The sequence below is a fragment of the Juglans regia genome, chromosome 11 (genome assembly GCF_001411555.2).
Source record: "Juglans regia cultivar Chandler chromosome 11, Walnut 2.0, whole genome shotgun sequence".
NCBI lineage: Eukaryota > Viridiplantae > Streptophyta > Magnoliopsida > Fagales > Juglandaceae > Juglans > Juglans regia.
This window is the reverse complement of record NC_049911.1, coordinates 23884750-23945697: the sequence shown is the minus strand read 5'-3', so window position 1 is coordinate 23945697 and position 60948 is coordinate 23884750. Positions and strand designations below refer to the sequence as shown.

Here is a 60948-nt window from a genome sequence, read left to right as displayed (position 1 = left end):
AACATTTACACGCTAATCAAAATCTTGAAACATGTCAGTCTCATGCAAACGCATGACTTTCTTTGATAAGTCATGTACTTATATATAATTTGTTGGGATTAACTGATTATCAAAAGTTGAGTTAAAGTGAAATAGCGGAAGCTGTAAATAAAAAAAAATACGACAATCACACACAGAATTTCAAGATTTAAGTAGTTTGGCTCAATGTGAGCCTATGTTCACTGGCGGGGTCAGTATCAATGAATTCACTATCAATACAGGTGGAATACAAGAAATCAATCACAAAGTTCTCAATCTCAAAGCCCCAATACACTCAATGAACTTTGAGATTCTCACAAGAGGACAACTCTCTCTACTGTAAATATACGGCTGCCTCAAATGCCAAAAAGCAAAAATAAAATTAAAACAATTTGTATTTATACTGAAACGGCGTGAAGCCTTAAAAGAACATTCGCTGAAGTGGTGCTCGAGCAAACATTAGGATTGGCATCCCGCTCGAGCTGACCATCAAGCAGGTGTCGAACGAACTCTCGGGTTGTGTTCAGCTCGAACTGACTATCGAGCAATTGATGAGCGAACTCATTGGTTGAGGCTTCACTCGAGTGGCAGAGATGCCGCTCGAGCGAACAATCTGTAGAGTCACTATTTTAACAAGATTCAAGTCACATCTCAACATAATTTATTGAACAGCCTAAGATATTGAAGTTTTATATTCCAGCAAAATGCAGAGATGATATTTGATAGGAAATACTAGTTATAAACATTCAATGTGGTCTTTTGTTATTCTCGTAAACCGGGTAGATATTTTCAGTCAAGAAAACTAAATGAAAAGGTCAAAAAAAGGCTTCTCCGAAAGTTTTCTAAACCTTTTTCCCATAAAGTTGTTAAGAACCTATTCATCATCATTCCAATCGATAGACTAATCCATAAGGGTAGTGATAGGCTTACTACCTATCTATTACCTATCTACTATTTGTAGTGTTTTTATTTTTTTATCATTTTATTTTAAATATTTTTTTAACATCCTTAATCATTAAGAAAAAATTAAAAAAATATATAAATTTACTAATTATCACTTTCTTAACTATTAAGTAAAATAAAAAATTATAAAAAAAATCAAATATAAAAAAAGTAGTAAATGAGTAGTAAGAATGTAGTAACCCTATCATTTTCCAATCCATAATCCTCTTCTGATCAAATATTCTCTTTTTTTCTTTTTTCTTTTTTCCCCGTAAATTACACATATGCCCAATGGGTGTTGAATTCATGAACTCAGGGGTACTCTTATGGGTGCAGAAAGTTCCATATGAGCCAGAGCTCATAAAGTTTTTTGCTTAGACATTCAATAACCTGTATTAATTTCTTTTAATCAATTGTTGTGGTAGGCTGCAAAGGGAGAGGTACCACTTAGCTATACGGGTCAGTATTGTAGAGATTTCTACTACCGAGTAACCTTTTTCACTCAAGTATGAGAACTTATAAATCTAATTGAGGGAGCAAAAGAAAGTGCTCATCATCTGCTTGCGAATGTTCCCCACAAACTAACATGATCCAATATATCAGTTTCAAATATGTTATGAAAGGTCGACTCAGTTTCAATTGCTGAATAGGCAAACATACCAGAAGCTCCTACCTTCTTCTCCTCAGTGGCTGGTTCAAGCATCAGTCTCTTTCGTCGAGTCGCGCCGAACGTACGGAATGGATAAGGAATTTGGTGGAAGAGAGCACAAGAGGCTCCCTCCTCTCGGCCCTCAGCCATTGCAATCGAGTCCCACATTGGAAAGAAATTAGAATATATTGCTCTTTATGTAGTGATAGTCCAACAATAATGACTGCCGAGTCCGGTAGCGCGGGCCTGTGACCCAGGTCGGGGGCATTAAAGGTGAATTTTGGGAGAATTGAGTGGCTGAGCTTACGGGGCCTTGACTCTGAAGTCTCGCGCACGAACTTTGGGGCCGCGGAGTACATGTCGGTAATAGGAACCAGTCAGTAAATAAGGGAGAGGGGCCTGACGAGAGAATACCCCCTTTCCCCTTCTCTCCCTTGTGGATGGGGGGGTTTGTGGGTATTCCGTGTACTCCCCCTCTGTCGCTGGCTTCATCAGAGCAGCGATTTGTTACTGTTGCGATTTCTTGTTAAGGTGGGGCGGCCTGGAAGGCCCGCTTCTCAATTTCTACTTCCACCTTTTATTTTTTTTAATTATCAAAATTCTACATATTTTATCGTAATTGATCCTTTTATTTATTTAAATTGGTGATGCTTTGAATCCTCACATGAATAATATTAATTTAATAAAAATATGATTATTAATTAATATATAATAGGTAGAATAGTAAAATATGATAAAATAAAATAAATTAATAATTAAAAAAATTAAATATTTTTGAAATTATTAATTATTCATTACTATATAATAAATAAATATATAATCTAATATGAAAATTTGATGTGAATAATTAAAATTAAATTCATCTTATATTATTTTATTATTATATAATAAAAAAATAACTATTCAAATGTAGATTTTATTATTTTTTATGAATATAAGATAAAAATCAAATTTATCTTATATTCATAAAAAATGTCCTTTAACTTTAACTAATTCAATGAGAGTGCTCAGAGCATTCTCATTGGATTAGTTAAAAGTTAAATCCAATGAAAATTTAGTTATTAGATCAGTAAATTACTCACATTGAATTAGCTATATTCCAAATATTTGGAATATAGCTACAGTAATATTCAAACTAATTTTTAAATTTGGAATACACTATTCATTCATCAAATCCTTTTTATATTATTTCTTTCTCTCTCCTTTTAATATCAATTATTTCTCTCTCCATTTTAAATGACAATTGAAAAAATATAATTAGAATACAATTATTAATTAATATATAATATTATGAATAGTAAAATATGATAAAATAAAATAAATTCATAATTAAAAAAATTAAAAAATTTTCAAAATTATTAATTACTTATTACTATATAATGAATAAATGGATAATCCAATTTGGAGATTTGATGTGAATAGTCAAAGTTAAATTCATCTTATATTATTTTATTGTCATATAATAAAAAAATAGCTATTCCAATATAGAAATTTATATGAATGTAATAGTTAAATGCTAAATTTATCTTGCATTCATAAAAAATGTACTTTAATTTAGCTAATCCAATGAGAGTTAGTCATTCTTTTCCATTTTCTATATATCAATAACTATAAGCTATTTGTGGCGTGTGTGATGATGGGTAACAAAATTCTATTTAGAATCACAAATTTTCTAAACAAGAATGGTATATGGTAAGAAATGTTATAGATATTTTCAATTATTTTCCTACTTGACTCGACCTGTTTCATTTGAACTATTTCATTATTCGGATTGAATGGATTGATTCGATACAATACACTCTGTTTAATATAAAAAAAAATCATAACAAAAATAGTAAAATATATACATAACGTGTACAATTAATAATTTTAATCTTTTGTACTATCATTCTTATAATTTGATATGAAATTAAATAGATTAAGGATAAATTCATTTGACCTAGATATTAAATATGCTTGACCTTTTATTGGATACAAGCTCTCGGGCATTTCATTACTTAAAGAGTTAGGACTGTTGGATACATCTCATTTAATTATAATAATTTTTTAAAAATTTATAAAAAATATAATAAATGATTCAAAATTTTTAATTATAAAATAATAATAAAATTAAAATATTTTTATAATATTTTATTTAACTTTCATCTCAACTCATAAATTAATATTCAAATTTCTTCATTTTCGTTACAACCTAAACGGCACAGTTGCACACTAGGTTTATGTTTAGCAAAGGCGCTCCCTCCAATTGTACGAAAATCAAAGCAGCCCCTCAAAGGCAGACTCTACTTTTTATCTCCATTGGCATGCTTATGGCAGGTGCCGTCAAGAAACATATTTCAGTTGCCAATAAATAGCGTTTTTTGTTTTTAATTTTATTTCTGTATGGAGCTCTAGCGCCCCGCAGATTCGAAGCGCATGGAAAATAGTTCAGAGGCCTGGCTTCTCTGAAGGATTAATCAAACCATCAAGGGAACCCGATTGAAGGTGATTGATGAAAACTTGGTGAGTCGATAATGTTTGGTTATCTCTGTTCAAGACATCTATTACTAGGCAAACACAGGAGGACCAATTTGGGTTTTCTTCCGAAAAATGGTTTCTTTATTGGCAAATCATTTGCTTCAGTCGGTTTATCTGTATCTAATAAAAAACTAGAAGAAAAAGAGCATTCTTTTGCGGTGTCTTACTTCATAAACTATTGTGGGTTGTCCACAAAATCTGCTATTCTAGCATCCCAGAGGGTACGATTTCGAACTCCAGAGAAACCAGACTCAGTGCTTAATCTCCTCAAAGAGAATGGGTTCACCAATACCCAAATCTCCCGGCTTGTCAAGATAGAACCGCAGCTGCTTTTATCTAGTCCTGAAAAGTGTAATGAGCCTTGAAGATTCTAAGAGAAAATGTCGTGAACTGAGGTTACTAGCCTCCAAAGATTCAATGGAGTTACGCTAGGAAAGAGGAGATATAGAGAGAAAGAGATAGAGTGATAGAAACAGAGAGAGAGGTCGAGTTCCCTTGAATGCCGAAGTTGGCCTCTTTCCCAACTTACGGCTACTATTTATAGAGAAAAAGGGTTTCGGTTACATGCGCTGTTAGGAAAACTGCACCATTTAATCCAAACGACAGTACAAGAACGACATCGTTCTAATTATTCCATCTTAACACTAAACGACATGCTAACAGACAGTTAAACAAACCAACTGACACTTAAACAAAACTCTGCGTTTTGATCATTTCTTCACTGCGAATCGGGACTTCAATCTCAGCAAGTCCTCAACCCTTGTTCATGCAAAGCTTAAACATCACTTACTATAGCCCGTAACAAAAAGACCCTATTGCCCAAGATTGAGTTTTTCCGTTCTATGGGGGTTTCAAGCTCCGACCTCTCTAGGATCCTCTCTTCAAACCCTTCTCTGTTAAGAAGGAGCTTGGAGAAACATCTTATACCCTGTTATGATTTTCTCAAGAGTGTACTTATTCTTGACGAGAAAGTTGTTACCGTTTTCAAGCGCTCACCATGGGTTGTTTGTATACATAATATGGTTCCCAATATAGCACTTTTGAGGCAAGTTGGAGTGCCTCAATCCACAATCTCTTTCTTGGTAACTAATTTTCCTTCTACAGCGTTTGTTAAGCATACTAGGTTTGCTGAGGCTATCCACGAGGTGAAGGAAATGGGATATGATCCCTCCAAAACGGTTTTCGTTCATGCAATCCAAGTGTTATTGAGGATGAGTAGAGCAAAGTTGGAATCGAAGTTGGAGCTTTATAAGAGATGGGGTTGGTCAAAAGACGTTGCTCTCTTAGCCTTTAAAAGGCATCCAAATTGTATGCTTTTATCAGATAAGAAGATCACAAAAGCAATGGACTTCTTTGTGAACAAAATGGGGAGTTCATTAACAGACATTGCTAGAAATCCTACAGTTCTATTTTTCAGCTTGGAGAAGAGGATTATACCTAGATGTTCAGTTATTCAGATTTTGATAGCCAAGGGTTTGGTTAAGAATGATATGTCCCTGTCGACTTTCATACTACCTGGCGAGAGGTGCTTCCTGGATAAGTTTGTGATCAAATTTCAAGATGGTGTTCCTGAACTGCTGAATGTGTATACGGAGAAGACGGATCTTTTGGATGTTAGAATTCAATCTTAGAAGGGTATGTGGGTTGGGAAACTTTGTAAAATCTTGACTTCAAATTTGATGCATGTCATAGTTGCCAGCTTTGGTGTTTCCAATTTAGTAGGTGTTGTCTGGCCTTAAAGATAAGTTATTGGGTATGCATTTTGCACTAGTTGGATAGGGATGCGATATCTTATGATAAAAACTCAGTATTGTGCTGTGCTATAGTTTGTCGATTCCAAATGAAGTTCCCGACTGATTTTTATGGCATAGAGCCTATTTTTCTGAATTGTCATGGAGTATCTTAGCTTAACCCCAGCATGATTGTATTATAAAAATCTCTATTTCTCAAGTCATTGTTTGGTTAGTGAGGTGATCTGCGATCTCAATTCTACTTTCACTTTTTTTTTTAACTTATCAAAATTCTACATATTTTATCGTAATTGATCTTTTTTGTTTTATTTATTTAAATTGGTGATGCTTTGAATCCTCCCAAGAATAACATAAGTATTAAGTTTTTTGAAATTAAAATGATACACATTAGTTTTCACAAAACATTATACAATTATATTTTAAAATGAAGGATATTTTTGTAAAATATTTTATAAAAGTAACATCATTTTATAAAAATACCATCACTTTAAAATATATATTGTGAAATATATTATAAAATGCATCGTGTATATATCATTATTTGTTTGCAATTGCTTCGGACATGAATTTGTGGGGACTAATCCTTTGTGAGAACTTCATGATTGTCAATTTGTCAGTAACACAGTCATGATTGTTTTTTATAATACAAAAAGGTTATGAAGATAATTATTGTTTTATATCAATTTAGGAATACATGACATCATATTTAAAATAGTAAAATATGACAAATTAGTTTTGATAAATTACAATTAAATTTGTAATGAAGATTTTAATCCTTTTAACTTCCTTCACAAGAAGATCTGTTTCCATTATAGTATTGCTTTTTTTTTTCTTTTCTTTTTCCTGGTAAATAGAAACAGTTTAGTATATTTTCTTAAAGTTGCGGCAAAAAAGTTTCACTAGCTTCAGATTGAGGTTTGATTTGTTTTTATAAACCATCTTATCTAATTTAATTATTATAATTTTTTCAAACTCTCAAATAAAAAATAATTTAATTTTTTCAAATTTTAAAATAAAAATAATATTTTATGAAATTTTTAACTTTTTTCTCATCTCATCTATGTAACCAAACAAGGCCGGAATCTTAATCTTTAAGGTCTGCCTTTTTCTTTTTAAAGGGATTGCATAAGATTAGCATGCTAAGGTTAGGTTTGGATAGTAAGTTGAGATGAGATAAAGTTGAAAATTGAATAAAATATTATTTTTTAATATTATTATTATTTTATAATTTGAAAAAATTGAATTATTTATTGTAATTTGTGTGAAAATTTATAAAAAATATAATAACAAAATGAGATGAGATTTAACTCTAAATCCAAATCGAGACATTTTCTTTACATGAAAGTTTCAAGTCACTAACTATATTTGGAATCACAAATTTTCTAAACAAGAATGGTATATGGTAAGAAATGTTATAGATCTTTTTAATTATTTTCCTACTTGACTCGACGTGTTTCGTTTGACCCATTTCATTATTCGGAGTGGATGGATTGATTGGATACAATACACTCTGTTTAATATAAAAAAAAAATCATAACAAAAATAGGAAAATATACGCATAACGTGTACAATTAATAATTTTAATATTTTGTACTATCATTCTTATAATTTGATATGAAATTAAATAGATTAAGGATAAATTCATTTGACCTAAATATTAAATATGGGGTAGGAAACTTGTAAAATCTTGACTTCAAATTTGATGCATGTCATAGTTGCCAGCTTTTGTGTTTCCAATTTAGTAGGTGTTGTCTGGCCTTAAAGATAAGTTATTGGGTATGCATTTTGCACTTGTTGGATAGGGATGCGATATCTTATGACAAAAACTCTCAGCACGTTCCTCCAAATAATTAAAGTATTTTATAAGGAAATGTCCCTAAAGTTAAGCCAAAAGTAGTAAAATCTTACATCACAGCCAACAACAGGGAAGTAGAATTTGGTCCCCTCCTCCTCACCCTTCAGAATTTTAGAAGCCGTTGCAAATGATGATATTGCCAGTCCATTCCATGATACAATTACCTAGCAAGTACCTGAGTTGTTAAAAGAGTGCATAATAATAATAAAATTAAAAAGATATCTAAAAACAGTGGATCAATTCCTTGATAAAATAAGTCATTGGATAGTGAGATGAGATTAGATGAATTGAGATGGTTTATAAATGGTAGTAAGATTGTTAAGTTGGGATGAGATGAGATGGTTTTGAAAAATTTTGTATGTTTTGGTTAGGAAGTGAGATGAGATGATTTTAACTTTTTGAAAATTTGATAGATATGAGTCCCACCAATTATTGCATAGTATTTATAATAAATAATTTGATAGATGTGAGTCCCACAAATAAATAATAGTAATTCATAAATTAACTTTTGCACTGTGCATGTAGCACATGCACCCACTGTGCATGGCATGCACAGTGGAATACAAGTGCACGTAACGTGCACCCATGTGGCTCACGACCTCCAACCGTGAGCCCAATGTGGCTACCGGCAGCCTGTGAGCTCAATGCCTTTTGTCGCAGCAAGAATGGTCACTGACCCATGGAGGTCGTGCTCGTCGTGGTGGCCATGAAAATAGAGTGCATCCGTGAGGCTCACGGCTTGCAGTGGGTGCACATTGCCATGCACCCAAAAGGTCCCCTCCCTGTGGCGTAAGTGGGTAGGCAGGGCCACCACTGCCAACACCAGGATGACCGGCTATTTTTGTCATTAGCAAGGTGTCCTTCGACAACTCAGGCTTCTTAAGCCATGCAGTCACCACCAGCTTCCCACAGCTAGCTGAGGCTACTAGGGGCCACAACTAGACATGCTGGCATTTTCTATCACCGACAACAGAAAATGCTGGTGGGACCTTCCCCACTGGTCACACAAAAACGAACTCCAGATCCCAACAACGGAACGAGTTGCTCGGCCATGGACCTCACCACAAGCTCCTTGGTGTGATAGGAAGCCTCCTCGACCCAGTTCTGTGATGGGCAACGATAGTTGCTCGGCCACGAGCTTCTCGCCCAAGGATGGAGGATCTCGCCACCCTCCCTCGGCCATGAGCTTTTCGCCCACGAAGTGGCCAAGGCACACCTCAACCATGGAAGGCCCTTGTCACACCATCTCACCACACTCCCTCGGCCATGAACTTTTCGCCCACGAAGTGGCCAAGGCACACCTCAACCATGGAAGGCCCTCGTCACACCATCTCACCACACTCCCTCGTTCACAACATGCTTACTAGCTACCACGATCATTTTCTCACCTCATCACAGCAGGCAAGCTTCTTGCCCGCTTAGTGGACTCCACCATTGCGAGCATCCATGCGCGGTGGTCCAATCCATGGCATTGCACCAAGACGGAGGGATGTGAGGTGTGTTAATGGTTCCAGTGAGGGGAAGGGGTTCGAAAAACCCAGAGGTTGGAGCTGTGTGGTCTCACTCCCGTTGTCCTTTCATCTGCAAAAGCTTCAGGATGACAGACCATTTATCATTAGTGAAGTGAGATGGTTTTCAATTTCATATAGTGAAACAAAGCGTTTGGATAGGAGAGTATCTCTTCATATAAAGTGAGTTCATCTCAATTTTGAAACCAAACTACAACTTAAACTCTCTCTTTATTATAGAGTAAATATATATTCGCTATAACGTCATGTGTGTTAGACCGAAACACCGCATTCCTATTTATTTAAATATTATAGCAAAAAAAAAAAACAAAAACAAAAAGAAGACAAAATAGGCAAAAGGATGTATTTAATTAAGACTTATTAAATAGTAGATTCCAACGTGGCAATGCATTTAAGTGGCAATCTATTTAAAGCAATTCACCTAGTGTGCCACGTGCATTGTAATATTTTCAAGATATCAAAGATTGCATTGATATAATTACTGATTTAGGGAGGTAATTGAGGTCTAATTAATGTTTTATTGTCGCGTGATCCTTGAAATTCATGATTATTATCCACTAACAAAATTTTCATCAATGAAAAAGTAATGGGTGGAGCCCATTTTGAAGATGATCCCCCATGCTTAATCTTTTGAGAAGGGCTTGAAGAATATCCTCCAAGCTAAAAGAGAGAATATGCCTGGATAAGGTATATAACTCACACGAATATATATATATATATATATGAATAAATTTTTACAACCTCTTCATACTTTACATTCTATATTTTTTTAATTATTATTATTTTTCTTTTATCAAATATTTATTATATGAATAATAAATAAAAAATTTTGAAATAATTTAAAAAAAATAAACTAAAAACAAAATTTAAAAAATATTAAAAAATTATGAAATGTACAGTATGATAGAGGTTGTGTAACAAAACTCTATATAGATATATAACAAGTCTTACTTGGGCCGCATCTTTAATGGATCACAAAAGACACGAGTACACAAGCGTGCATATATTGTACGAAAGGATGATGTTCTCTTTATTTTTAAATATTTAAAAAAATTAAAATTAAAATACACTAATGATCAAAATCAAGAAACAAATCCAAGAGACAAACAAGCATAAACACAATATATTATTGCAAAAACATAAGCAAATGAAGAGAAAATTGAGGTAGCCCTTTCACCGTGATCATATGCATGCAATACAAACCTCTTACAATATCGATTTATAAGGAATTCATTTCGAGGCACCTTCAAACTCTCAAGGTCAACTATGGAGATGGAAGGAGAAAGCTCTTCTAAAACCTGATAAGTTATGGCAAAAGCATTCAAACATTGAATTCCAGAAACTGGTTTTACAACCTTTTTTTATGGTTTAGATGGAAAACCAAGCAGCAGATGCTAAAACATTTACACGCTAATCAAAATCTTGAAACATATCAGTCTCATGCAAACGCATGACTTTCTTTGATAAGTCATGTACTTGTATATAATTTGTTAGGATTAACTCATTATCAAAAGTTAAGTTAAAGTGAAATAGTGGAAGCAAATAAAAGAAAATACGGCAATCACACACATAATATTAAGATTTAAGTGGTTCGACGCAATGTCAGCTTACGTCCACTGGCAGGGTCGGTATCAATAAATTCACTATCAACATAGGTGGAGTACAAGAGATCAATCACAAAATTATCAATTCCGAAGCCTCAATACACATAACGAACTTTGAGATTCTCACAAGAGGACAACTCTCTCTACTGTAAATATACAGCTGCCTCAAATGCCAAAAAGTAAAAATACAATTAAAACAATTTGTATTTAAACTGAAACGGTGTGGAGCTCTTAAAAAGAACATTCGCTCAAGTGAATGTTAGAGTTGGCATCTCGCTCGAGCTGACTGTCGAGTGGGTGTCAAGCTGACTGTCGAGCGGGTATCGAGCGAACTCACGAGTTGTGTTCAGCTCGAGCTGACTATCGAGCAATTGATGAGCGAACTCACTGGTTGAGGCTTCGCTCGAAGGGCAGAGACACCGCTCGAGCGAACAATCTGTAGAGTCACTATTTCAACACGATTCAAGCCACATCTCAACATAATTTGATTATCAGTCTAAGATATTGAAGTTTTATATTCCAGCAAAACGCATAGATGATATTTGATAGGAAATACTAGTTATAAACATTCAATGTGGTCTTCTGTTATTCTCATTAACCGGGGAGATATTTTCAGTCAAGAAAACTAAATGAAAAGGTAAAAAAAAGGCTTCTCCGAAAGTTTTCTAAACCTTTTTCCCAGGAAGTTGTTCAGAACTTATTCATCATCATTCCAATCGATAGACTAATCCATAATCCTCTTCTGATCAAATATTCTCTTTTTGTCTTTTTATTTTTATTTTTCCCGTAAATTACACATATGCCCGATGGGTGTTGAATTCATGACCTTAGGGGTACTCTTATGGGTGCAGAAAGTTCCATATGAGCCAGAGCTCATAATTTTTTTTTATTAGACATTCAATAGCCTGTATTAATTTCTTTTAAGAGTAATGTTACGTACAGTCGTAGAGTGTACAAGTACCGTATAGTCATTTTGAAAAAAGGTAAAGTCCACTATTAAAAAATTAATTTATTTTCACGTGAATCCCGTATTTATTTACTTTTTTTAAAGCGATTGTACGGCGCTTACGCAGTCACGACTGTAAATATTATTTCTCTTATTTTAATCAATTGTTGAGGTAGGCTGCAAAGGGAGAGGTACCACTTAGCTATACGGGTCAGTATTGTAGAGATTTCTACTACCGAGTAACCTTTTTCACTCAAGTATGAGAACTTATAAATCTAATTGAGGGAGCAAAAAAAAGTGCTCATCATCTGCTTGCGAATGATCCCCACAAACTAACATGATCCAATATATCAGTTTCAAATATGTTACGAAAGTTTGACTCAGTCTCAATTGCTGAATAGGCAAACATACCAGAAGCTCCTACCTTCTTCTCCGGTACTTGCGTATCACAATTCTCTCCTGCAGAAGCCCACCGACATATTCCCACTTCACATTCGGAACCTATGGTGAAAAGAAGGTATTAAAAAATAAATCCCATGATTAGAAGTAAAATTCCCAAAGAATAGATCCCCCCACGTTAATGGAACGAAAACTGGAGTGCCCCATGCCGATGCATTCATTTTCTTTGATCGTCCTAATGCCAAATCCCGATGAAAATGGCACAAAAAATAGTTCAATCTTACAAAATCACCATTAGGTTTTTCTTTAGAATTAGTTCCGTCATCCTCAGTGGCTGGCTCAAGCCTCAGTCTCCTTCGTCCAGTCGCGCCGAACGTATGGAATGGATAAGGAATTTGGTGGAATAGAGCACCAGAGGCTTCCTCCTCTCGGCCCTCAGCCATTGCAAACGAATCCCACATCGGAAAGAAATTAGAATATATTGCTCTTCATATAGAGATAGTTAAACTTAATTCATTGCCGAGTCTGGCAACGCGGGCTTGTGACCCAGTTTGGGGGCATTAAGGGTGACTTTAGGAGAATTGAGTGGCGGCCTAGGCTCGGAAGTAGCGCGAGGGCCCGCGCACGGAACTTCGGTGCCGCGGGGAGCACATGTGTCGGTTAGAGGAACCAGTCAGTAAATAAGGGAGAGGGGACATCTTCGAGAATACCCCCCCTTACCCCTCCCCCCGGCTGCGGGGGGGAGTAAGGAGGTAATCCGTGTACTTCCCCTCTGTCGCTGGCTTCATCAGAGCAGCGATTTGTTACTGCTGCGATTTCTTGTTAAGGTGGGCGGCCCACCTAATAGAAGGCCAGCTTCTCAATTCTACTTCCACCTTTTATTTTTTTTAATTATGAAAATTCTACATATTTGCAAGTCTCCAAGAGACTCAAAATTTATGTTTCATCTCGGAAATATCTTGGTGCGTGCAGTTCTGATTCTGGGTGAAGATCTACGAAAAAATCCTACACTTGAAGTAAAAAATAAGAGAACTACAAAGAACAATCAAGACGAATAAGTAAGTGGAGAGCCAGAGGATGACTCATATCGCTAACGAAAGAACATAAGAAAGCAAATGAATGAACATCTTCGCATGTTGAGGTCAATTAATTTATGTTTCATCTCAGAAATACCTTGGTGCGTGCAGTTCTGATTCTGGGTGAAGATCTACAAAAAAACCTACACCTGAAACAAAGAATAAGAGAAAAATACAAAGAACAATCAAGATGAGTGAGGAAATGGAGAGCCAGAGGATGACTCGTATCACTAATAAAAGAACATAAGGAAGCAAATGAATGAACATCTTCGCGTGTTGAGGTCCCTAATACCTGGCTCATATGTAAGAAGGGTATTGAATTGTATAAAATATAATCAAACAAAGACTACATTTTACGTTTCTTCATTATCTTATGCATAAGTACTTGTGACAATAATTTGTAGGGAGATCAAGCTTCTATTATTGGAGGAGCCATTGATTTTGTGTGGGAATTGGAGCAATTTCTCCGACAATGCTTAGCATTTGAAAAAAGGAAAGTTGAGCAGAGCTCACCTTTTTAATGAATGGAGTTAAATTCGCAAGAGAAATTACAAGACCGTCTTGAAAGTGAAAATTCTAGCAAAACTCAATCAAATCCCCTTCGAACTGAATGACCTGATTGTGAGGATAAATAATTTGAGGGCAATGTCTCAGATCATCCTATAAGTGACCATGAATCATAGCCATAATATGAGGCCGAAAACTTGAACATAGCTATTCTTTCATGCTATTAAAAGTTTTAGGATCTTCACCAATGTGCTCGAATTTTTGTGAAATATAGTGTTGCTTGCTTGATATTTCTTAATACATTGTCTTGCACCAATGAGACTATATCCACATTAAGGTGTTGGATTTGTGGGTGAATAATTTTTTTTTTAAAATGCTGCTGCCAGACCTTGAAAAATTCCTCAATTTTAAAACAGAAGTGTGAAATGCAACCTATCGGTGCTCAATGCGGCTCGGGGTTAATGGAGGTCACCAACATTTGGTTATGAGAGAGGAGGGGGTCACACAAGAGAGGTGGAGGGTAGGGGGCTTTGGTGGAAGAGGGGAAGGGAAATGGTTACTGGTGGTTATCAGCTGTATGCTTGGATATTAAATGTGAAATGGAAAAGCTATGTGGCAAATACCCATTATTTGAGGGATATCAGACCAACCGGTGGAAAGATTTTCTCTATGAACAAATTGGCATACTTTATATTGCAATTGCTTCGGACACGAATTTGAGGGGACTTTAATCCTAAGATTTAGCACTTGAGAACTTCATGATTGTCAATTTCTCAGTTATACAGTCATGAATGCTTTTTATAATGCAAAAAGGTTACGAAAATAATTATTGTTTTATATCAATTTAGGAATGCATGACATCATATTTTAAATAGTAAAATATGACAAATTAGCTTTGATAAATTACAAATAAATTTGAATGAAGATTTTAATTAAAGATTTTAATCCCATTTTACTTCCTTAAATTTGGTGTTTGTTTCCCAAACCAGGCCGCTAACCTGGTTGGTTTCCTTCACAAGGAGATCTATTTCCATTTTCCATAATAGTATTGTTTTTTTTTTCTTTTTCTGATAAATTGGAACAGTTTAATATATTTTCTTAAAGTTGCGGCAAAAAGATTTCACTAGTATGATAAATTTTTCTCATCAATTACTATTTACTATTCTATACACCACACTCTATGAAAAATACTCATACACTCTATAAAAAACATTCTCACATCCTATAAAAAAAACGTTACAAGTGTGCGGTGTGAAAGTGAATAGCGACCGATGCATAGAATTCCTTCACTAGTCTCATCTCTTTTAATTATTATTACTTTTCAAACTCACAAACAAAAAATAATTCAACTTTTTTAAATTTTAAAATAAAAATAATATTTAAATAATATTAATTTTTTATAATTTTTAACTTTCATATCATCTCATCTATATAACCAAATGAGGCCCGAATCTCAATCTTAAGGACTGCCTTTTTCTTTTTTAAGAGATTGCATAAGATTAGCATGTCTACACAAGTCATTTTCTTTACAAGAAAGTTTCAAGTCACCAGTACTATGAATAACTTCTCAGCCATTCTTTTCCATTTTCTATATGTCAATAGTTATAAGTTATATGTAGTATGTGAGATGATGAGTAATAAAGTTCTATTTAGAATCATGAATTTTCTAAACAAAATGGTATATGGTAAGAAATGTTATAGATCTTTTTAGCTATTTTCGTACTTGACTCGATGTGTTTTGTTTGACCCATTTCATTATTCGGATTGGATGAATTGATCTGATACAATACTCTATTTAATATAAAAAGAAAATCATAACAAAAATAGGAAAATATACATATAACGTGTACAATTAATATTTTTAATCTTTTGTACTATCATTCTTATAATTTCTAATTTGATATGAAATTAAATAGATTAAGGATAAATTCATTTGACCTATATATTAAATATGCTTAACCTTTTATTGGGTAGAAGGTGAAGCTTATTTCAAATCCGTAATTTGTGTAAAAAATTAAGGGTAGTGATAAGGTTACTACCCATCTACTATCCACCTACTATCCAAGCACATTTCAATTTTTTTTATTTTATTATTATTTTATTTTAAGTATTTTTTTTACCATCCTTAATCATTAAGTAATAATTAAAAAAATATATAATTTTATTAATATTCACTTTCTTAATTATTAAGTAAAATAAAAAACTAAAACAAATCAAATATAATTTAAGTAGTAAATGAGTAGTAATAAGATAGTAACCCTATCATTATTCAAAAATTAAAACAAAAAATGATACTGGTTCAGACATTTCATTAGTCAAAGAATTAGTACCATTATATTCATCCATTATAATTTTTTTAAATTTTTATAAAAAATATAAAAAATAATTCAAATTTTCTAATTATAAAATAATAATATTATTATTATTTAGAAAATTTTGTAATTTTGTAATTATAAAAGAAAATAATATTTTTCTTTATCATTTTTGTTTGGGACAACCTAAACGGCACAGTTGCACACTAGGTTTAGGTTTATCGAAGGCGCTCCCTCCAATTGTACGAAAATCAAAGCAGTCCCTCACAGACTGACTACTTGTTATCTCCATTGGCATGCTTATGCCAGGTGCCGTCAAGAAACATATTTCAGTTGCCAATAAATAGTTTTTTTGTTTCTAATTTTATTTCTGTATGGAGAGCTGTAGCGCCCCCCGCAGATTCGAAGCGCATGGAGAATAGTTCGGAGGCCTGGCTTCTCTGAAGGATTAATCAAACTATCAAGGGAACCCGATTGAAGGTGATTGATGAAAACTTGGTGAGTCGATAATGTTTGTTTATCTCTGTTCGAGACATCTATTACTAGGCAAACACAGGAGGACCAATTTGTGTTTTCTTCTGAAAAATGGTTTCTTTATTGGCAAATCATTTGCTTCAGTCGGTTTATCTGAATCTAATGAAAAACTAGAAGAAAAAAAGCATTCTTTTGCGGTGTCTTACTTCATAAACTATTGTGGGTTGTCCACAAAATCTGCTATTCTAGCATCCCAGAGGGTACGATTTCAAACTCCGGAGAAACCAGACTCAGTGCTTAATCTCCTCAAAGAGAATGGGTTCACCAATACCCAAATCTCCCGGCTTGTCAGGATAGAACCGCAGCTGCTTTTATCTAATCCTGAGAAGACCCTTTTGCCCAAGATTGAGTTTTTCCGTTCTATGGGGGCTTCAAGCTCCGACCGCTCTAGGATCCTCTCTTCAAACCCTACTCTGTTAAGAAGGAGCTTGGAGAAACATCTTATACCCTGTTATGATTTCCTCAAGAGTGTACTTATTCTTGACGAGAAAGTTGTTACCGTTTTCAAGCGCTCACCATGGGTTGTTTGTATACATAATATGGTTCCCAATATAGCACTTTTGAGACAAGTTGGAGTGCCTCAATCAACAATCTCTTTCTTGGTAACTAATTTTCCTTCTACAGCGTTTGTTAAGCATACTAGGTTTGTTGAGGCTATCCACGAGGTGAAGGAAATGGGATATGATCCCTCCAAAACGGTTTTCGTTCATGCAATCCAAGTGTTATTGAGGATGAGTGGACCAAAGTTGGAATCGAAGTTGGAGCTTTATAAGAGATGGGGTTGGTCAAAAGACGTTGCTCTCTTAGCCTTTAAAAGGCATCCAAATTGTATGCTTTTATCAGACAAGAAGATCACAAAAGCAATGGACTTCTTTGTGAACAAAATGGGGAGTTCATTAACAGACATTGCTAGAAATCCTACAGTTCTATTTTTCAGCTTGGAGAAGAGGATTATACCTAGATGTTCAGTTATTCAGATTTTGATAGCCAAGGGTTTGGTTAAGAATGATATGTCCCTGTCGACTTTCATACTACCTGGCGAGAGGTGCTTCCTGGATAAGTTTGTGATCAAATTTCAAGATCGTGTTCCTGAACTGCTGAATGTGTATATGGAAAAGACGGATCTTTTGGATGTTAAAATTCAGTCTTAGAAGGTATGTGGGGTGGGAAACTTGTAAAATCTTGACTTCAAATTTGATGCATGTCATAGTTGCCAGCTTTTGTGTTTCCAATTTAGTAGGGTGTTGTCTGGCCTTAAAGAAAGTTATTGGGTATGCATTTTGCACTAGTTGGATAGGGATGCGATATCTTATGACAAAAACTCAGAGTATTGTGCTGTGACATAGTTTGTCGATTCCAAATGAAGTTCCCGACTGATTTTTATGGCATAGAGCCTTTTTTTCTGAAGTGTCATGGAGTATCTTAGTTTAACCCCAGCATGATTGTATTATAAAAATCTCTATTTCTGAAGTCATTGTTTGGTTAGTGAGGTGATCTGTGATCTCAATTCTACTTCCACTCTTTTTTTTTTTCTTTTTAACTTATCAAAATTCTACATATTTTATCGTAATTGATCTTTTTTGTTTTATTTATTTAAATTGGTGATGCATCCTCACAAGAATAACATAAGTATTCAGTTTTTTGAGATTAAAATTATACAAACATTAGTTTTCACAAAACATTACACAATTATGTTTTAAAATGAATGATATTTTTGTAAAATACCTTATAAAATTACCATCACTTTATAAAAATACCATCACTTTAAAGCATGTGTTGTGAAATATATTATAAAATGTATTGTGTGTATATTATTATTTGCTTGCAATTGCTTCGGACATAAATTTGTGGGGACTAATCCTAAGATTTGTGAGAACTTCATGATTGTCAATTTGTAGTAATGCAAAAAGGTTATGAAAATAATTATTTTTTTATATCAATTTAGGAATACATGACATCATATTTAAAATAGTAAAATATGACAAATTAGTTTTGATAAATTACAAATAAATTTGAAATGAAGATTTTAATCCCTTTTAACTTCCTTTCACAAGAAGATCTATTTCCATAATAGTATTGCTTTTTTTTTTTCCTGGTCAATAGAAACAGTTTAGTATATTTTCTTAAAGTTGCGGCAAAAAAGTTTCACTAGCATCAGATTGAGGTCTGATTTGTTATTACAAACTATCTCATCTCATTTAATTATTACAATTTTTTCAAACTCTCAAACAAAAAATAATTTAACTTTTTAAAATTTTAAAATAAAATTAATATTTTATGAAATTTTTAACTTTCATTTCATCTCATCTCATCTATGTAACCAAACAAGGCTTAAATCTCAATCTTTAAGGTCTGCCTTTTTCTTTTTAAAGGGATTGCATAAGATTAGCATGCTAAGGTTAGGTTTGGATAGTGAGTTGAGATGAGATAAAGTTGAAAATTGAATAAAATATTATTAGAATATTATTTTTTAATATTATTATTATTTTATAATTTAAAAAAGTTGAATTATTTACTATAACTTATATGAAAATTTAGAAAAAATATAATAATGAGATGAGATGAAATTGATTAAGATTTAACTCTAAATCCAAATCGAGCCATTTTCTTTACAAGAAAGTTTCAAGTCACTAACTATATTTGGAATCACGAATTTTCTAAACAAGAATGGTATATGGTAAGAAATGATATAGATCTTTTTAATTATTTTCCTACTTGACTCGACGTGTTTCGTTTGACCTATTTCATCATTCAAATTGGATGGATTGATCCAATACAATACACTCTGTTTAATATAAAAAGAAAATCATAACAAAAATAGGAAAATAGACACATAAGGTGTACAATTAATATTTTTAATCTTTTGTAATATCATTCTTATAATTTGATATGAAATTAAATAGATTAAGGATAAATTCATTTGACCTAAATATTAAATATGCTTGACCTTTTATTGGGTACAACTACAAGCTGAAGCTTCTATCAAATCCGTAATTCGTGTAAAAAATTAAAACAAAAAACGGTACACGTTCGGGAATTTCATTAGTCAAAGAGTTAGAAATGTCTCACTTAATTATCATAATTTTTATATAAAATATATTAAATAATTTAATTTTTAATTTTAATTTTAAAATAATAGTAATATTCTATTTAATTTTCATAGAAGCCATCCTCTAATCCTTTCCGTTAGTGACAACCTAAATGGCAGTGGCACACTAGGTTTATGTTTATCAAAGGCGCGCTCCCCCTCCAATTGTACGATAATCAAAGCAGTCTGGTGCCGTCAAGAAACATAGTTCAGTTGCCATTAAATAGTTTTTTTTTTTTTTTTAAATTTTATTTCTGTATGGAGCTCTAGCGCCCCCCGCAGATTCAAAGCGCATGGAGAATAGTTCAGAGGCCTGGCTTCTCTGAAGGATTAATCAAACTATCAAGGGAACCCGATTGATGAAAACTTGGTGAGTCGATAATGTTGGGTTATCTCTGTTCAAGAAATCTATTACTATGCAAACACAGGAGGACCAATTTGGGTTTTCTTCTGAAAAATGGTTTCTTTATTCGCAAATCATTTGCTTCAGTCGGTTTATCTGAATCTAATGAAAAACTAGAAGAAAAAAAGCATTCTTTTGCGGTGTCTTACTTCATAAACTATTGTGGGTTGTCCACAAAATCTGCTATTCTAGCATCCCAGAGGGTACGATTTCGAACTCCGGAGAAACCAGACTCAGTGCTTAATCTCCTCAAAGAGAATGGGTTCACCAATACCCAAATCTCCCCGGCTTGTCAGGATAGAACCGCAGCTGCTTTTATCTAATCCTGAGAAGACCCTTTTGCCCAAGATTGAGTTTTTCCGTTCTATGGGAGCTTCGAGCTCTGACCTCTCTAGGATCCTCTCTTCAAACCCTGCTCTGTTAACAAGGAGCTTGGAGAAATATCTTATACCCTGTTATGATTTCCTCAAGAGTGTACTTATTCTTGACGAGAAAGTTGTTACCGTTTTCAAGCGCTCACCATGGGTTGTTAGTATACATAATATGGTTCCCAATATAGCACTTTAGAGACAAGTCGGAGTGCCTCAATCCACAATCTCTTTCTTGGTAACTAATTTTCCTTCTACAGCGTTTGTTAAGCATACTAGGTTCGTTGAGGCTATCCACGAGGTGAACGAAATGGGATATGATCCCTCCAAAACGGTTTTCGTTCATGCAATCCACGTGTTATTGAGGATGAGTAGACCAAAGTTGGAATCGAAGTTGGAGCTTTATAAAAGATGGGGCTGGTCAAAAGACTTTGCTCTCTTAGCCTTTAAAAGGCATCCAAATTGTATGCTTTTATCAGATAAGAAGATCACAAAAGCAATGGACTTCCTTGTGAACAAAATGGGGGGTTCATCAACAGACATTGCTAGAAATCCTACAGTTCTATTTTTCAGCTTGGAGAAGAGGATTATACCTAGATGTTCAGTTATTCAGATTTTGATAGCCAAGGGTTTGGTTAAGAATGATTTGTCCCTGGCGACTTTCATACTACCTGGCGAGAGGTTCTTCCTGGATAAGTTTGTGATCAAATTTCAAGATGGTGTTCCTGAACTGCGGAATGTGTATACGGAAAAGACGGATCTTTTGGATGTTAAAATTCAGTCTTAGAAGGTATGTGGGGTGGGAAACTTGAAAAATCTTGACTTCAGATTTGATGCATGTTATAGTTACCAGTTTTTGTGTTTCCAATTTAGTAGGGTGTTGTCTGACCATAAAGATAAGTTATTGGGTTTGCATTTTGCACCAGTTGGATAGGGATGCGATATCTTATGACAAAAACTCAAGAGTATTGTGCTGTGACATAGTTTGTCGATTCCAAATGAAGTTCCTTTTTCCTCCGACTGATTTTTATGGCATTTGTTTTTGCATAGAGCCATTTTTTTTTTAAGTGTCGTGGAGTATCTTAACTTAACCCCAGCATGATTGTATTATAAATATATCTATTTCTCAAGTCATTATTTGGTTAGTGAGGTCATCTGTGATCTCAGATCTCCTCAGACTACTTCACTACAATTCACTACTTTTAAGCTACTATTCATTATTTTTTCACTACTATTCACAGATCATCTAAAATCACCTCAACATCCAAATGTAACTATTATGTTGTTGGTTCTGTGCATTCAAGGAACAAGACGCTGTACCCAGTGAATTTGTTATCTTGTTGACATATGTTAGGTCTATTATTACATTTTATTTAAGTGGAATCTTTGTTGGAGAACTTGGAATTCTCTTAACAAGCTCATCCTTGAAGCAGATGAGAGAATAGGTAGCGATACTGAATTCAAAACTTTGTGTATATGGTTCATGTACCATTTTAACAAAAGCAAGATACATATTCAACCTCTCCACTGGGGCATAACTGTAAACTTATTTGCCATCTATCTTATATTAGCTTACATACAAAACGACCATCAATTTGACTTGCCATGCTGCCACTGAGTTTCCAGCCAAAGATGATTCCATGTTAATAAACATATCACTAAGTATATAACTGAAGTTATTTACTGGTGCCAATTGAAGCAAAAGAGGATGATTTTCGGTACAACAGCGCCTTGAGAGATTCAGGATCTGCTACTGGGGCACTGCAAGTAAAGTCTTGGCACACGAGAGCAACCACTTTATCTGCAACAAAATTATTCTTTGCCATGAGGGCAATATTGCTGTTGTGTTCCTCCCAAAATTCCTTCTCCTTCATGTTGGAGGGGTCTATGTGAATAACCTGTTATTAAATTGCACCATTAGGATCATGACGTGGCTTGGTAAAATAGGAGATAGAATGGGGATATAGACTTAAGAAAATAGAATTTTATCGCTCACAGTTTTATTGGGATCATATGATGTGTGAGCTGCAACTAGCATGTTTTCAAACTCGACAGAATGCTTATGGCCAACCAAGACAACTTGCTTTCGAGAGGGAACAGTGACCATGTCCGCTGCACAACACATCAGAGGGACTGCCATAGCCATATCTTTCAGTCTCGCCTCAAAGACTGCCTGTATCAGCCAAACAATAAGTCAATAAGCAAAGGGAAAGAACAATTTTAAGGCTAAACTTGTCAAAAAACTTGATCTGTCGATAAAGGCAACAGCTTACCAGTAGATGTTCAGCGTTCTGCCTGTAACAATCAGTCCTAGTACCTGCAACCAAGGAGCACAATCTTACAAGATTAATTGCAGAAACTGAGTTCCCAGAGGGCTCAGCCCCATCATTATCTTCCTTCACACGTAGGAGAACAGAAGGGTCTTCCCCTGGGGTATTGAAATAGCCTCCTCCCTCTCTATCAAGAAATAATTTGTCCTGGCCAAAAAAAAATTAAAAATAAACCAGAGTCAAGCCCACGGAATGGAAATGGTGCAACTTGAACCCGAAAAAGAACTCTGTTGGAAATCAGTTCTTGCCTGGGTGTCTTGCAGTTCAATTGCCCAAAGTAGCCATTCAATCCCACCACCAAATTCAAAAAGATCCAGCAATCCCGAAATTAGAAAAGCATAATCATCCAAGAATCCAGGCGCTTTAGATGGGCCATTCCTAAAGCTGTGTTGTAGCCTGTGCGTTTGCTCATTGTAGAGTTGCCTCCTGATAAAAGATGCTGCCTTCTCAGCAACATCCATGTACTCCTGGAGCTGGAATTACAGAACTGGATTGGCATAAAAATCTAAAAGAGATGACTACACCAATCAAGACAATAACTAGTTTGGAGTGACATAACTTATCAATAGTAAACAACAGAATCAAGAAAATAGAAATAACACTAGACAAAATAGGATACCACAAATCATGATGCCACCCGCAGGAGTTCTAAATTATACAACTTCTGAGACTTTTCTCCCCTGTAAATAAATCTGAACCGGTAAATCTTACTTCTATGTACTAGATGCCTGTTAACGAAGATTATATACTTATTCTTACTATATATAGATGCTAATAGTTATTCTTACTGTATATACTCAATAGTTATTCTTACCATGTATAGATGCTAATAGTTAGGAGCTGTTACCATGTATAGTTTTTACCATGTAAAGAATGGCACATTGCCTGCTCAATGCCTGCTCAATGAGAATGAGGCTGCGCACATAGCAGACCAGTTTTTCCCAAAGTTTTCTCGATTTTGACAATGCCACCACGAGTAGCAGTCACAAAGTTATTGGGAATGTTTAAGAAGGCCTGAGCCTAACCATGAAGGGGCTTTTGTAGTCTTAAGGCACAAGGCAAGGCATAGCAAGTACATATCTCATGTAAGTCCTAACAATCACAAAAAGAAAAACCATATTAAACGTTTAATGTACTTTCCAGAAAACATAATGATTAGATGCAAAAAGCTCCCAGAAAACTGCCCTTTGTTTGCCGAATTCAAGAGTCTGGCCCCACTGGCTAAAATGAGACAAAGTTCAACAGAAAAAGAAACTCTTCATTCACAGCCAATATTATGCTAAAATTCCATGGTTAATTCAATCATACTATTGAATTCCAACGCTCAGAAACTCTATAAGTACCTGATATAAAGTGGAAACTATTCAAATCAAATGAGCAAAATTTATCAACAGGCATGAGTACTACTAGAGCACGTTCCTCCAAATAATTAAAGTATTTTATAAGGAAGTGTCCCTAAAGTTAAGCCAAGGTAGCAAAATCTTACATCACAGCCAACAACAGGGAAGTAGAATTTGGTCCCCTCCTCCTCACCCTTCAGAATTTTAGAAGCCCTTGCAAATGATGATATTGCCAGTCCATTCCATGATACAATTACCTAGCAAGTACCTGAGTTGTTAAAAGAGTGCATGATAATAATTAAATTAAAAAGATTTCTAAAAGCAGTGGATCATTTCCTTGACAGAATAAGTCATTGTTTTCACAGATAATACCTTATCATCCAAATGTGGTCTTGGTCGACTTGATCTTACTTCAAAAAGCTTTCGCCTACATTCACCCAAAATATCAAGATATTTATCAACGGGCATGCCAACTTTTGATGCCATTTCAGATGAGTTTTGTCTCTCAATGAGCACATTCTTTCCCTTGAATTCATGATGAGGATCACTCATTCTAGAAAGGTCACAGTTACCCGAAGGCTTTACATGGTAATGGTTCTTGAAAATAGTTGCATGCTCTCCAAGTATGTCATCAACCTAAACACAGCCAAAAAAATAGTATCGAAACTGAGAGAATAACCACTAATCTCATAACAACAAAAAAAAAAAGAACAATAAATTCACAGATTTATATAACCTTGAGATTTAGAAATTTCAGACAAAATTTGGCAAAAATTCAAATAGAGCTTGACATTCTTTTCTAAAATACCATTGACTCCATATTGCATCTATATTGAACATAAGATATATAGACTCAGGAAAGTGCATAAGCAACCACCAAAATATGTTTTTTTTTTTTTTTTTTAATTTAGGCAACCACCAAAATATTAGAATAGAAGTTTGGACATCTGTTAATTTTTCTACCGTCATGCTGTTATATAGAGATATACAACCAATACAAAGTAACAAACGAAGAACACAAACAAAAAATGATCAGTAATGCACCTAAATGCTACATTGGAAAGCAGTTATTTCATTTACAGCCTTTTAAGCGGGGAGAACAGAGGACAGACAAAAAAATGTATTAGATGGAGTCCATATTCTCATTAAATACATTATAGATGTAATCAAGGAAATGATAGCAGTCTAGAAGGCTGTCTTGGAAAAATTTATAGAGCGCAGTATATGTCATGCACAAGAATTTATATATCCTATATCTTGGCATTTGAGATAAAGTTGCAACTTGCTTTATACTAAGATGATGAGGGTTTTTCTATGGGCTTCTTGCAAACATGCTGGGAAATAGTGAAGGAGGATCTAATGAAGGTGTTACAGGAATTGTTATCGGCTGGAAAATTTGAGGAAAACCTTAATGCTACTTTTATTGCATTGATACCTAAGAAGGTTGGGTCATCAGAAGTAAAAGAGTTTCGACCCATTAGCCTGGTGAATGGGGTATACAAAATAATCTCCAAGGTGCTTGCAAATCGCCTAGGGGAGGTATTGGGGAGATTGTTACAAAACATCAAAATGCATTTGTAAGGGGTAGACAAATCCTAGATGCAGTTCTTATCACCAATGAATGTCTGGACAGTAGACTAAAACCTAGCACTACAGGGATCTTTTGCAAGTTGGATATGGAGAAAGTCTATGACCATGTTAACTGGGAATTCTTTTTTTTTTTATTTTTTATGTCGGAGAGCTCTCCAAAGAGTAAACCCCGGTTTCATGCACCGCACCCTCGAAAGTTTCCCTACACAAAACTGGTTAAATCGCTGGCTTTTCACCAGGGGGTGTGGCCCCTAGAGATTGTTTGCACCCAAGGCCTATGACCATGTTAACTGGGACTTTTTACTATACCTACTTGGGAGGAACAACAAAATTTTCAGTTTTGATAAACGGCAATCCAGTTGGTTTTTTTAACAGCACCCGAGGCTTAAGACGAGGACCCGTTGTCTCCTCTTCTCTCTGTCCTTGTCATGGAGGCGATTAGCAGAATGATTTCGGCACTAGTTATTAATGGCTTTATGGCAGGTTTCCTGATTGGTGGCCCCAATAGGGATACTATTGATATTTCTCATTTGTTGTTCGCAAATGATACATTGATCTTTTGTGAGGCAGACCAAAATTAGGTTCGGGCACTGAAGGCCCTCCTATTCTGTTTTGAAGCAGCGTCCGGTTTGAAAGTGAATTTTGACAAATCAGAAATGGTGCCAGTTGGAAGTGTTAACAACATAAAGCAGTTGGCTAACACGTTGGGATGTAAGGTTGCCTCTCTCCCCATGGAATACCTTGGCCTCCCGTTGGGGGCTGCCTCAAGAGCTATTTCAATATCGGACACAATGATTGAGAAGATAGAGCGAAGATTGGCAGGCTGGAAAAGACTGTATCTGTTGCCGAAAGGTGGCAGAATTACCTTAATTAAGAGTACGTTGTCTAATTTACCTACTCACTTCTTGTCTCTATTCCCTATTCCTACAAGTGTGGCGTCTTGGATTGAATAACTTTAGCATGATTTCTTGTGGAGTCGAGTGGGAGAGGAATTCAAATTACATCGAGTCAGTTGGGACAATGTATGCTCCTCAATCTCTTATAGTGAGTCGGGTATTAGAAATATGAGTTATTTAATTAGAGAGTATTTCATTGGTCCTATCATCAGTGCAAGAAATCTGTTGTCTTTTTCTACGCAAAACTTGGGGGATTTCGTTAGGATCTATTGATTCAAAATCCATTTACAGTAGATTTGTTTGAATAGGATTTTCTGTAGAAGAGTGTACAAATAGTTCTCTCTTGAATATCATAATTTGCAATTGCTCTTTGTTGAGCATATCTTTCCCTCCTTTTACGGCATATCTAGTCTTTTCTTTCATGTGGTTGCACAGTGTAGGGAATTTTTTTCCTGATTGTTTCTCAAGACCTTTGAATTTATTTTCAGTGGCTGATCTCATGGAGATATCGGGGGAACAAGTCCAATGGAACATTAATTTCAGTAGGGTGGCCCAAGATGGCAGTGGGTAGCTTTGAGGATTTTTTCAGCCTACTGTATTCCATAAAACCGAGCAACCAACGAGCTGATGTGTTGTGGTTGATACCTGCAGGTAAAGGCAAATTCTCGGTTCACTATTTCTATAAGTCTCTCACACACTCGCCGAATAATTAGTTTCCATGGAGAAGGATTTGGTGACATAAAGGCCCCTCTTAAAGCGGCATTTTTCATATGGACAACTTCCCTGGGTAAGATCCTGACAACATTTAACTTGAGAAAACGCAAGATGACTATAGTGGATAGGTGCTACATATGTAAGAAAGCCAGGGAGATGGTGGATCATCTATTACTACACTGTGAGACTGCTAGAGTGTTATAGAATGAAGTGTTTAGCAGATTAGAGGTAGCTTGGGTTATGCCCGCTACAATGGCTGCACTATTGGCAAGTTGGACAAATTTGAGAGGCATTCAACAAATCAAAGTTGTGGAAGATGATCCCGATATGTATTTTGTGTATCTATGGCAGGACTGCAATGAAAAGACGTTCAAAGACAAGGAGCGCACAATAGAGGAATTAAGAGCTTTGTTTACTAGAACTCTATGTACATGGGCCACAACTATAGACTTTAATGACCTCAACTTTCATGTCTTTCTTGTCTCTATTGCTTCAACATAGATAAGGCATACCTTTGTATATCATCTTGTGTACTTGGGCAATGCCTATCATTATTCAATAAAATTGTTTACTTATAAAAAAAAAATGAGGGTGCAAAACAAACCTCTTGGCTGGTCCATATGTAGAAGGCTCCTTCCTTTTTTCTAGCATCACCTTCATATTCGGCACTGTCAGCATCCTCTGCTGAAAAAATCTCACCTTCTTGCCCGATCATGTCTCTCCTCAAATAATCAAGAATATCCCGAGCCACAAATGAAAAGTAGTATTCTTTGGTGATAGAAAACGCATCTGAATAAACATTAGCAAGCTGCCCTTGGTCGTACAGCATTTTTTCGAAGTGGGGAACTGCAAGAAAACACTTCTCAACAACTCCATCACAACAACCCAGAAAGAGGAGAGAGGACAGGGGTCTTTCATTACAACAAAAATCAATTTATTATCAATTTATCCAACAAAAAATGAGTTGACATAATGGCATGGACTTTCATGAGTTTTTAGTTTCTAATGCTCCTACATAATTAGGGCATATTCTGATTTGAAATTGACAGATGTTTGAATGAATAAATACTTATTTTACTTATCAAAAAACAAAAAAATGAGTTGACATAGAATCACAAAGAAATAAACAGACAACACAATCTTTCTAGCAAACAATACAGTATATGGCCTATCAATTGGTAAAAAATAGCTCTAAAGAAACACTGACCATGCCAGCACTCGTCCACACTATATCTGTGAAAGCCACCTCCAACATGATCATGGATGCCCCCCCTTGCCATGCATTGCAAGCTGAAGAAAACTTTTTTTAAAGCTTCATTTGCTTCATGCAACTTCCCAGTTTCCTCCAATTTTTTGGACCAATAAAGCATCAACTGAATTTCAACTGGTCTGGGAAACTTTGGGGCAGATCCAAAACCACCAAACTTCGAATCATAGCTTGCGGAAAGCTATTATAGAAATGAAATAAGAGACATGTTTCAACGAAATAAGTATCAATCCAGGAAAAAAGAAACATAAAAGTAACACCAATGCTAAGGTCAAATAATCTGAGAAGGTAAAATCTCATAAATATGTTTTCTGAGAGAGAAAAGGAAAAGTTGCACTTTACGCTCAATCTACTACACCTTTTGCAATATGACCACTAAACTATCAAAGTTGTAATTTTATCACCCACTTTGCAATTTTTCTCCTCCTTTAAGATGGAAGTGCTGCAATCGTCTCACATCACATATTTTTTGTCCATCTAACAGTTAGATTTTAATGATGGGTTAAATTGCAACCTATGCTTCAAATTGGAGGCAATTTGCCCCCTTCTTTAAAAATCCAACTATTAAGACTCACGTCACGTATTTCTCATCCATCTAGTAACGAGGGAGTATATGGTCACTTATATTTCAAATTTCCCCCCGGGGGGGTGGGAATAAAAACTTTGATAGTTTGATGGTCAAATTGCAAAAAGAGTGGTAACTTGATGGGGGTAAAGTGTAATTCTACCAAAAAAAAATCATCAATATGTTTACAAAACATTCCCTTTTGAGCATATATTTTAGAGAGAGTAACGAGCAGGCTTATTCTTCATCACTGCTGTTTTGTTTTCCAGAACTAGCAGGATGGTTGGATGCAGAAAGACATTTTTTACCAACTTTGAAAACTCATAAAGTATAGTGTGCCTGCGCCTGTAATCAACACCTTAAGACAGACAACAAACTCACAGTAAAATAAAAGCCCTGCTCTACCAACCCAATTAATTAACACCTCGGTCATAGAATAAACAAAAAGAAGTATCTCATTCTGAGTAAATCTTACTTGATCTGCACACAAACGGAGCGCATTTTGTGGTAGCCCATCAGGCAATTTTTTAGGACTTGCATTAGCTGATAATGCTTCTGCCAGTTGCTCAATAGCAAAGGCTCCACTCTTAACAAGAATATCCCTCTTGACATCCCAAGCATCCTTCACCTTTCTGAAACAGCACATTAAAATGATAAAGTGATAACGTGAAGTGCAAAAGAAAAAAACACATTTACTTTTTTAAGAGCAAAATTTTCTCGTTGTTGCAATAAAGAATGTTACTAAATGGAACTCAAAATAATAAATTATCCGCCACCAGCACCACAAAAGGCATGGAGAGTGAGAAGATGACAAATCTTGAGGGTTGTTGTATTCTCACCTAAGTATGGTCTTAAATCCTGGTCTCCCGTACTTGTCATTTGGTGGAAAGTAAGTTCCGCCCATTAATGGTTTCAAATCAGGTGAAAGAAAGACACTAAGTGGCCAACCTCCACCACCGTACAGAGCCTGAACGTAAGTCATGTATACCTGGAAAGTGAAACAATTCTTTCAGCCTAAAACTATAAATAAAATTCATAAAAGACATCAATAAGATACATCCACCCAAAAATCCAAGAGCAACAATGAAAGTAAAAACTGCATGAGAATGTGATTCAGCCGCTGTTTTTTCTATACTTCTATGACACTTGAATATAATCCCAACCCAATCTTACCCTGGCCTTGGGTACGCCAGACTAGTGAAAAATTATTGAACAAGAAAGAATATCAGGTAGAGAACGAAAAATAGTAAAGAATGATTAATGGACAATAATGAAGATATCTTCACCGAAAAATGCAGTGATAAGATCACTCATTCACCTTATCAACATCAGGTCGCTCTTCCCGATCTACCTGTTGCACTGAAATTTAAGACTCGCAGGAGGAAGAAAAACATGACAATACTTCAAAAGTGATATTGTAATGAAATATTCGAACTTACAAAATTGACCAATTCAGAAATGAAATCCTTAGGATCAAAGCAAGTAAGAAAAGAAACATGCAATTGCTGTGAAATTAAATCTCATCACACCTTAATACTGACAAACCAATCATTCAACAATTTGGCAACCCCTTCATCTTCAAAAGATTCCACCTCCATAACATGACACCTTTTGGATTTTTTTGCAAGAAATAATTAGTCCACGGCAATCATTCGACAATATTAGTTAGTAGGTATATAAAACTCCAAAAGTGGGCTAAGATTCTAACCAATGACAAGTGCTATATCCAACTTCGAATGAAAGAGCGTCAGTCGTCATCAACGATCAATTAATAAAATGAATCAAACGTTAGTCCAATCCATCCGATATCACAAGTGAATAGAGCACGGTTATCACTAATAAAGAAGATAATTTACTTGACAAGAAGATGGGAACTTCTCTCTTTCGCGCTTCAGCAAAAGCTTCCTCACCCCACGGGTACCAATCAACCTTCACATCATAGTTAGATCGTGTTACAGAACAAAACCACAGCTTCTACGAAATTCAAAAAATTCAAAACAATGCAATCCACTTATCCCCGTTTGGGTGCTGATAAAACAAAGGAAAAGAGATGCAAAAACAATTAACTTATCTCAAACGCTAACGGATTCGAAATTATGGAAAGCCAATCTCAACCAAGCCAAAAAAGAACATCATTAGGCTCAATTAAGCGCAATTCTTATGTAATAAATCTTTTTTCCTTTTCCTCCCTTTGAGCACAAAGCAAAATTAATTAATCAAATTATATAAAGAAAAAAAAAAAGATTAATCCCACATACAGGGTTATGGGCATGCTGGAGAAGATAGGGACTGTGCTCCGCAGCCAGACGATTCGTGTAATTGTGAGAATGCGATTCTGGTGTCAAGGGTCGTTCAGCCATGGCCAGGAACTTGAGGGAGGAAATGGGTCGAGCGAAAATGTACGGGAAAGGCCAAGTAAGTGGGGAAAAGTACGTACAAGCAAAAGGGTATGGAGTAGGAAATGATAGAAATTTAGTTGGGTGGGAAAGAAAGCGATGGATGGAGGGAGAGAGGAGCAGTCTTCTGAGCATAGAACTGTGAAGACGGAAGGAAGAAGAAAGACGAGGCTTTTTTAGTAGGGAACATGCGGTTGTTGTCGGTTTAGGAGGAATTGCGAATTTGCCATAGGGTGAGAAGGTTAAGGATGATTTCAGAAGAGCCATCTGGGGCCTGGTTTTGCTCGACTCTTGGAGAGGCTTGCTTGCTGACAAGTGGCCTCTCCTTCGTCAAGAAACAGTTTAGGACGTCTCTTTTCAGTACGTCCTACGAGAGTATTTCTACACTGAATAACATATGACGAAAATGGAAGATATCTTTGTTTTTTCTTTCGGAAAAAAAAAAAAGAAAAAAAGAAAAAACAAATAACTATATATGGATGATACAATAGGCAGTAGGGCAAGATCACTAGGAACACAAATGGGCAAGCACCACGTGTTTCATGATAGATTACTGGGGTCCATCTAATTGTTTTGCAATCTGAGAGTGAGAGCATAAAATGCCAAAGTACGGACCCTTGGAAAACAAAAATAATAGGCCCTGAATTTACGGTGCCATCCACCATGATCACATAATTTTATTAAAATTGGGATTATTCTAATCTCTTGAGATTGAGAATACAAAATTCACAACAGTCCAATGTTTCACTTGTCACAAGGGAAAACTGAACAAATTCGTAATTCAAGTTCAAAACTGGTGAAACTAGAGTTATGAAAGCAGAGCTCAATTGAATTGAATTTAAATTTAAATCTAACCCAACATCTAAACACACTTTTAAATCATTAAACATCACTCAACTCAAGACCTCTCTACACGTAAAATTCACAATATTTTTCAACTCAATACTTTTTTACACACAAGACTCATAACATTTTTTAACTTTTCATAAATATGTCTAAACTCATCTTAACATCCAAACTTATCTTAGGTGAATCCCACAAAACTCACTTCACCATCTCAACTCACTACTATTCATAAAGAATTCAACTCATCTCAATTCAGCTCAATATCCAAACACAACCTAAATTTTCTGGATGAAGAAGAAGATTCCGTTTTTGCTATTTTTGGGATGAGAAATTAATACAAAGATTGCATGTAACCTTTATATAATGGACAAAAAAAAAAATGATATGTTTTAAAGGGTGAGCCCTATAAAGGCATCCAAAAACCATTTACCTTGTAATTCGTTATGTACATTACATATATAAAGAGAAAAAAAAAGGTCTTTATCATTGGGACAACATCAGCCAATTAAGTGGGAATGTCCTCCTGAAAAGAATATATCAAGAAGTACGACAGCTTCTTTGGGGGCAGATATTGTTTCCTTTCAATTGCTCAAGAGCAACTCATTTCAATTGCATATCTTGATCTTGTCCAATCACCTGAATTCTCTAACCCAATTGCTGGAAAATGTTAGAGATCAGCCAGTTGGAGCGACTGCGGACTCCACAAGTCCCTCTAGTAGTTCCTTTTGCTCCGTAGTAGCACAAGCCTGCAAGAAACAAGCATTTCAGTTGCAAAGGAAGTTATTACGGGTTTTTTTTTTTTTTTTTTATAATTAAAATAAATATATATATATATATAAAAAAAAAAGAGAAGCATTATGTCTGTGAAAAACAGTACCTGGACTGCAGTCTCGATATCACCATCAAGGAAAGAGGTGAGCTCAAAGTTCATCTTTAAGCGATGATCGGTAACCCTATTGTCCTAGTTAGTAGTTAGAAGAATGAAGAATCAGGAACTTCCTCAAAACCTTCCAAGTGTATCAACACCAAGATGGAAGAACTTTATAACTTTTCTCAGTAACAAACTTGTACTTCCTTAAGACAGCCAAACAAACTAACTCACTGATATATATATATATATATATATATATATTTTCCCTTTTAAAAAAAAGTTGTTTTATTTTTGCACAGTAGCCGGTATATAGTATAGCCTTATGGAATCGTATGTCTCCAAATTCTCATGAAACCCTATGTCTTAGTACTAAGGTCAAGGAAAGATGATATATGCAATGTTAAATACCTTGAAGTTGTATGTCCGAATCTTTTCTGCACGAGCACCTGTACCAACCTGCAGTTTCAAAACAAACATGAAACATACTTTAATCCAGTGCCTAAAAGCAGAATCTTAAACCGTGTAAGCTAGAAGTGATCCTCCAAAAATCAGAATTATGCAAAAGCACCATCAATAATTTATGGGCATACAAGTTACACTGATCAATCCATAACCTTTACTACCCAAAAATATTAAAAAAAAAAAAATCCATAACCTTGACATCAAAAGTTTGATAGTATGTATGCAATGGCAAGTGGGTAGGGATTAGCAAGAACACTGCTGATCCTCTTGCTATCTTGCTTAATTTGTATAAACAAATTTTCTGATTAAGATTTAATCACATAAAGCATATAAAATTGGAACTGCTAGATGCATACAGATCATGACTCGTTTTCTCTAGGAAGAGCCAAACTGAATCTTAAAGAGTTTTATTTGCTCAACAATTTGCAGTTTTTGAAAGTATTCTAGACAGGTATTGTTCCAAAAGTGGCAGGCAACAACCACCTTAAAAATAGACCAATGACTCTCAAACTTGAGCTCACTGATATCCAAACAAATGTAAACATATGAAACGTTACCCAGTTATATTAGATCTCCAGTTATCTAAGTGTTTCTTCAAGTGGTTAGCATAGAGTATAAACCATTCTGCATAGACTGCATGTAATCTCAAGTTAAAATGATCGAAAATGACACTGGTGCTGTCAAACTGTGAAGATTGAAAATATGCTAAACTAACTGTACCGCTGATTGTCATACTGAACTTCAAAGGGTGACTGACGTGCATTAGGTTGATAACACACCCAAACTACCCCCTAAAGAAAGTAACTAGAAATATGAGACACCCCAAGGAAGTGTTGTGACCACATATGTATCTCAAATATCCTCTAAGCTAAGATATACCTGTGATTTTCGTTGACTGCTTATCATCTCTTGCTGCTCTCTTACTTTTATCTCATACCTGTAGTAAGTTCAAGGATGATGATAAAATGTAGCAAGATAATTTAAACAAAGAGGGCAGTGGGGCGCAGAGGGCCAAACATGTAATTTTAAAGTGGAAATGAAATTATAAGTTCTGAATTGCATATAACAGACCAGACTACTAACATATAATTAATAAATAAGAAAATACTATAGAGGATCATCCTACCTACTAAAAAACACAAACAACATTGAACTAAAAATACTACTCTTGTTTAAATTATTTTCCCTTGAATAAAAACACCTCATAAAGGATTCAGATTTTTCCTTTTTTAATTGAAATGCTCTGACAAAAATGAAAACACCACAGGTTGATCTTCCAAAGTAATATCTTTGTTTGTCTGTTAGTATATATGGTCATGATAGAACAAGCAAAGATGACCCATGGTGAAATTGATGCTCACAGTTTAGCTCGCAATAGCTGAAAAGCTCGATCCTTGTTCCGGAGTTGAGTCCTTTCTTCAGTACAAAAGATGCGGATTCCAGTTGGTTTGTGGACAAGATCAACAGCTGTCTCCACCTTGTTGACATTCTGACCTGAGTGATGATCATGCATTGGAAGTGACCTAATGAGGATTTCTCATTTTTTCCCTCCATCGAATTAAGCATAAAAATGCAAATCACTTGATGAAAATTAACATTCACAATGTTTTCAGCTTTATACCTCCTGCACCCCCGGACCTTGCCGTTGTCAGTTCAATATCTTTGGGGTCGATTACAACCTCAACTTCATCTGCCTAAATCCAGATATAGCATAAATACAAAGAATATAGTTAAATAATGCCATAAAAAATAAACAACGCCATCGATGAAAGAAAATCAAAGATGAGACAAGCAGCATTAACATCACATCTACAAGAACAAGCGATTCTATAGCAGCCTTAGACTAAACTTTTCAAAAGCCTAGTCAGTAAATATGTATTTAGATATCAACATCAGGAGGCATTGTAAGAAGTTGACGGTCATTCTATGAAATCAGCAATTGCATGCAAAATGGATCTCCAAGCATACTTCCAAGCAGAAAACGTCTGCATCCCCCAGACTTGACTATAGAAAGTAGAAACCTCGTGGAACTTGATTATCTCTCACTGCTTCCTAATACATGATATCCTGATTCCTAGTTACAGCTAAAAATGTATTTTTTTCGGATAAGTAGTTACAGCTAGAAACGTTTTTTATGTAAATAGCCTTTTAGGCACCTGGATGTAACTGAGGCATGTGTCATTTATCTGCTAAATCCACTCTACCTCTGGCATTATGGCTACTGTAGCAGTAGAAGTATGCACACGACCCTGTGCTTCCGTCTGAGGAACACGTTGAACCCGATGAACACCAGACTCATACTTCAATTTGCTGTAGACACGATTCCCTTTGATCTCCATCACATATGTTTTAAATCCTCCCTTCTTTTCAGTCTTAATAATAAGAAAAAAATGCACAATTAAAAATTCTGTGAATCACATCAAAATGATAGGAAGCATAGTTCTGATGGAACGTTAGTAATACCTCAGAGCTTGATAAGGGAGTGTACTTCCAAGAATTTCGCTCACTGTACCTCTGATACATACGGACCTTCAGGAAAAAAAATTATAGGAGAATTAGGGTGCATTTCAGAAGAATCCACCACACTTGCTGCAATGATGTTTTTGGACATCCTAGGCCTTTCATTTGAGAAAGCAAACATGAAGAATGAAACGCAGTCCAGAAGCAACTAACTCACAAACTCAAATAAGAACCCAGTAAATGTGTCAAGAAACAAGTATATTCCTCGCATTCTGTAAGACAGACCATTAATCTGGTGTCAATGGTTCTACACAAAAAAACTCTAATTTCAAGGCCAACAACCTTTATGTGTCAATAGAATTATTTTTTATGTTTTGCAATGTTGTATACCAAAACAAATCCATGAAATGGAAGGACAAAAGAAGCATGTACCTACAAGATCACCAGCCCATAGTCCGGCCTCATCACCACCAGTACCTGCCCTTACTGCAAATGAAGGAAACACAAATTTTTAGAGTCAGAATGAAACCGAAGAAATTTGAGAATTAAGCAACATAGTTAAGCACACGAAATATGCAGAACACAGCTTGACTTTGACAAATGCTTGGGTGATGGATTATTTAACCTAAGTCGTGGCTGTTATCTAAGTGGAGAATATACCCAAGATCAGCATATCATTAATTTCATAATGTTAATTGCAAAATGCTAACTCAACTAGGATAATAATAATGGAAAAAGCTGCGCTTCGTTCGTCTCTGTTTATCTTAGCAGTTAAAATTTATTAGTCAAAATGAACACCTTCAATCGAATTTGATTGTTCAGGCAAAAGCTGCAATTCGTTCCTCTCTGTTTAATAGTTAAAATTTATTAGTCAAAACGAACATCTTCAACCGAATTTGATAGTTCAGTCCACTCTTCCATAAATGATGCTCCATTTTTTCACTAAACGCATACCTCTTCATAAATTATATTTGGTAAAAAGTTCAATGAGAGAAAAATTATTCAATGGCAGACTAGAGTGTTTACCTTCAAGCATTATATTTCTTGCATCCAGAGGATCAGTGGGTAGTAGAAGCACCTATCAATGTAAAGTGCAATTCAATGATTTGAGATTCCTAATTACCGGAAAATGAAACTAAAAGAAACGAATATGGACATACCAAAGTCAGATGAGAAAAAGAATACCATCATAACAAAAAAAAAAAAAAAAAGCAAGAAAAGGCATGTGGTATATCCTCTGAAGTCAAATGTCAGAATGCTTGCCAAATTAACAATTTAATAAGAGATCACATTTCAGATCAAGTTTATCAATGCCAATTTGATGAAGCTGCTTGAATTCATAATAGGTCAATCATCAGGTAAAACAACAAATTGAGCTAAAGGATTATTACACGAATAATATTTAAAAATAGAAGATGTTGAAACAACAGAGGAAGGACGTACAAGAATAAAAATAAAACAGAATGTGAATATGGAAAATACGAATTTCTGATAAAAAAAAAAAGAGGAAGACCTTAAGTTTCTCCTCAAGCTCTCTGAGTTGATTAGATAAAGAGTCAATTTCAGAAGCAATCATCTCTGCCATATCCTGATCACTGCCATCATCTTTTGCTAAAGCTGAAATGATAGATATGGGGAGGAAAGTAAATGACTGTCAACAAAAACCTTAAACTTTTATTAAAAAATTGCAAAAGAAAGAATGGGGAGTAAACCTTTCGTCTCTACTAATTGCTTCTCACAGTCCTTGAATCTCTTAAAGGTTGACACAACCTATAAGTCCAGACAAACAAATAATTATATCAGTGAAAACTGCACTGGCTACTACAGAGTTTACCAAGTAAAACTCAGCATGAGAAAGAGCAAAATGAAATGAAGTACCTCGTCCAGCTCGGACATAGATTGTGCCAGCTTTTGGTATTCACTGGGATTTGAGACAACATCAGGATCAGCCAACTTAACCTGAAATATTTATTGGGTATTTCAAATGTAGCTTGAAAAACTTAATAACTACCAAGATGGTGCCCTAATATGAGAATATACATAGTGGATATAAGAAACTAAGGCCTAGTTTGGTTTCACAAACCTTTCAAACCATCTCATCTCATCTCAATATCCAAACGCCATTCAAACACAACATTTTTCAATTTCAAATTTTCAACTACTCAAATTTTTCATCTAATCATTACAACTTTCCCAAACTTCCAAACAAAACACAAAAAATAATATTCTAACCCTCTTTTAACTTTATAATTTTTTTATTCAACTTTTTCTCTCTCAATCCCATAAAAATCTTAACTCAAACTATTTCACTACTATTTATAAATTATCTCACTACTATTCACAATTTTTTTGTCTCATCCCATTTCATATCTGTAACCCAACGAGGCCTAAGTTTTCATAGCTCAATCACCAAAAGCCTCAAATATCCCAATGGTCTGCACAGACAAATTGCTGAAAGAGTTTTATAGGAATATGTTAGTACAGGATATGATAACCGGGTTAACTACGAAGGGTCAACCCACCGCCAAAATTGAACAAAATTCTCTTGAATTGTATTTTCTAGTAAAATCAAGCCCAATGTTCAACCTTAGAATGCATGTCAATCCGATCTCCAACGTGGGAGCACTTCCAAACGACCACATATTTCTCTCAAATATCCCAGCATTTCACCAACAACTCACCATTAGGTTGTTATCCATTACTTCAATTAACCATAAACGATGCGTAGAAGGAATTTCCTTCCATAGGGAAATAACACATACCATTATTTATGGACCGGTCACAACAATAAGACAACCCTACCAGCTTCTCAGCTAAATTATCACATTTTCCTCCAACCTTCTCTGGTCAAATTGCCAAACTCTTACTTTTCTAAGGTTCAATCAAATATTTTTTTTCATAAGTAATGTAAGGTTCAATCAAATATTCATACGGCCATAACCCCAATATTTGCGAAACACTTCAATGTGCCCTCGCAAACGGTAAAACTCCACTCTAATCGAATTCCTCAACAGTCGGAAAATGCTATTCTAAATAATTCGATTTGAAAAGGCACGTCACCACATTTTCATGCCTTACACAATAACAACGGACTCATTCAATAAGTACAGTTTTCCTCGTAAACACACGAACAAACAGTGAGCGAAACAATTTATTCAGAAGTTATCATGGAATCCATCAAACATACCGATAACTCTTTCCAAGTATTCTCTGCAGATTTCAGTTTCGTTATCAGATATGGCTCCTGCATTTCACCAAATTAACAACGCGACATAAGCATGACATTCACAGAACCCTCACGCAGAATGTTTCTCCCGAAAAATACATTTCAAGGAAATTCATTCTCAGAGTGAAAAGAAAAAAAAAAATCAAAAATCAAAATCAAAACGTTTTCGGGTAAGGAATTGCACAGACCGCCATGCAAACGAATCTTCGAGCTCTGTGTATAGGCATAGGTCGAAGGCTGAGATTAACTCCCCAGGATTTCTCACATAAGCGAATCCGTTCTGGGAATCGATTCAAAGTTGCTAGAACTCGACTTGTTGAGCTCGTTGTTAAGCTATTCATGGCTGCGTTTTTTAGTAGAAAATTTTGTGAGGAGTAGAACGAATGCGAGCGGTTCGAGTCGAATAGTAAAGTTTCGAATCTAAAGTTGATTCTAAACCCCTCAGTTGGATAAGGTTTACGGCTGCCTTTGGCTTTGGATGGAAAATGTCCAGCTAAACTCTTCTTTTCAAGTTTTCCCCTTTCAATTTTTTTCACCTCACGAAAGCCTCTAACTATATTAGTATTGGATTCATCAAATAAATCTAATATTTAAAATTTAAGAATTTTAACTTTAAAATCCTAACATTAGATTTACGCTGAAATGTCAAGTTTTTAATTACAGTATATTTCTTTTTATCTTTAAATTTAAAGACTCACTATTCATATTCTATAACTATTATTTTATTTACTTAAATTATTGTTTCTCAATTTTAAGCTACAATATATTTAAGTTGAAAAATAATAATTTAAGTATCAAATTAAATTATTAATTAACATATAGTTAATTTAATTGTAAAATATGAAAAAAGTAAATTAAAAGTATTATTATTAACAAAATAATATTATATTATTATTTTGATGAATCTAATAGCTAATCCAATGTGAAGTTATAGATAAAGAGATTTTATATTTATGAAAAATATATACTTTTTATTAAATTTTAAAGATGAAAATGATAAATCTAATACTAATGCTCAGATAGGTACAATTTAGCAAAGGATTTAAAAGGAAAGAAAAAAAGAAAAAAACATTTCTAAACATAAAAACATTTACCGTGTAAAAGCTTTACAAAATTTTCAAAAATAAGAAAACCATCTTCTAAACAATGTCTTTTTAAAATAAAATAAAGTAAAATCATTAAAATAGGTGGTTCAGATCTCAAATACATTTAAATTTAGATGTGGTGATGAGGTGTTTTTCAAATTTTACTAGACTACTTAAATTAACAATCAATTAATCAAATAACAAGTGATAATCAACACATCAATTTTGATAATAAAGTGAAACTCATTTAACAAACGTTTTCAAAATATAATACCACGACTAAGATCTCGTTTGGTTATTAAGTTCAAATGAGATGAGATGAGATGAGATATTTTGAATAATAATAAAATTTTTGAGTTATGGTGAGATGAAATAATTTGTAAAAAAATATATAGTTGGATAGTGAGATGAGATGATATAATTTTAATTTTTTTTATATTTGATAAAAGGTGAGTCCCACTAATGATTGGAAATCATGTAATAATTATTAAGTAATAATTATGAATATATTAATAAAAAGTAATATTTATGAGTAATTAAAAAATCATGTATAAATAAATTTAAATCCCAAAATATATTTTGAAGTTGTTGGCCAAATTTACTATATAATCCCAAAAAATAAAATTTCTCTTTTAAAATATATTATTCTAATTATGACCTATTTATTTTTCTATAAATAGGAAATTTGAGATTTTTTATTCTAATTATAAATTGGAATATTATTCTAATTATAAATTATAATATTATTCTAATTATTACCTATTTATTTTTCTATATATAGGGAATTCGGAATTTTTTTATTGCAGTGGGGATGGGGTTGGTTTCAGCAGATGAGATCAGCAGATGTTTCAACGGGCAGACTGTAGTAATGAGATAAATTTGAAATGGGATTGAAAATAAAAAGGAGATCGACGGGTCACACCAAATGACAGTGCTTTTCATGCTTTTCAATATTTACTGTTGATATTAGGATTGTACAGAAACTGACACCACCGGCTGCCACCGACACGAACTGACTAGCCACGTCAGGAATTGGCCGGAATAGATGGAGAACCGGTCGGCGTGCGATGGCAATTTGAAAAAACCAACATTCAGCGATTCGGTCCTGATTTGAAGTTAGACCGGACCGTTGAACCGACTGATATAATAAAACCTTTTTTTTTTAATATACTCTTATCAAAACAATGTCGTTCCACTTAAGTTTAAGTGAAATGTCATCGTTTTGGTTAATAAGTATTACAACAGATATGTGTGCGATGGTCGTTTTATTAAGAACGTAAGAAAAAAAATAAGTTTGAAACGACGTCGTTTCAAGATGAGTCTTCTTCTTCTCGAATCCGATCTCTACAACTCTCTCTCTCTCTCTCTCTCTCTCTCTCTCTCTCTCTCTCTCAGTAGATAATCACGGGAGCCGACATTGACTGAGAACTGTCAGAGAATCACCTCAATCGATTTTCTCCTCTCCATCGATCGGTTACGGTCGGTGCCTCTCCCATTTTTCTAGACGTCGGTCGGTGTCGATTTTGCCCAAAAACCGCACCGATAACGTCGATTTTCACCCCTAGTTGATATGTCAAAGGTATTGGTTGAAAAGTTAAAAACTCATACATGAGACGAGTTTTGCGTTATGATTGTTTGGTTAGTTAGATAATATCATCCGTATAGTTGAGATGAGATACAGAATATCTGAACTAGCTAACCAAATCGGGCCTAAGTAACCACCTATGACTCACTATAGAAATTTAGTTCTTAACGACTAATTTAAAAACACTTACTATACCCTTCAAATAACTAAATCTAGTTTGCAACACCACGAATATCTCATTCGATCTCTACAATCTGTCAGTTTTGGACTACTAGCCTTTTTATAGTTTCACCACGAGGACCAACTTGATCTCTTCAATGGACTTCACATTACTTGAACACAAGCACAATATGATGAATGTCTGTTTGTCAAGAGAGAATCGATCTTAAATACTAAATGAGTCTTTTTCGAGTTTTCACTCCATAATATAATGAATACAATGGTTCTAGCCTCTCTCCATACCCTAGAACTCAATGTATATTATTCTATATACTTAGGGTTTAAGTAGATCCCTTGGAAAGTACAATCCCTAGTAAAAAAATATTTCTTGAGAATTCGCTTTAGCCAACTGTCGAGTGAGCTTTTTGTCCAGTTTTCTGCTTGTAACATTGTTAAGATGTCTTGACCCTATAAACGTTGGAATTTGAAAAATTTGAAACATTAATTTATAGATAATTGAGTTAAATTTCCAAAGCCACCAATATCATCTCAATCCAATGTGGGGATCAAAAGTTATATCTGATTTACTCTGGTTAGGTCATCATGCTTGCGAATTTGTAATCTTTGTACTTTTTATTCCAATTGCAACCTAAGCTCTATCCAGTATATTTACAACTCAATTAGACTAGTTTTGCCTTAAGAATACATGCCGACACATTATTTTTACACTAACATTCAGCAACTACTCCATGATGGTTTCAGCAAGTACTATTGCATGCATGATGGTTGCCACCATGCTGCAGTTTGAATGGGGGTTTCAAACCTTTCGAGTCCCCTAAAAATTCAATCCAACGCAAAGGTATCAAACCTTCGAGTCCCCTAAAAATTCAATCCAACGCAAAGTAAAAAGTTTCTAAATGCACATATCTTTGAAATACCCTAAAAGTTTCTAAAGACACAAAGGAATAATTTTTCAAATATATTGGTGAATCCTTCAAATCCTCTTAATTTTCTGTACAAGAAAAAGTAAAGATCGAATTTTTAACAAAGAGATTGTATAGTACCTCATCAAATACAATCACGTTGAAGAGTGGAGATAGAACACAACTTTTTAGGGAAAAGATGAAGAATCAAGACAAGAATATGAAATAAGCGAATATAACTTAATTGTCACATAGCCCGTTGATTTAATTTTAAATAACCAAATTCCTAAAATCATGAAATTTTCGAATCGATACATGAGAAAATCAATTGAAATTACTCAGATCCATCGAGAATTGGCCTGTGCGTGAGTAGTGAAATATTTTGAAGTATTTTATAAATAATAATAAAAAAATAATGATAGAATATTAAATAGTAATGAATAATAATAAAAAAAAATAAAATAAAATAAATAGTAATAAATTATTCTCAAAATAGATCAGTACCCAAACTGAGACTTTATGTTGATTCTCAAACCCTTTCTTATTTTCAACACCATATTTGTGGAATAGCATGACGGGGTATGAGATTGGTGGCTTTGAAGGTGGTGCGTTTGATTATTCATCAAGATTATTTAATGTAATCTAATCAAAAGCATATAAATTTAAATTAAATTAGGTTCTTAGGCAAAGCATTAGAACCGTCAATGTTGCCAAAATCATATCACCAAGAAAGCGATTGAAAAGGCTAGGCGCCGTATATAGCACAGAGATTATCCAAATGGTACCTTCCTATTGGCCGTCCCCAAACTTCATCCACATATAGAAAAAAGAACAAAGATAAAAAAGTGTAAAAGTCTTTGATTACACGTCAGCTTCCATGACTTTCTAATATTTGGTTCGATTAGACTTTAAAGTTTTAAATTGCTCCACAAAATTTTTCAAAATATAAAAAAAGGGAGCCATTGCTATAGCGAAGCATTATCTTTTTTTAGGAAAATGTGTAAAAGGTGGCATGCATGACACAGTAATCCTTGATTTAGGTATGGGATAATACGCGACACTATCTGTGAATTTAACATGAGCAAAATATGAAATTAGTAAATTTTAATTTGATTTTAACGGATTCGAATTAAAAAGATTCGATCGGTTAAGACACGATTTATTAATATATTAATAAGAAATTGTTTAATACAAAATTAACATGTTTTGACCTATTTAGATTTTATTTTAAAATTAAAATTTTATTATTCTTAAATTATAATATTGGTATTTTTAATATTTTATTATTATTAAAATTGTAATTTTAGATTTATACTCATATTTGTTATTATATAGTTTGTAATATTTGTTTTATTATATATTAAAATTTGAAAAATATTGAAAAATATTTTTTAAGATATTGTTGCTAACTTGCTACTAATAAATATAGATTGTAACTTTTATGTGAAATTATGTTAATAAGGTCAAATAAGTTATGTGTGTTAATTCAACTAATTTACATGAAACGAGTTTAAATGGGTTGTGTTGTATTAATTAATTTATAATCAATTCTTAAGAGGGTTAAAAATGGTAACACGACACGACACGAGACTTGCTTATTTAGCAATGGATCAGCCTTTATTTTTCTTAGAGACAATAAAACACCATACTGACTATATAATAAAAAGAAAATTATACACGTATTACTTAGTATAATATTTTCCTAACAATGCTTATTTAGCAAATAATCAGGTATAATATATATTTTTTATTATGATTGATGTGACAGTCATTAATATCTGACGTTAATAATATCATATGTATGTGACATTAACATGTTACGCTAGTATTGTTAAGAATAGATGAACGATACTAACATGAAAAAGTCTAAATATAAAGATAATATGTAGTTAGACAAGATCTAAAGTGGCGTGACATCGACTTCTCAAAATCTAAAAAATAAAGAATACTATAGCCTTCTATGGAAGTCTCCCAACACGTCTGTCTTGGTTTCGTAATCTTGATCCCTCCAACTGAAAAAGTGATTGGTTTCAGTAGCGCGTAGGCAAAACCAAGGAAGTACCAATATACGGATGAAATCTTTCAAAGCTCCTAAAAGATTTAAGATAAATAGATAAGTCTTGTAAAATTTTTTTTAAAAATATATATCTCATTTTAAAAAAATATAAGAAAAAAATAATTTTTTTTTATAAAAGACTTATATGAGACTTGTCTATTCTAAATAATTTTTTAAAATATGTTAAAATCATGAACTTTATCATTATATCAATTTATTTTAATTTATTATTATAATTTTTTTAAATTTAAATTTAAATATAAAATATAATAAATAATTTAATTTTTATAAATTTTAAAATAATAATAATATTAACTCAATTCAACTCAACATCTAAACTATCTTGTACAAAATTCTGACCCCATCACAAAAAAAAATAAAAATAAAAAAAGAGAAAAAAAAGAAAGAAGAAAAGACTCAAAAGAGGGTCGAAGCTTAAGCTAAAGCTATGTAGCCTAGGAGACTTGGAGTAACCGACTATAAATAAATGCATGAAAATTATATGCAATGCATGCCCAATCTTGTATGGCTACAGGCTACCCTCAACATCAACCCGCCTGAAACAAACGCAGACAGACAGACAGACCGACCGACCAATAACATACGGCATTTTGCCTTCGCCTTTGCAGACTTGAAAACCACCAGAACACCAAATGACACATTTGTCCCCAGCGTCTGGCCTGCAATACCTGAGAAGGCTCAATTTTAAATCCAAGGACATATGCGTAGTTTCGCGGGAGCTCCCCCATGTGTCGGTTACTCCATCCTCGGTCGTCAACTTTAGTACTCTCTTAAATTCATCACTTTTATTTTTGTAACTTAATTATTTTAATATTTTTTAAAATAAAATAATTAACTTGTAAAATCAGTAAAACATTTTTCGATGAAAAAGGCTTTTTCATCCCATCATTTATCTAAGTTTCAGTAAAAATTCAAAAAACTAATTTTATTTATAAAAATAAAAATAAAAATTTATAAAAAAATATATAATATAGTCTATAACTTTTTAACTCTATGTATTCATTTTTATTAGTCTCAATAAATTTTATTTAATTTTATTTTATATACTTTTAATAATATATTGTAAAAATGTTCTAAAATTCTCTCTTAACAAGCGGGCAGAATAGGTTCCAAGGGATGCTAAAAATACATTTAAAAAAATTGAATAATGAGTAAAAATATATGTACACTTCTTTTTATAATTTTTTATATAATCATATTTTAAAATAAGAGTATTTATATAAAGTAATATTATTTTAATAAATTATTTTATAAAAACACTCCTTATATTTTATTTTTATAAATTATTTTATAAAAAAAATTCCTTATTTAAAATATAATTATATAAAAAATTTTAAAAAAATTGTTGTTCATCATCCTCCTAAAAAAATTAATGAAACACAAAGAAGTCAGGCACCCGAACGGACAAGGTAGGAAAAAAAATAATAAAAAGAGCGTACGGTTTTAATAGAGATTTTGGTGAGAGACGGAGTGACATTATCGTACTGAAACCCAAAACTTTTTGGTCTCTCTGCTTCTTCGCTGCTCGTCTCGGAGGATGGAGCTGTCCGATCCTTCCAGGAGCTGGGTATAGTTCTTGTACAAACGTTTCTGTTTCATTCCAGGAACCTGCCTCCTGTACAGAACCAAAAATTAAATAGAGAACAAACAAAAAAAACACAGAAGTATAGAAACCCGTTTCCCATGGAATTGTATGGTCGCAACCAGGGAAGGAATAATGGGTCCCAACCGGAGTGGCCCTCCTCAGGCGGAGATACCGGGCTCGAAGGTACTGCCAATTTGTTTTGTATTCGTATTTCGACTCGTCTGTATCTATCTGTTGCGTTTCAATTTTGGGAGGGGGGGTTAGGGTTCTTGCAATGTGGGGTTTTGGTTAAGGTCTTTTGACGATCTTGGTCTTGATATTGGCGGTCAATGGTAGAGTCGATGTGGCGATTGGGGCTGGGGGGCAGCGAATCCTACCCGGAGCGACCTGGCGTGCCCAATTGCGTTTACTACATGCGAACCGGCTTCTGTGGGTACGGTGGCAGGTGCCGTTACAATCATCCTCGTGATCGTGCGGCGGTAAACTACTGTATCTTCGAAAATTATATGCATTTCAATTGGTTTTGTGTTGTTTTGATGTGAGGTTGTCAATGTTGTGTGTGTTTTATCAACACAATTTGAAGAAATGGGTTTTGTAATTTCGTTTAACTTGCACAATTGATAATTCACCTGGGCGTGTGGTGCTCCAACTCTTTTATGAACTTTTGAATGAACTTGGTATTTGTTTATTAGTTGCGAAATCTGAGGATAAGGAAAGGAAACAGAAATTGGAATTTTATGATTGCACTGTTTTTTTTTTTCATAATTGTGGTTTTGACATAATGATAATTCACCTGGGCTGCGCTTGGGCATGTTTTTGTGTAATTGTAACGTTGGGGTGATGGTTTTTTGTTTTATTCAGTGGCAAACAGCCAAATTTTGAGATTCAAAGATTGATCTTTTTCGTTCCTCTGGATAGTCTAGTGGCCCAGATTAGAGAGCGTAAATTGGGTTTTCTCAATAATAATTTGGATTCATGCTGCTTAGGTTGTGGAAGCTGTAAGGGCTACAGGGGAGTACCCAGAGCGAGTTGGGGAACCTCTATGTCAGGTACACAGTTGCGTAGTGATTGATTGTAACACCTCAAATGGGCTTCTGATTGTTGATGACTTGACATTGCGGTTTCCTGGCAGATTTGCTTATAATTGTCATAATCTGGCCTGTATAATGTGAAGTGGTTTTGTTCCTTTTGTATTTATTATGTTCATTACTCAATGCGCAGTATTATTTGAAAACTGGGACATGCAAATTTGGTGCATCTTGCAAATTTCACCATCCAAAACATGGAGTTGGATCCTTGAGCCAAGCTCCACTAAATATTTATGGATACCCATTACGACCGGTTTGTCTTCCCTTCTTCTCATTCCCACGTGTATGCACACAAATCTAATATCAGTAAGTCATGAAATTGTGAGTGTACTAAAATTGATGCACACTTATTGTTTTAACAGGGTGAGATAGATTGCTCCTATTATTTGAAAACGGGGCAGTGCAAATTTGGTGTAACTTGTAAATTCCATCATCCTCAACCAGTTGGCACCTCAATGCCGGCATCTGCACCTCAGTTTTATCAACCGGTGCAGTCTCCTTCGCTTCCTACACCTGAACCGTATGGCAGCGCATCCACCAGCTTGAGTGTGCCTAGGCATCCGCTATTACCTGGTTCTTACATGCCAGGGACTTATGCTCCTGTTCTGCTTTCCCCGGGGGTTGTTTCTATTCCGGGTTGGAGTCCTTATTCGGTATGCTATAAGCATCACACCTCAAGATTGAGATATGCCAGAAAGTACGTGCATTTCTTTTAATATCGTTGGCTTACTTGCTGCAGGCTCCTGTCAGCCCTGCGCTATCTCCTGGTGCTCAACCTGCTGTTGGAGCAACTTCTCTGTATGGAGTAACACCATTATCTTCATCGACACCTGCACTTGCAAGACCTTATCTCTCGTTACCCTCCTCTGCTAACCCTACAAGCAGTAGCCAAAAGGAGCAAGCCTTTCCTGAGAGACCTGGTGAACTTGAATGCCAGTACTATATGAGAACAGGGGACTGTAAATTTGGGTCATCTTGTCGATATCATCATCCTCGCGATCGGGTTTCTTCCGGGACTGTCCTCAGTCATATCGGTCTTCCCTTGCGTCCGGTATGGCATAGTCCTTATCTGGATTAGACCAAACGGTTTTGCTCTTTAACTTATTTAATTCATCTTTATTCTTATGTTGAGGCAAGGGTTTTGTTAGATCTTAGTATTATGAGCAGTAGGTTTTAGTTTGTTATTGGGTTCTGCACATCTTATTTTTAATAAAATCTTTAATTACTTGCAAAAAACCTTTTTCCCAACCTTATTGATATTAGCAGTGACTCTAAACCTAAGATTTGGTGTTATATGCTTTTTTAGTGAATTTATTCGTGCAATTATATTTTGGCCATTTACCATTTAAGCTGTTTTCTATAGTGACGCTCGATGATTTACTTTGGTCTGCTTAAGAGATTTGATCCTCTGCCTTAGAGGTATTTTGTAATTAAATAATGAGTGCATGATATGAATAACTAGGTTACTGACACGATAAATATATGTAGAAAATGGAAAGTTTATAATTGTTGTAACATATTACACTTTCTAACACTTTATTTGTTTGTCTGAAAACTTCTTACTATTTCATAGAAAATTCATATATGGTGGCAAATATCATATGTTCAGAAAAATGTTTGACGGCTGTGGTTGCATCAAAGCCATGAAAAATTATTCTCAAGGAATGTGTCATTTCTGTCTGGTTATGTCTCTTGGTTCAATTTGTGTGCCTGTCATACCTGTATTCCACAGTACAATGGCTGTATTGATTTTCCTAGTTCGAGAACAGGCTTCTTTTCACTAAGTATGGGGTTAGTGTTTCATAACATTCTTCTTATTCTTGGTTGACCATAAATAGTAAACATCAATTTGCACTTTGAGGACCTTGAACTGTTTGTCAACTCGCTAGTATTCTGATGAAGATGTAAATATGAATCCCCAATGATGCCCTCCACCTTGTGAGTATAGAACAGGATTACCAAGTATGGGTCCTGATTATAATGTTCTTCACTTGCATTGTAGTTCATTCTTTCTATCATTGCGGGCATTACTTGCAATAGGGAAGAGAGATTGTAGAAGAGTTTAGTTACTAACCTTGTCATAATTTTACCTTGCTGCTAACCATGTACCTCACTCCCTCTTCTGATCTGTTTGGTGATAAAGTGAACTAAACTCTTATCAAGTTCTACATCTCTTTTGTGCATCATATTGCCATCTAGTAATCTATTTTATCTAAAATTTTTTATAAACAGATATGTCAATTGTTGAAGCATAATAATTTATGTCGGCTTCAATTATCTGCAGTATTTTATTTCTGCACTATTTCCCCTTTCCAATGTTGACAGTGATGTCTTGATCAGTAAGTACATCACTTGCTTCGGACCATATTCTCACAGTGCATGCAGAGGCTTTGCAGATCAATAAAAAGCTTTTGAACCTATTTTTATGAGTTTTTTTTATTTTCCAAAAACAGGGGGTGCAACCGTGTGCTTTCTACTTGCAAAATGGGCATTGCAAATTTGGGCCAACATGTAAATTTGATCATCCGATGGGGACAATGAGATACAGTCCATCTGCATCATCTCTCATTGATATGCCAGTTGCCCCTTACCCAGTTGGCTCTTTACTAGCTACTCTGGCTCCTTCATCCACTTCTTCAGAGCTTCGGCCTGAACTGATACCAGGATCCAAAAGGGAATCATTTTCATCCAGAATGCCTTCTTCAGGGAATACCAGTAATTCAGTTGGTTTAATTTTTTCTCAACCCGGGTCAGTTTCACTCTCTGAAGTGCAGCTTTCAAGCCAGATTTCTTCCACTTTAAGCGGCGTCAGAAGCACCAGACAAGGGGGTGAGATTCGTCGTTCAAGCTAATGCAAAACCTTAGAAGCCATTCTTCATCGTCTTCTGAACTTGGTTAGAGCTCAGCAAGTGTTTAGTGGTCAATTGTGCAGAGTCCCCACTTTGCACTGTTAAGGATTATCAACCATATAAACCAATTTGGTTTACCTCACACTTGGACTCATCATTTCTGGTTCTCATGCCATTTATGTACAGTCATGAATATCTATCTATCTATACGTTGTAATATTTATACATTTAAAATATTTTTGATAAATATTAAAGTAAGGAAGCGTTTTTACATTTGCTGTACGTTGTCAAAAAGGTCTATATATGGTTCATGATGATATTGTTTACATGCATGCACGCTATTTGGATGAGGATCGGATAAGAAGCTTGCGGCTTAATTTCCATGCAGGCCTCAGACGCGCCGGAGATTGGCGCTCCACGCCGTCTAAAGTACATGGGCCACATGGCTAACCAGTAGGCACTGCCTGCAGAGTTTTTATACTCCCATCACATAGCATTAAAAGCCCCAAATAGCAACACCGACAGCCACTGATTTGTAACAACAGAAGAAAGTACACAGTTTGTACCCAACCCACTCAGAATGCAATATTGTTTTGATAAATATCGTAGCTATGTTTTTTTTTTTTTTTCCAAAGGAGTAGTTCGAAGATGTTTACATTACACATTATTTATATTCATATAATTTAATTTATAAAATTTAAAATTTAAAATTTAAAATTTACCTTTAAAATTAAATTATATCACACAATGATGCGTGGTTTAAAAGCTTTCAAATAAAATAATTCTTTTTTCAAATATTAAATCTAGAAAAATATAGTGGCTTCTGAAGTTGTTACCTAAAAAATTAGAGACTTCAAATCTATGCTCTAAAAAATGTATTGTTAGTTGTCAAGGTTATTTGATAAGGGTTTGAAGCCTCAAAATATCATTCTTTTTCAAAAGAGAAATGATACGTACAGTTATGAGTGTGTAAGCATCGTACAATCATTTTAAAAAAAGTGAATAAATATAAGACCTACGTGAAAATAAATTAATTTTTTAATAGTAGATTCTACTTTTTTTCAAAGTGACTGCATGACGTTTGCGCATTCCACAACTGTATGTAGCATTACTTATTGCCGAAATATATACATGCACTTGTTTAATTTACATGACTTAATTCGTAATGGCCTTATGGCCCCAATCCTGCCACCAGGTTATGCCAACAAGGAGATTATAAGGTCGTAGGGTTATTGGGATAAAGTTCTTTTCCAACCTCAATTGGAGAAACTTTCCTTCAAGCAACGTGTGTGTGTCTATATATATATATAATTTTATGTGCAATTACTTTTATGTATTCTTTATGTATTCTATTAACGTGATTGATCGCATTATTTTTTTAATATAAAATAACTGCTTTGACCAATCACATCAATAGAATGCATAAAAAATACATAAAAATAATTGTACGTAGCAAAACTCATATGCTTAAGGGACATAATCACACATAGCAATTTTTTAAAGAGTAATGCTAGATAGTTTTGTAAGAGTCGAAAAAAGTAAGGTCTATTATTAAAAATTTAAATTTTCTTATGTAGGTCTTATAATTACTCTTTTTTTTTTTTAAAAAAAAAATATGTGATATTTGTTTATTCTATGATTATAAATATGATTTATGTTGGTTAAAATTATGCACCGGATACTTAGCTCAAAATACATAAAATCCCAAATAATAGTTGAAAAATATTAGATATCAATTTATTGATCCTAGCATCGGTTTCGCAGGGCCAATAGAAATCATACATTAATAGAGTAAAGAATATTACGTAACACCAGAATAACACGTGCCCTATAATGTCTAATGCAAGTACTACGTAATGATACATTACGGTCACGTTTCTTTCTAATGCAAGTACCACGTTTCTTGCCTCGCAGTCCCATCTCCTAAGACCCTTGATTTGTCTGCGACCACAACACTGACACGGTCAACGCGCAAACTGTATCGAAACCAATTTTTACCGTCCGTTCTGACGCGTAGGATGATCAACGGAAATGGGTGCATCGGATGACAACGCAAGGAAAACTCTTACGAAGCTCAACCCCGACCCTCCATTCTTACGCGTAGGAAAAATCAACGGATTGGAGCACAGAGATGACGGTATACGTTGAAATCAAAGGAAATCATGGAAGTTTGGTAGACCGATCGATTGAGCCAAGCATGCATGAACATGTTCATTCCTTAACTGGAAAGCAACCCCGGCCCCAACGTGCATATATATATGCACATATATGATGCAGAAATATTTACCAATCAAACTCGATCCAGTTAACGAGAATTGTTTCTTTTTTCCAACCACGTACAGCCTTAATCAAGTACTTCCAAGATATCAACTGCGAAAATGGTGAGTTGCATATATATATATATATTTGCATATATATATATTTAAGTTCTGATCTGTAAAGCCGCAATATTCGGTCACAGATTAACAGAACCATTTTTGAGTTTATTTGAAATTTATATTTTGAATACGATTTGAGTTTTTATTTGGAACTTAAAGTTTAGATATTCGACTAATAGTTTTTGTACTTCTGATCATTGTATGCCCCTGCAGCCTCTTTCACTCAAGATTGAGGTATTGTTTTGTTTTGCTTTTTCTTATTTATTTATACATATATAAATGGACAATCTCTGTTAAATGAGTTAATTTCAAGCTGCTTGCACTCACCTGCTTGCTGTTTTTCTGCAACAGAAAGAAAATGTTCAAAACTCAGAAAGAGTAAAATCTGTGGATTTTCATCCAACTGAGCCATGGTAATTTACATTTCTCCTGTAATTTTCCCACAGCACAAGAAAAAAAAAGGAAAACTATCCATATATATCAAAGTATCAAACAAAATGAATTTTTCTACATAAGCTGCTTGATCATTATCTAAAGTATATTGCTGCACAATGCTTTCTGTTGCAGGATTCTTGCAAGTTTGTATTCAGGCAGCCTTTGCATCTGGAACTACCAGTCACAGGTAAGCTGGCAATATTATATATGTTAGGCGTACCTTTGAATGATCTTTGAGTATTGTTCCTGTGCTTCAAACACTTTTGACTTGTATTTATTATTTTTCTCTCTCAAAGCATTCGGTGCTAACGTCCTTTTTTATCCAATTCCAGACACTGGAGAAGTCTTTCAAGGTTACTGAGTCCCCAGGTAAATGACACGCATAAATTCAACACAAACTATAGCCGATACTTTTCCATAGGAGCTGTACTGCGTGTATTCTTGGGCATGTTTTAGATTGACATTCTTTTTTATATATGCGCTTGCAGTCAGGTCAGCAAAGTTCATTGCACGCGAACACTGGGTGGTTGCTGGAGCAGATGACAAGTTTATTCGGGTATACAATTTCAACACACTGGATAAGACCAGAGAATTTGAGGCACATGAAGATTACATCAGATCTGTGGCCGTCCATCCTACCCTTCCCTATGTGCTGTCAGCGTCCGATGACAAAGTTATAAAGCTTTGGGACTGGGAGAAGGGTTGGGCCTGTACTCAGACTTTCGAGGGGCATTCGCACTATGTAATGCAAGTTGCATTCAACCCAAAAGACACCCTTACTTTTTCAAGTGCATCCCTTGATGGAACCATAATGGTATTATATATAGGGCCTTATCTTTTCACTTCTGGCATAATTGTAAACTGCAATAATTTTCTTTTTAAGTCTGTTAATGGCTCCTCTTCTAGGTATGGAGTCTGAACTCTCCTGCTCCAATCTTTACGTTGGATGGCCATTCGAAGGGTGTGAACTGCGTTGATTACTTCACTGGCAAAGATGAAACAAAGCTTTTAACCGGTTCTGATGATTTTACTGCTAAGGTTAATTTGCAACCCTATCTCCTTCTTCTTCGGCTGTGTAGATCAGATTTTTCATATGCACTTGTGGTTATCATTAATTTGAATCTACTCATTGAGACTAGCTAATATAATTTTATGAGAACAGGTGTGGGATTATCAAAGCAAAAGTTGCGTGCAAACCCTAGAAGGCCACCAACACAATGTTACATTGATATGTGCTCATCCAGAGCTTCCCATAATTATTACTGGTTCAGAGGATGGAACTATTCGCATATGGGATGCCACCACCTATAGGTAACTACTCTTCATGATTCAAAATTTCCATATTCTGAAACCATGCATGAGGAGACCAATTGAAATACATGCGCGCATTAGAACTACTGTCGTCAGACTTTAATTGGTTCTGCTATATATTTTGGTTTTGGAAGTTTTAAAGTAATGCTCATGATCAATAATTTACAGGCTCGAGAACACATTGAACTATGATCTCGGAAGAGTTTGGGTAGTTGGATACAAAAAAGGATCAGATCGGTAAGATTCTATCCTTCTAGCTTGTTGTGTGCGCTGTAGCTTCTGATCAGTCGTAGGAAGATGTACTTTAAGTAACTGCTACATCCAAACATATGAATATATATATATATATATCTCTTCTTTTTTGAGAGAATATATGAATAATCTTAGTACTATATATATATCCTTGCTAATATCATGATTTCTACTCCCTTCAGGGTTGTATTTGGTTGTGACAAAGGAACAATTATGGTCAGTCTGAAGATCAGTACTTAGAAGTGAAACAACTATTTGGGGATAAAAAGTACGTACTTGGAGGAATCAAGTGATCATCATCCGCTGCTGCTGCGTACTGCTCTACTCTTGGTCCCTGTACTCTCTCTATATATATATATATATATATATATATTTGGAGTACTGCTGTTTTCTTATTATGAATAAATTTGTCAATGAATGAAGCGTTTGATCACCTATATACCCCTGCGTCTACTGCTGCTGTTTTGATTGTGTGATCACTAGTTTATAAGGATAGATATTATATATGTTATAGCTACGTACGTACGTACGTACCTCCAAGGATATTGTACGTACTCTTTCTCCTGTTAATTATATATGAATGAGTTGTGTTTCTTTGAATTCCAATGGCTTCTCATCTCTATGTCGTAGCAGTGGAATGTAGTACCTATGTTTAAATTAATAAATTCAGTCTGAAATATTGCAATACAACACTGTCCGGCCTGAACACCAATTGGCCGAGTACCGCAATTTTGTGTTCCAGATTCATCAAAAGCTGCACTTTCATATATATATAAATATATATATATATATTTTATAGATATTCTCTTAAAGAAATGCTACGTACAGTCGTGAAATGCGTAAATATTGTGTAATTATTTTGAAAAAGAGTGAGATCTATTATTAAAAAATTAATTTCTTTTTATGTGAGTCTGGCCCATATTTATTCTCTTTTTTCAATGCGACTGTATGACACTTGCACATTCACGACTACAAATATCATTTCTCATTCTTTTAAGGCTGTGTATTTGTCACTTCTATTCGAAATGGCATTACACAACATCTCTCTAACGTCGAAAAATGTCTTCCTAAGGATATTAATTAAGGTATCGCCAGCCTACCTTACTAGTACGGCTCTTCCCTAACCCCCTTCCCCGGAACCGGCCCCCCTCTCCCCCCAACTTAACTGGAGGAATATTCCTTCCTGTTTCTCTAATGCACTACTAGATCCTAATTCGAACTCAACTTAAATTATTATTACTTGTTTCAAAATGAGTGTACGTGGACAAGACTCTCTCAAATTAGTGTGCCGTGCCATCCACGTACGTAAAATACTTATTCAAAATGTCTTACCTATTTTACATTCGCTATCGTTTAGCTTTCCAATCATGTCATGTTGTTTTTTTTTAACATGCTAGACTTCGACCCTTAGATGCATGCCTAATTACCGACCACCACCAAATACGCACTCCACCGGGAGTCTATTGGAGTATTAATATTTCTCACCGAGTGGGCGGCGCCACATGTGTTGCGGTCAGCGCTCGTGGCTCTCGCACGCCACTAAGTTATGTGACTGGGATGTCTGTAGTACGTAGTCAATATTTACAGTCGTAAATTATATAATTATTATGTAATTATTTTTAAAAAAATAAATAGAATATAAAATTTATATAAAAAGAATTAATTTTTTAATATTAGACCTTATTCTTTTTTAAAATAATTACACGATATTTATATAATTCATAATTGTATATAGAATTGCTAATCACGTAATAAAAGACAAATCTCCCATTACAAATTAGCTAACATGAGTTATAGTATTTTACAGAGCTGCATGGGGCCCTGGTTCGACGACACACGTGACCACCAGGTCGATCCTTGACGTCGGAAAAAACCAAAACCAAAATCTTGCTTCCACTTTAACATTGATCTTGACGTAAAAGTCGGGGGAAAAAGTGGGGTTTAAAAGTTAAAACTTTTACCTTGTTCAAAAGCAGCTTTAACTTTGAAATGAATTTTCAAATGGAGTTCTAAGATGCCTGCAATATGCCCTCCCTCCCTGCCATCATTGGACATGGGAAACAACTTTGGTCCAAAAACACAACACTTTGAACCAAAAAATGGGAACATTCATATATCACTTCAACATGTCTGATCTGAGTAGTCACTTCCGAACCCAATAGTAAACATTCATTCATATCCACCTGCTTGGGTCACGTCGGTAGGTTATAAGAGTTAGGGTTTCATTGGATAACTCTCGTGACTCGTGAGGATAAGAGAACAAAAGATGCTTGAGATTTGATGGGAGTGGGCTGTAAAGTGTAAAGACCTGAATTGGAACCGGGCCTACCAAGTTTTCAACAAAGGTACTCGGCCCATGTACATGACCTTGATTTTCAACTGTATAAGCTGCCATGGCGGGAGAACTTTTTCCTCCCATTGCTAACCCTCGATCTTTTTCAAGTACGGTAATGTTACCTACCCTTCATCTTAAACTTTGTCATTTTAAATCATATATATATATATGTATTAATGTAACATAGAAAAACTGCTTAAATTAAATGTGTTATATCAGCGGACAATTCTCTTTATTAGTGGCATTTTCTTTTTCTCCTTATTGTCATCTAAATGGTAGAATGTTCCTCATCTGATTCAACTATTAAGATTATATTATTGTCATATGATCTATCATGTGATAAGTGTTACATGCATGGATGATATCCAGCTGACATTAACTTAAAGGGTTGGGAGTAGGTGAGGGTATGATCTGGTTTAAGCAGGAGGTGTGGGTGAATTATGATCTGGTTTAGAGGATCATAATGATCCATGCAATCATCCTCGGGCATGCGATCAATGTGCAGTGTAGCATATATATATATATAGTACCGACTGTACTGTCATGTATATATATTATAAAGGGTGGGCTCCCATATGTTTTCTGTAAGCCATAATTGTGGCCACCAGCTTCGCGCACTCTGCACTAATGATTCCAGCCCCTTTCACTCGATCAGCTTGGTGTTAAAAGATAGACAGAAAGACTTCGTGTGGCCTTGGCTGTTCTTTTGTTTTGTTCCAATCTTATTAGTTCAATGCCCCAAAAACAAAAACAAAAAAAGATATGAAGCTTTATGAAATGGAAATCACAAAAAATCTGAACCGCTAGCTGTATATAATATATATGGTACATAATTATATATATATATATATATATATATAAGTTGAAAAATAGAAAATACAGACCTCTTTAATCATACAAGTTTGTTTACTTCAATACCGGATAGCCATGCAGCCAAAAGGTAAGATAGACTACAGTGAATCAGTGATGATGAGCCAGAAGTTGACACTCGTAAAATATATACTCTAAACATTATACAATTAGGGGCAAGTGCTCGCTCATATAATAAACATTTTTATATTAGGATTTGATCTATTCTAGAGAGCAGCTCTATCTTCTCTTTAGAAACCCAATCCAAAAACCACCTCGCGGGGGAGCTTTGGCTCCTCCCTCCTCCCAAATGCAGTTTTCTCCAAATGTTTTAATTTTTTAGTCGGTGTTTTGGTTTTGTTTTTGTTTTTTCTGGTCAAAGCATGGAGAAGCGGCGTTTGATGTTTTCCGGTGGCCAACAACCACCACGTGCCCCACCGTGGAGTTCCTAAGCCGCCGATTTTTCAGACTGCCGAAGGTTTCGCCAAAAGGAGTGGCGCGTGATCTACACACGCAGGTCAAAGTGTGTAAGTGGTCTCTATGAGCCACCACACAGAGGGCTTTGCTGCTGCCACGAGCGGCGTTTCTGGGGTCAGCGATCTTGGTAGCTTCAGGATCGACGGTCCGTCACACTCCTAGTGTGGCGTATGTTCTTCACGCGCCATTACAGCCTTGTGGCTAAGTGTTTTTCTGGTTTTCAGTGTATTTCAAGTTTCTGTTTTGTTATATTTTTGTTTTTTCAGTTTTTCCTATATTTTTTTTGTTCTGTTGCTTGTATTAGGTAAAACATAAATTCTATACACAACCATCCTGCGTCCCCATTACGGCATTGCATCCGATGTGGCAAAAATTAAAAACGGCATCGTTTCATAATTCACTTCATCTGGAAGACAGAATGTTCTCTTGTCTCCCCATTTCGCCCCACATTCTCTCTCTCTCTCTCTTCCATCCATCTTCCTCTTCGACATATGGTCAGGCTTGCCAATTTTGGTTATGGATTTCTTAATTAATATAAAAGGAAAGCTCAACTTCTTTGAACTAAATCATTTTCAAACTCCCTAGTCGACACTATTTATTATGTTTCAACCACCAGAACAAAGTAAACTAGGCTCCGTTTGTTTCATGAAAAGAAAGTTTCCAAGTAAATCTAATTCTTAGTTATTAAAAGAATTAATGAGGAAAAGTCAATGAATTACACATCTTCTTGAAGAAAATTGAAAATGAAGTTCCATGATTTTTCATTCTATTTTGTTTTCGCACAATTCTAGGCAACCATACCGATAGAAAATAAATATTCGCAGGATTTCCCATCTCGGTTGCCCTCAGAAGAATTGTAGGTAAAAATAAAAAGAAATATGTTATTGGACTTGTCCATATCTGGAGATGGTATTCCCACTCCTCCTTTGAATGATGGGGGTGGTTTTCCTTCTCTTCCTTTAGAGGATGGGGGTGGTTGTCACTCGCGTGATCTACACACGCAGGTCAAAGTGTGTAAGTGGTCTCTATGAGCCACCACACAGAGGGCTTTGCTGCTGCCACGAGCGGCGTTTCTGGGGTCAGCGATCTTGGTAGCTTCAGGATCGACGGTCCGTCACACTCCTAGTGTGGCGTATGTTCTTCACGCGCCATTACAGCCTTGTGGCTAAGTGTTTTTCTGGTTTTCAGTGTATTTCAAGTTTCTGTTTTGTTATATTTTTGTTTTTTCAGTTTTTCCTATATTTTTTTTGTTCTGTTGCTTGTATTAGGTAAAACATAAATTCTATACACAACCATCCTGCGTCCCCATTACGGCATTGCATCCGATGTGGCAAAAATTAAAAACGGCATCGTTTCATAATTCACTTCATCTGGAAGACAGAATGTTCTCTTGTCTCCCCATTTCGCCCCACATTCTCTCTCTCTCTCTCTTCCATCCATCTTCCTCTTCGACATATGGTCAGGCTTGCCAATTTTGGTTATGGATTTCTTAATTAATATAAAAGGAAAGCTCAACCTCTTTGAACTAAATCATTTTCAAACTCCCTAGTCGACACTATTTATTATGTTTCAACCACCAGAACAAAGTAAACTAGGCTCCGTTTGTTTCATGAAAAGAAAGTTTCCAAGTAAATCTAATTCTTAGTTATTAAAAGAATTAATGAGGAAAAGTCAATGAATTACACATCTTCTTGAAGAAAATTGAAAATGAAGTTCCATGATTTTTCATTCTATTTTGTTTTTGCACAATTCTAGGCAACCATACCGATAGAAAATAAATATCCGCAGGATTTCCCATCTCGGTTGCCCTCAGAAGAATTGTAGGTAAAAATAAAAAGAAATATGTTATTGGACTTGTCCATATCTGGAGATGGTATTCCCACTCCTCCTTTGAATGATGGGGGTGGTTTTCCTTCTCTTCCTTTAGAGGATGGGGGTGGTTGTCACTCTCGTCCTTTGGAGGGTGGGGGTTGGTTATTTTGTTTTTACAGAGTGTTATATTCTTAGACAAACTGGGATTGAAATTTCTATTCTTACAGAGTCTCATATCTCAGAAGGTTTTGTCATTAGAGAGCTTATAGAAATTAAGATAATGTCCG

The 60948-nt window shown here is 34.9% G+C and overlaps 7 protein-coding genes and 1 pseudogene across 8 annotated transcripts; 5 read left to right on the top strand and 3 right to left on the bottom strand.

Moving 5' to 3' along the window:
- Window positions 1-231: 231 nt before the first annotated feature.
- Window positions 232-13084, bottom strand: LOC109008247. Of its 2 annotated transcripts, XM_035695484.1 has the most exons (3): window positions 12503-13084; window positions 12223-12312; window positions 232-642 (listed from the first exon to the last, which is right to left on the bottom strand). In XM_035695484.1, the coding sequence occupies exons 1-3, from the start codon at window positions 12669-12671 to the stop codon at window positions 542-544; spliced, it is 360 nt and encodes a 119-aa protein (XP_035551377.1). In that variant the 5' UTR covers window positions 12672-13084; the 3' UTR covers window positions 232-541. The 2 variants fall into 2 exon arrangements, 1 of the variants encoding a protein (XP_035551377.1); XR_004802757.1 differs by lacking the exons at window positions 12223-12312; window positions 12503-13084 and adding an exon at window positions 1621-2177.
- Window positions 13085-16321: 3237 nt separating this feature from the next.
- On the top strand, window positions 16322-18131 carry LOC109008206. The gene has a single exon (XM_018988220.2). It carries the CDS (start codon window positions 16615-16617, stop codon window positions 17788-17790), a length of 1176 nt encoding a protein of 391 aa, XP_018843765.1. The 5' UTR covers window positions 16322-16614; the 3' UTR covers window positions 17791-18131.
- A 1795-nt stretch (window positions 18132-19926) lies between these two features.
- Window positions 19927-21843, top strand: LOC109008205 (annotated as a pseudogene).
- Window positions 21844-21953: 110 nt separating this feature from the next.
- On the bottom strand, window positions 21954-31946 carry LOC109008244 (spermatogenesis-associated protein 20). Its single transcript, XM_018988261.2, has 15 exons — window positions 31459-31946; window positions 31057-31129; window positions 30909-30930; window positions 30730-30808; window positions 30519-30551; window positions 30040-30188; window positions 29676-29832; window positions 28576-28816; window positions 27973-28214; window positions 24541-24804; window positions 24315-24425; window positions 23077-23301; window positions 22772-22975; window positions 22495-22671; window positions 21954-22396 (listed from the first exon to the last, which is right to left on the bottom strand). Exons 1-15 carry the CDS (start codon window positions 31861-31863, stop codon window positions 22175-22177), a joined length of 2604 nt encoding a protein of 867 aa, XP_018843806.2. The 5' UTR covers window positions 31864-31946; the 3' UTR covers window positions 21954-22174.
- On the top strand, window positions 26285-27859 carry LOC118349840. The gene is made up of 2 exons (XM_035695538.1): window positions 26285-26634; window positions 27143-27859. The coding sequence occupies exons 1-2, from the start codon at window positions 26415-26417 to the stop codon at window positions 27223-27225; spliced, it is 303 nt and encodes a 100-aa protein (XP_035551431.1). The 5' UTR covers window positions 26285-26414; the 3' UTR covers window positions 27226-27859.
- Window positions 31947-32773: 827 nt separating the features above from the next.
- On the bottom strand, window positions 32774-39922 carry LOC109008243 (peptide chain release factor APG3, chloroplastic). The gene is made up of 15 exons (XM_018988260.2): window positions 39650-39922; window positions 39423-39479; window positions 38114-38194; window positions 37948-38005; window positions 37749-37852; window positions 37262-37313; window positions 36672-36721; window positions 36239-36304; window positions 35980-36147; window positions 35397-35469; window positions 35137-35269; window positions 34655-34712; window positions 33722-33769; window positions 33320-33403; window positions 32774-33188 (listed from the first exon to the last, which is right to left on the bottom strand). The coding sequence occupies exons 1-15, from the start codon at window positions 39800-39802 to the stop codon at window positions 33117-33119; spliced, it is 1257 nt and encodes a 418-aa protein (XP_018843805.1). The 5' UTR covers window positions 39803-39922; the 3' UTR covers window positions 32774-33116.
- Window positions 39923-46738: 6816 nt separating this feature from the next.
- LOC109008242 (zinc finger CCCH domain-containing protein 32-like) lies at window positions 46739-51085 on the top strand. The gene is made up of 7 exons (XM_018988259.2): window positions 46739-47058; window positions 47212-47354; window positions 47862-47924; window positions 48097-48216; window positions 48326-48616; window positions 48703-49014; window positions 50417-51085. Exons 1-7 carry the CDS (start codon window positions 46974-46976, stop codon window positions 50813-50815), a joined length of 1413 nt encoding a protein of 470 aa, XP_018843804.1. The 5' UTR covers window positions 46739-46973; the 3' UTR covers window positions 50816-51085.
- Window positions 51086-53064: 1979 nt separating this feature from the next.
- On the top strand, window positions 53065-55828 carry LOC109008214 (coatomer subunit beta'-2-like). The gene is made up of 10 exons (XM_018988226.2): window positions 53065-53193; window positions 53404-53424; window positions 53542-53603; window positions 53758-53812; window positions 53958-53994; window positions 54114-54439; window positions 54532-54663; window positions 54788-54936; window positions 55105-55173; window positions 55371-55828. The coding sequence occupies exons 1-10, from the start codon at window positions 53191-53193 to the stop codon at window positions 55426-55428; spliced, it is 912 nt and encodes a 303-aa protein (XP_018843771.1). The 5' UTR covers window positions 53065-53190; the 3' UTR covers window positions 55429-55828.
- Window positions 55829-60948: the final 5120 nt, after the last annotated feature.

What these genes read in the sequence shown, in the direction of transcription:
- LOC118349840 (XM_035695538.1), top strand. Translation starts at nt 26,415, where the DNA reads ATGGTGCCAGTTGGAAGTGTTAACAACATAAAGCAGTTGGCTAACACG. An exon ending in CAGAATTACCTTAATTAAGA is followed by an intron (nt 26,635 to 27,142) that starts GTACGTTGTCTA and finishes ATTTATTTTCAG; the next exon opens with TGGCTGATCTCATGGAGATA.
- LOC109008244 (XM_018988261.2), bottom strand. Translation starts at nt 31,863, where the DNA reads ATGGCTCTTCTGAAATCATCCTTAACCTTCTCACCCTATGGCAAATTC. An exon ending in ATTGGTTTGTCAGTATTAAG is followed by an intron (nt 30,552 to 30,729) that starts GTGTGATGAGAT and finishes TCAGTGCAACAG; the next exon opens with GTAGATCGGGAAGAGCGACC. An exon ending in ACATATGGACCAGCCAAGAG is followed by an intron (nt 24,805 to 27,972) that starts GTTTGTTTTGCA and finishes GGCTGTGTTTAG; the next exon opens with GTTGATGACATACTTGGAGA.
- LOC109008206 (XM_018988220.2), top strand. Translation starts at nt 16,615, where the DNA reads ATGTTTGTTTATCTCTGTTCGAGACATCTATTACTAGGCAAACACAGG.
- LOC109008243 (XM_018988260.2), bottom strand. Translation starts at nt 39,802, where the DNA reads ATGAATAGCTTAACAACGAGCTCAACAAGTCGAGTTCTAGCAACTTTG. An exon ending in AGCTTGAGGAGAAACTTAAG is followed by an intron (nt 37,314 to 37,748) that starts GTCTTCCTCTTT and finishes TTACATTGATAG; the next exon opens with GTGCTTCTACTACCCACTGA. An exon ending in TTCGGACATACAACTTCAAG is followed by an intron (nt 33,404 to 33,721) that starts GTATTTAACATT and finishes ACTACTAACTAG; the next exon opens with GACAATAGGGTTACCGATCA.
- LOC109008214 (XM_018988226.2), top strand. An exon ending in TCTGGAACTACCAGTCACAG is followed by an intron (nt 53,813 to 53,957) that starts GTAAGCTGGCAA and finishes ATCCAATTCCAG; the next exon opens with ACACTGGAGAAGTCTTTCAA. An exon ending in CAAGGTTACTGAGTCCCCAG is followed by an intron (nt 53,995 to 54,113) that starts GTAAATGACACG and finishes ATGCGCTTGCAG; the next exon opens with TCAGGTCAGCAAAGTTCATT.
- LOC109008242 (XM_018988259.2), top strand. Translation starts at nt 46,974, where the DNA reads ATGGAATTGTATGGTCGCAACCAGGGAAGGAATAATGGGTCCCAACCG. An exon ending in CGGAGATACCGGGCTCGAAG is followed by an intron (nt 47,059 to 47,211) that starts GTACTGCCAATT and finishes GGTCAATGGTAG; the next exon opens with AGTCGATGTGGCGATTGGGG. An exon ending in ATCCTCGTGATCGTGCGGCG is followed by an intron (nt 47,355 to 47,861) that starts GTAAACTACTGT and finishes CATGCTGCTTAG; the next exon opens with GTTGTGGAAGCTGTAAGGGC.
- LOC109008247 (XM_035695484.1), bottom strand. Translation starts at nt 12,671, where the DNA reads ATGTGGGATTCGTTTGCAATGGCTGAGGGCCGAGAGGAGGAAGCCTCT. An exon ending in TTCTAAAGAAAAACCTAATG is followed by an intron (nt 12,313 to 12,502) that starts GTGATTTTGTAA and finishes TTTTCACCATAG; the next exon opens with GTTCCGAATGTGAAGTGGGA. An exon ending in GAAGAAGGTAGGAGCTTCTG is followed by an intron (nt 643 to 12,222) that starts GTATGTTTGCCT and finishes TTGTTAAAATAG; the next exon opens with TGACTCTACAGATTGTTCGC.